At 44.5% G+C, this 72,089-nt stretch overlaps 1 long non-coding RNA gene and 1 pseudogene across 3 annotated transcripts; both read left to right on the plus strand.

Moving 5' to 3' along the window:
- The first annotated feature begins 22,008 nt into the window (after positions 1 to 22,008).
- LOC108587153 lies at positions 22,009 to 31,864 on the plus strand. Of its 3 annotated transcripts, none has more exons than XR_001905352.3 (4): positions 22,009 to 24,451; positions 27,041 to 27,284; positions 29,149 to 29,286; positions 31,471 to 31,864. It is a non-coding gene; the product is annotated as an uncharacterized LOC108587153 (long non-coding RNA). The 3 variants fall into 3 exon arrangements; XR_001905357.3 differs by having other exon boundaries at positions 22,010 to 24,451; positions 29,149 to 29,221; XR_002523689.2 differs by lacking the exon at positions 31,471 to 31,864 and having other exon boundaries at positions 22,011 to 24,451; positions 29,149 to 30,913.
- A 37,654-nt stretch (positions 31,865 to 69,518) lies between these two features.
- The window catches only part of LOC110743903, a 9,386-nt pseudogene continuing 6,815 nt past the window's right edge, over positions 69,519 to 72,089 (plus strand).

Raw genomic sequence — 72,089 nt, forward strand, 5'->3', positions numbered from 1 at the left:
TGCAAATCAAAACCACAGTGAGATACCATCTCACACCAGTTAAATGGCAATCACTAAAAAGTCAGGAAACAACAGGTGCTGGAGAGGATGTGGAGAAATAGGAACACTTTTACACTGTTGGTGGGACTGTAAACTAGTTCAACCATTGTGGAAGACGATGTGGTGATTCCTCAAGTATCTAGACCTAGAAATACCATTTTACTCAGCCATCCCATTACTGGGTATATACCCAAAGGATTATAAAACATGCTGCTATAAAGACACATGCACACATATGTTTATTGCGGCACTATTCACAATAGCAAAGACTTGGAACCAACCCAAATGTCCATCAGCAATAGACTGGATTAAGAAAATGTGGCACATATACACCATAGAATACAATGCAGCCATAAAAAACGATTAGTTCATGTCCTTTGTAGGGACATGGATGAAGCTGGAAACCATCATTCTGAGCAAACTATCACAAGGACAGAAAACCAAACACCGCATGTTCTCACTCATAGGTGGGAACTGAACAATGAGAACACTTGGACACAGGGTGGGGAACATCACACACTGGGGCCTGTCATGGGGTGGGGGGAGGGGGGAGGGGGGAGGGATAGCATTAGGAGATATGCCTAATGTAAATGACGAGTTAATGGGTGCAGCACACATACATGGCACATGTATACATATGTAACAAACCTGCATGTTGTGCACATGTACCCTAGAATTTAAAGTATTAAATTGTCTCCACTCAAAATCTCCTTAAGCTGATAAGCAATTTCAGCAAAGTCTCAGGGTACAAAATCAATGTGCAAAAATCACAAGCATTACTATACACCAATAACAGACAAGCAGAGAGCCAAATCATGAGTGAACTCCCATTCACAATTACTACAAAGAGAATAAAATACCTAGGAATCCAACTTACAACAGATGTAAAGGACCTCTTCAAGGAGAACTAAAAACCATTGCTCAGTGAAATAAAAGAGGACACAAACAAATGGAAGAATGTTCCATGCTCATGGATAGGAAGAATCAATATCGTGAAAATGGCCATACTGCCCAAGGTAATTTATAGATTCAGTGCTATCTCCATCAAGCTACCACTGACTTTCTTCACAGAATTGGAAAAAACTACTTTAAATTTCATATGGAACCAAAAAAGAGCCTGTATTGCCAAGATAATCCTAAGCAAAAAGAACAAAGTTGGAGGCATCATGCTACCTGACTTCAAACTATACTACAAGGCTACAGTAACCAAAACAGCATGGTACTGGTACCAAAACAGATATATAGACCAATGGAACAGAACAGAGGCCCCAAAATAACACCACACATCTACAACCATGTGATCTTTAACAAACCTGACAAAAACAAGCAATGGGGAAAGGATTTCCTATTTAATAAATGGTGCTGGGAAAACTGGCTAGTCACATGTAGAAAGCTGAAACTGGATCCCTTCCTTATACCTTATACAAAAATTAACTCACGATGGATTAAAGACTTAAATGTAAGACCTAAGACTGTTAAAACCCTAGAAGAAAACCTAGGCAATAACATTTAGGATATAGGCATGGGCAAAGACTTCATGACTAAATCACCAAAAGCAATGGCAACAAAAGCCAAAATAGACAAATGGGATCTAATTAAACTAAAGAGCTTCTGCACAGCAAAAGAAACTATCATCAGTGTGAACAGACAACCTACAATGGGAGAAAATTTTTGCAATCTATCTATCTTACAAAGGGCTAAGATCCAGAATCTACAAAGAACTTAAACAAACTTACAATAAAAAAAGAAACAACCCCATCAAAAAGTGGGCAAAGGATATGAACAGTCACTTCTCAAAAGAAGACATTATGCAGTCATAAATATCTTTCATAAATGAAGACATTTATGAAAAAATGCTTGTCATCTCTGGTCATCTGAAAAATGCAAATCAAAACCACAGTGAAATACCATCTCACACCAGTTAGAATGGCAATCATTAAAAAGTCAGGAACCATCAGATGCTGGAGAGGATGTGAAGAAACAGGAATGCTGTTGGTGGGAGTGTAAATTAGTTCAATTATTGTGGAAGATAGTGTGGCGATTCCTCAAGGATCTGGAAATAGAAATACCATTTGACCCAGCAATCCCATTACAGGGTATATACCCAAAGGATTATAAATCATGCTACTATAAAGACACATGTACACGTATGTTTATTGCAGCACTACTCACAATAGCAAAGACTTGGAACCAACCCAAATGTCCATCAATAATATACTGGATAAAGAAAATGTGGCACATATACATCACGGAATACTATGCAGCCATAAAAAAGGATGAGTTCATGTCCTTTGCAGGGACATGGGTGAAGCTGGAAACCATCATTTCCAGCAAAATATCACAAGGACAGAAAACCAAACACCACATGTTCTCACTCGTAAGTGGGAGTTGAACAATGAGAACACATGGACACAGGGAGGGGAACATCACACACCAGGGTCTGTTGGGGAGTGGAGGACTGGGCGAGGGATAGTGTTAGGAGAAATACCTAATGTAAATGACGAGTTGATGGGTGCAAAAAACCAACATGGCGCATGTATACCTATGTAACAAACCTGCATGTTGTACACATGTACCCTAGAACTTAAAGTATAATAATAATTTTAAAAAAAAGACCAGCTAATACAATGAAAATGTCTGACCTTATGTTTTGGGATACAGATATGGTCCTCCTCAGTGGTATCCTAGAGTAGAACCTTCTCATTACCCCTGTCCTGCTCTTACTGGGAAGAAGCCCATGCCTTCTCCTCCAGTAACCTCATTAGGACTCCATGGATACTTACTAGTGTGTGTGGAGAGGCCAAGTCCTATAGACTCCCAAGTCATCACAAGAACGCAGTGGTCAGACCTTACCCTTTAAGACAGGAGGTGCCCTACCTTCCGCAGGAGATGGCTTGCCTTGAGATGCGCTGATGACTGCCAGGGTGTTTGGAGCGGGGAACTGGTGTAGCAATGGCAGTGAAGACAGTCTGAAGGGGCCTTTGCCTTTATTTTTCTTGCTACTCCTGTCCAGGTTTCTTCAAAGAAGGAAGGTTCTCTTTCCCAAGGTTAAACTTGGTAGCTAATCACACAGACAAACTCTTGCCTGGTAAACATGGCCAGGTATGGCCGAAAATGCTAGTGCTCAGCAGTATTCATGTTCTTTTCTTCTTTGTGGGCATGGAGCTCAACTATGTTTCCAGACTCCCTTGAAGTTAGGTGTTGTGTGAGTGGGTTCTTGCCGGGGGAATGTGAGTGGAAGTGACCGCATCACTTCTAGAACTGGCTCACATGTGGTCCTTGCTCTTTCCTGACCTGCCTGCTATATGGAGAAGTCTCCGAGGCAACCTCCGCCTCCTGGGTTCAAGTGCTCCTCCAGCCTCAGGCTCCCCAGTAACTGGGATTACAGGCATGTGCCACTGCATCCAGCTGATTTTTGTATTTTTAGTAGAGACAGGGTTTCACCATGTTGCCCAGGCTGGTCTTGAACTTCCGATCTCAGGTGATCCATCCGCCTCGGCGTTCCGAAGTGCTGGGATTACAGGCGTGAGTCACTGCGCCCGGCCGAGAAGTAAACCTTTAATGATGTGAAGCCATGGATTTAGGCACTTAAGTGATTTTCTCTAAAAGCGACTTGCTGCCTTATTTCTAGATACAACAGAAACTGACCTCATTTTAAGTGTCCCTTGCCAAGGAGCCAATTCTACAAGTGATGAGGAAAATTCAATATGGTGAGATGAATGTGGCGATAGAGACACACAGAGGGCTCTGGGAACTCAGAGAAGGTGCCAAACCCAAGCTGAGAGCCTCAATCAGGAGAGGCACTGCCACTAGAGCAGTTCAGAGGATGAGGCGGGGGATGGCGAGGACAAAGAGAAAGAGGCGAGCAGGTTTCTGTGCAGAGTAAGCAGGGGCGGGTGGAGTGCGTGGCCAGGGTCAGGTCAGGAGCAGAGGCTAAGGAAGAAATGAGGAACCTGAGGGCAAAGAGTTAAGATCCCAAGTCCTGTGAGAGCTGGCTTGGTGGGCTAGGTTTTAGGATTCAAGGCTGAGGAGGGACATTTGCATTTCAACAGGAGGGGAAGAAAATGGGTCACAGCCCTCCAGTCTCTGAATTACTGTGGGTTGGCTGTACTTACCACAGGATCTATAGGGAAGCACCTGCAGTCACCTGATGTATTCTAGGTACGGTGCAGAGAGGGATGCTGGCTTTGAGATCCATTTAAGAGGCAGAACCAGATTTGCTGACTATTTACAGATGGAGGATGTCAGGAAGAGAGGAGGTGAGGCCAATACCCAGGTTTTTGACTCGAGTGCCTGCGTGGATGGTTCTGCCGTTCACTCACAGGGTGGACTTTGAGGTGGAACAGTGTTGTGCAGGAAGTAGGAAAATGAGTCTGATCCTGGGGGATCTTGAGTTCAAAGGGCCCATGAGACACCCAGTAAGAAAAGTCCCATAGGCAGATTGCAGAATGCGTCTGAATCTCACAAGTCAGGTTGGAGCTGGAGGCAGTAACTGAGAGGAGAAGCAGGCCAAGACTGAATCCTGGGGAGCACCAACATTGATGGGAATGATAAAGAAGGGCCTGTGAAGGTCCTTCAGGTCCCCACAGCCCCCAGTAGTAATACTTCCGTCTTGCTTAGCACACAACCGGGCATGGCCTGCATGGTTTCCTCAGCCCCCACTTCATTCTCTTAGATGAGCTGCTGGCCAAGGCCCACACACACACACACACACACCTCCTTTCTGAGCCCGCCTAAGCTAGGAGAGCCCTAGCAAGGCTAGTCACATTCTGCCTGAGGGCCCTGCTCTCCTAAGACTCCACAGCCAAACTTCAGCTTTCTACCTTCCCTGACTCAACCCTAGTCTTGGGATTGGTGTTGGTGACATGACTTTGGTCTGCAGAATTTATTATGGGCCCCGCTCTCCTCCCCAGCCAGCCCCCTGACCATCTGACTTAGGTGTGAGTTCACATTTTGGGAATTTTAATAAATGCTGAGCATCCCAGCCAGTCTAGACTTCTCTGTTTCTGTGCCAGTGGTTTCTTGAAGGTGATCCACTTCCCATTTGTCATTCTCTTTGCCAGACTTCCTCTGGCCCATTAATTAAAGTCCCCCCAAAAGAAGAAAGCATTTGGAAGGTGTGGTGAGTGCTCCTTTTAGCTAATTGACCAACATGTCTGAACGTCCATGTGGTTTTCTTTGCAGAGTCTGACCTGGATCAGAAACATTGGCTTCACTGGGGCTTATTCTCATTATTATTATTTTTTCCCTTCTTGAAACTTTTATGGAACTTTTCTTCCTCTAGATTGACTTAAGCCCAAATACTCGCTTACCTTGTCTAAATTGTCACAGCTGACTCACTGACGACAAAAATGCTGTAGACGGTCTGATTTGGCGTCACGGGCCGCAGAATGATCAGACTCCATAAAAGCCACCCTGAGGACTTCTCCCAGCTCTCATGGAAGGATTACTTGGGCATTAGTCTTTATGTCTTCAGTTTGGGGAGGTCCCAGTTATCCCCGATTGGGTCCTTTATTACAGTGATTTCCTTCCTATTTCTGTCACTTTTTCTGCAGTGACCAGGTGAGCAGCGAGACCATTCACAAGAACAGGGATCCAGTAGCCATCCCAGACTCCTTCTTTCTTAAGCTCCATTTTCTATCAGCTCCAGGTCTGGCTGATTTGGCCTGCTGGTTTATTCAGCATGTATTTATTATGAGTCTATCATATAACAGGCACTACACTTTAGCCCTGGGGGTGCAGTGATGAGCAGGGTAGAAGCAGTCCCCACACTGGTAGAGATTTCACTTCACAAGGAAGCCAATAAAGCAATGACAATAGAGAGGAGTAAGTCTTCTGTAGGGGATATCACCCTGGGAGGATTCCATTCATCTCAGGCTAAATGAAGCAACACATGTGAAGTCAGTTTTAAGTTGCAAAGGGATAATGCAAATGTTGGTCATGTGTTAAGATTATCGACTAGTTCTTAGAACCTGCTCTCCACGGACAGAAAAGGAACCAGAGAAAAGGAAAAAAGCTGCTGGTTAAGGAGAGACACAGGAGGAGATGAGAAGCTAACAGTGAGAAAGAATGGGGCAGGACCACCAGTGTCAGGACTGAAGAAATTTCATTTTCTTGAACTGTGCAAGTTACTAGTCTCTGTGGTGAAAGTGAATTTCCAAACAACTTGCTGGTCACCAGAAGGCCACCAGGACCACTTCATCCAATTGCTTTCTTTCTCCCCATCCAGCTACTTCCCATCAGGATTCTACAGCTGAGGGAAGCACGGGCCGGAGACAGGATGGGACTTGCCAAAGTCCGTTAGTAAGCCAGGTACAGACCTGGACTAGAACTTTGGCCTCCTGACTCCTGCTCCACGGCTTTTTCTCACTATGCATGTTCTTCTTTTTCTTGGTCAGGAGGACTTTTAATTTAATAAAGAAAATGCACCGTTTCCTCTCTAACCAAAGATATCCTGTTCTATCTTTGGACATAGCAGCAAAAATGCAAACTGATTGACAGGCCTGGCAATGTGCTTTCTCAGGCAGAATCTGGGCCGTGCCCTGGCCTGGTTCCTGCCTCTCCTGGGGGCTGCTAGTGGTTATGAAAGGATCATCACAACACTCAGTTGTGGGGAATGGGGCCTCCCAGCAGGTTCAGCAACTGCAGCACATCTGAAGGATGCGCTGGCTAGTCCAGAAACCCCTAGCTTGCCAGTTTGGGGGCCCCCATTGTCCTAATCCCATCATGACTGGTCAGGTCTGAAGTTTCTCCTATAGGCTGTGCCCCAGAGTCCCTGAGGCACTCTGATGAGGGTGCAGAACCAGTTGCTTGACTTCAGTTAACTCAGCTCCTTGGATTTGAAATGAGCCTTGCTGTCTGGAATGAGCTGTCTGTGTGGCTTAAGATAACAGTAAGACCCAAAGTGTATTGAGAGTGTACAATTCGCCAGGCATTGTTGTAAATGATTCACATGCGATATCCTATTTGATCAACAGCCCTAGCAGAATAGTACTGTTTTGAATGCCTGCATCATACAGATGAGAAAACTGAGGCACAAGAGGGCACCTCTCACAGGCAGTAAATAGCCGAGCCAGGCAGACTCAGGCAGCATGATTTCAGAGGCCAGTGTACTTAACAATGAGAAATGTTGGGAACTGCAGCCTCTCCCAGTGGGTCCCGTACACCTGGGCTTTTGCCTCAGTTTTTCTAATCTGTACCCAAATTCCTTGATTAAGTTGGAGACCTTCTACATTAGTCAGGACTCTTAGTTCCATATGTCAGAAACTCAACTCAAATAGGTTTACACAAAACAGGGACTAGATTGGCTTCCTTCCAGTTCCTGAAACTGCAGGGATTGTGCCGAACTAAAGCATTACTGAAACTAGATACTCTGGTGATGGAGACGGGATTTTCCTTCTTCTCTCTGTCTTTCAACTCTGTGCTTCTTTGTATTTGCTGCATCCTCAGGCAGGTGCTTCCCAAGTAAAGGCAAGTTGGCCATGAGCAGCTCTTGGCTTATGTTCTGCTAGTTGGTGCTTCTTGTCCTAGTTTTAGAAGACATTTCCTGCCCCAGTTTTAGGAAAAGCCCTAATGCTGACTCTCAGTTTGTACTAAGTTGGGTCAAGTGTCCATTTGAGACCAATCATGAGGAAAGGATCATTCTCTCCTAAATACTCTAAGGCATAGTCCCCTGCATTAGTGTGGAGCCACAGCAGCCCTATTTGAACCACGTGGAAAGAGAGTGGTAGGAGGTTGAGGTTCCTTAAGGGAAATGAGGCTGTAAAGACAAGGAAGAGAAATGGATGCCTGGCAGATAAAAACTGTCAGATGTTCCCAATACCTGCTCTGGGTCACTACTTAATGTTTGAGCCCTGAAACCCTATTCAACCTCTGCCAGCCCCTTCTACCTAACAGTTGTAGGTCATTTGACTCCAAACTGTCAGGTTCAGTGTCCCCAGTTAAGCTGGTCTCTCCAGACTTTGAGTTTTGCCCCTTTCCCAGAAATCCTTCTGCTGTGGCCCACCCATCCAGCCCAGGTGTTCTACAGAGGAACAGGGTGGAGGGAAAAAGCCTTACCAACCACAGTTCTGAGCTCTATCTCTTTGGGCCCCAGTTCCTCGTCTGTAAAATGGGGCTAATGACAAACCTTGCCGGGTTGCTGTCAGGATTAGAGAACATGTATGCTTTGGAGCCTGATAAGTCACTTGGGACATGTGACTAAGTGACTGAGTCTCAGTAACTAAGGCTAATGGTTCTGGAGACTAGGTTTTAGACTTCAGGACTGTTTCTAATGATGACCCTGAAATTAGCTACTTAGCACAATAATTCTGGTTAGTTTTTTAGGAGGGGCACCACCAGCGAGTGACCAGCTTCTCTGTGCCAGTCCCAGCTCACCTGGATTACAGCACAGTGCACCATGCAGAAGGTCAAGGGATAGCCTGTGCATCAGTCAGGAAACAGACAGCACACTCCAATTAGGACAGATCAAGAATGTCATAGAGGAACTGTTTATGGCAGTATGGCAGGGTACAGGGAAGCCACAAAGAATGTTGCAGAACCCTGGATCTAATAACAGAGAAACTTCTTTACCTTTCCCAGCCCTGAAGGGATGGGGAAGGAGTGGTGACTGGAACAAGAAAAAGACAAGGCTGTATGGAAGGTCCTTCTTACAGCAGCAGAGACCTGCAGGTGAGGGATCCAGTCAGCCTGCAGTAACTGGAAAGAGCAGGAGCTGCAGGAATAAATACCCCAATTTCCCTTTTCTCTTCTCCTCTAGTCTCCTGATCATATTTCCCATTGACTAGAGAGCAAGAAAGACCATGGATGTAGTCTATAGAAGTTAGGCACCAGGGATAGACAGCCAAGTCTGGAAAGGTGGATAGAGGGCCAAGTATAGAGTAGTGAAGGGGCATAGGTCAGCTGGCATATTGGCATGTGACCTTGTTTCTGCCTTTAGTTTGCTGGAGATGGGAGCAATAATTTAGTATAGAGAAAAAGGGTCAGTGTGCTGCACTGATATACTCTCAGTGCAGACCAGGGGCTGCTGCAGACTGAGGAAGAGCTGTGGGTAGGAGAAGGCAGGTGAACCCACCCAGGCCCAAAACAGACCAACTGATAAAAAGCAGAGTCCACATTAATGAATAGATTCTGCCTTTTGGAGGATGTGAGGTTGGAGTTGAGGGGTTGGATGGTCTCTCTGCAGTTCTGAGTAGTTTTAAACATACAAGTTGCTCTGAGTTCAAATTCTAACTCTTCTAGCTGTGCAACTTTTGGAGAGTTACTTAAACTCTCTGTTCCTCACAGTTTCTTCATCTGTAAAATGGAAATCATGCTATTACCAGCCTGATGGGGTAGTGCTGCTGGTTAAATGAGTTAAAACATTCAAAGCACTTAGAACAATGTCTAGTACATATTAAATACTCAGTAAATCTTAGCTGCTTTTATTGTTATTATTATTGGAAAGAGTACTGAATGAAGACTCTTCAAACTTCTATACCAGTATTCACTCTGCCATGACTTGCTTCATGACCTTGGGCAAGTTACTTTCCCTCTTTGTCTCTGTTTCCTCTTCTGTAAGGTTAAGAGGTGGGATCTGACATATTTTGGCTAGAAAATTCTACATTCTGCCTGTCCCAAGTCCATTACAGATTTTGCAAAAGCCCCCAAAGGCAAACTGTGTTTCCAGGGCCTCACTGGCTTCTGCCAAAGAGAGCTCCGGTTTCTTCTGTTAGCATCAGCTGGAGGAGTTCCCAGTAAGGGGACCAGTAAGCCTCCTCCCTGCAGGTGTCTCAGGGGCTGTGCTAATCTCTTTTTGATGGCCTCCATCTGCAGTGGATCCCCTGGAAGCACTGGCTGCCAGGAGGAGGGGTAAGCCCTTTGCTGCTGGTCCTTGGGGCAAATCACTCATCTCTGATGGTCTCTCCCTTGGGGTCTGATGCCTGAGAGTTGGGAGAGGAGGTCCCCTGAGCTGGCTGGGGGAGGTGCAGATAGGCTTGGAGGCCGTTACACCAACCCTGGCTGGGAAGGATGGCCTGATTCCATGTGAGGCTCTGAAATCCCATCCTGGGGTTTTCAACTGCCAATATGATCTCAAATGGCTTAAACTCAGGAAATTTGCCTTCCAATTCTTTTTTCATGCTTCCTCATTGTGTTTCTTCTATTCCCTTCTCTTGATAAAAATGTAAGCCCCTCAGCACAACCCATGCATTTTGGCTCCTAGCTGCCTCTAAGCTCTCCTTGTTGCCATTGAAGTCCTTTGTTTTTGAGCTCCAGTCACTCTGGGGTCTCAGTTCCTTGGTTATACCAAGTGTTTTGTATTTCTGGAACTTAGCATGCCTGGAACACCTCTCCTTTCTATTTCCCTTAGCTAATTCCTGCTCAGCCTTCAGATCTCTGGGAGGTCATTTCCTCCTCAGAGCCTTCCCTGACACCCGAGGTTACAAGTGATGATAGGTATTGAGCATGTTGCCTATGACCGTCTTCTCTACGAGACCCCGAGGGCAGGGGCTGTTTCTGCCCTAATCAAGCTGGATGCCCCAAGCCTAGGATGGTGTCTGATGCTCAGTATCTATCATTAATGGAAACTTCTCCATCCATTACTCTTTCGTTCTTTTTCTTGTCTTTCTTCTTACTTTTCTTTCAAAAATGTAAATTTGCTGATGTTGCTCACCCATTTAAGATTGTCTGACATTTCTCTCCTTCTTGGATAAAGGTTTTATTGACAAGGCTCATGAGGATGTTTTCTTCTTGTTCTTTTCCCAGCCCTGTCCCCATAAGCACTCCACTCCACCCATACCCACTTGCATAGTTTCCAAGGGTATTGTGTTGTTTCTCCTCTCCAGCCTTTTGCACAGGCTGTTCACTCAACCTTGCCTAGCCTTCCTGACCATCTTTACCTAATTAACTCTTGTTCTTTTAGATCACAGCTCATGAGTCCCTTTCCCCAGAAAATCTGTCCTTAACCTTCCAGATGGGTCAGTTGACTCTTCTCTCCCCCATGCTTGCCTGTGCCTGCTTTCCTCATTTTTCTGGTCATGCTGGCTAGGATTTGTTTATTGTTTGTTGTATTTCTCACTAGACTAAGAAGGACCTTAAAGGACTATGCCTTTTATTTCTGAATTCAGGCCACCTAATATACTGCCTTGCACATAGTGGGTACTCAGCAAATGTTTACTGAATAATGAGTTTCAGTAACAATTTAGTTAACCAGATCATGCCCAGCTTTGTACTGTGATAACATCACTTACTACCAGGATAGACCTCACTGGGTAAATGTACGTAATAGTCATTTCTTACTGATGAAGCTTCAATTTTGAAGTATTAGGTGCTTAGGGGAAATGGCTCTATCCTCATGCCTTGGAGGATGAGTCATATTGGTTTAAGTCATCCATGGTGGTGTCAAACTCTTTGTCATTTTTTGGGTTGGGTATAGACATATCAACCAATCATATGGTCCATGGGACTTGAGAAGAAACCCGCTATGGGGTTTCTGGGAAAGAATTTCATTGCTGATAGGAGAGAATCACAGGGGGAAAAAATATCCTCCTTTTTGGATAATATGTCCTCAAGTTACCCCTGCTGCACTGTCTTGTGACAAGGAGGAGAGACCTCAATGACATGCAGAGAATGGCATAGGACAGGGATGGTAAGCACCTGAGCCTTTGATGACATCTCCTGCCTCTGAGTTAACCAAAAGGAGAATTTCCTCTTATTTCTGGACTTCTTACTATGTGAATTAATAAGCCCTCTATTGTTTAAGCTATTTTAAATTAAGTCTTCTGCTACTTTTAGCTAAAATCATTTAAAATGATTTTCTGCCAATGTGTTCTTGGACAAGTCATTTATTCTTGCTGAACTTGAATTTCTTTACCTGTGAAAAAGAGATGCCAGTCCTTCTGCACATCTGTGCATCAGTGATCTTGTAAAATAAGCGAATTTGCTTGGAATGAGGGCAGCACTAGACAAAAGGAAGAAGGGATTAGCATTAGTCCCTGCTAGGGGACTTGGAATACAGTTATTGGAGCTGACTCTTGTTCTCTCTCTCCTTATTCCTTTCACTAGGTAATAGGTTTAAACACCCAAAAGTACAGAAACATATAAGAAAAAAAGATTCTCATCCTTCCCTTTCCCCAGTGTGCTAATTCATACTGCCCACCAGCACTTCAGCAAGTAGCCACTATTGCTCATTCCTTGTTTTTCTGCCCAGGGATGTTTTATATACATATAAATGCACAGTACAAGATGTGGTTTGACTGTGTCCCCACCCAAATCTCATCTTGAATTGTGGCTCCCATAATTCCTACACACCATGGGAAGGACCCAGTGGGAGATAATTGAATCATGTGGGCAGTTTCCCCATACTGTTCTCATGGTAGTGAATAAGTCTCACGAGATCTGATGGTTTTAAAAGGGGTTTACCTTTTTGCTTGGCATTCATTCTCTCTTGTCTGCTGCCGTGTAAGACGTGACTTTCACCTTCTGCCATGATTGTGAGGGCTTCTCCAGCTATGTGGAACTGTGAGTCAATTAAACCTCTTTTTCTTTATAAATTACCCAGTCTCAGGTATGTCTTTATCAGCAGTGTGAAACGGACTAATACAGTACACAAACATAGAGTACTATTCGCTCACCTGATTTTTTTTTAACTTAAAGAGCACAGTATACCACTGTCCTGGTCCACTTTACTTTTTCATTTAGCAGTGTATCTTGAGATTTTTCCATAACAGCACACAATGAACTTCTTGTTTTCTTTCATAGTGTCCTAACATTCCATTATAAGGATGCATTAATTTATTTCCTCAGTTCCTCATTGATTATCCTTTAGCTTGTTCCAAGATATTATCGTTATTAACAGTGTTGTGGTGAATAACATAATAAGTCTAGTTTAACTGTAGAAAAAATTTTTAGGAGTGAAATTGTTGGGGCAAAGGATATATGCATTTATAGCATTTAAAAAGGTGGCTGCTTGCATCTTAATTACTAAACGAGGCCTGAGGGAAAGAGACTGCAGACTCCCTCTTTCACCCAGCCCCATGCCATACCTGCTCCAGATACTATCCTGGGTCAGTCTGACCTTTCTTCGCTCCACAAATATTTATTGTGGACATTAGAAGAATAGTCATGTGGGATGGCTCTTTCCTCAATGAATGAGCTAGATGAGAGCCAGGAGATGACTTGGTAGATGACGACTGGGAGCCCAGAGAGGTCAAGTGCTACAGGGCTGCACAACAGAGCTGGAACGAAGACCTAGGGCTTTGTGATTCCCAGTCCAGGATTCTTGCTTTTGTGCTGGCGCTCATCTCTCCACTGCAGTGCTAGTCTGGAAACAACCTCAGGGAGACTTCACCATAATTAAGTTCACATCTCGAGTACTGTTTTGCATGGACTCCATGGGCTTTTCACACATTCTAGTCCTGTCATATGCAATCTCTCATTCATCCATTCATTCAGGGTTCACAGAAAGGAAACATCAGGGTATATCTCCAGAGGTGTTTGTGGGGGTGCTGTGTGCAGGGCAGTCCTGCTCTGCCTTGCTGTGGCTGGTCCTCACCAGGAGCAGGAGGTCATTCTAATCTGTTCCACTTCAAGAGGATAAAGACAAATTGGATGTCTGGGGGAGGGAACCGGAGTGGGGAGGGGACTTGAAAACAGGTCCCATAAAGATGATTGGGGGAAGTAGAGCGGTTGTCTTGAAGAGGAGGTTTGGGGAGCCTGAGTTAGAGAGGGCAGAAGGTTCTGTGCTGGTCCTGAGAAGAGGTAGAGAGAGACTCCTGGGAGCTGTTGAGAGGGAGTAAGAGTGGCCACTAACATCAGAGAGGTCCAACCCTGGGCTAGGCAGCTCTGAGGGGTAAGTGTGTCATTCCTGCTGAACACCTTTCAGTGGAAGGGTCTTCCACTTCCTTAACTGTTAGAATGAAGGTCAAACTCTTTACCATGGCTTGTGAGAGCCCACATGCTGTGGTCTCCTGCCCCCGATACCTCCCCTTTAGCCTCATCTTATGCTACTGGGCCTTCCTTCTTTAGCTCCCTGATCACGCTTACCTGCTTCAGTGCCCTTGCACATGCTGCTCCCTTTAGAATGAGACCAATGAGATTCCTTCCTTAATGGGATTACACGAAATAATAATACCAATGATAACAGTAACAGCAAATACATTTAGAGCACTTCCCACACTCCAGGGATTTTAAGCACTTCATGTGTTTACTCATGTTGTGTGCACAAAAGCCCTATGAGGTAGGTGATGTGCTTGTTTTCATTTTATAGATGGGAATCCAGCAGATTGTTGCTCAGGAAGCCAACTCTGAGATGGACATGGGCATGCAGGCTGTTTAGGAGGGAGAGCTCTTGGGACCAACACCAGTGGGAAGAGGAAGAGGCAGGAGGGGCCCAGGGAGATTTTGAGCTGTAACATGGTCTCAGCCAAGACCTCAGCTGGCCTCATGGAGTGCTCTGGAACTTGGATGGTCCTTCAGTTGATTCAAGTTGGGGTAAGGGGATTAGGCTTTGCACTCCTATGTTTATCAGACATCGAATGTGAACATGAACTTGGGTGAGTCAGTTTTCTTGACCCAAGCGGGCTTCCCAGAAAGGGCTGACAGTTGTGGGCTGTCTTGCCACAGCACTTTCAGCCACTGAGGGCAATGAGTTCTTCATTCTGGAAGGGGTACCCAGTGACACATCACAGCAGCCACCACAAGAACTCAGGCACGGAAAGGCCAAGTAACTGCCCGAAAGTCCTGCAGCTTTAAGTGGGGAGTGGGTATCAGGATTGGAACTCAGGTTATATTGCCTCCTAGGGAATTTTTGTATGCATTTAGAATAGTGTCTGACAATAGGTGCTCAGTAAATGTTAGCTGCTCTTATTATTGTTGTTATTATTTTATAGCTGGAAAACTAGACAGTGGTGAAGTTAAATCATATTCCCAAGGTCACACAGCTGCTGGGGACTAGAGGTGGGGTTTTAACCCCATTTCATTAGCTAGAAAACGAATGTAAGTCCCATTAGTGCGAGGACTTCTTTATCAATAGGGTCTAGAATGCCTGGCACATTGTAGGTGTGCAGTAAAAATTTGTGGAGTTAACTATTTGCTTATTTAATTAAAATATTTATGAAGCTTTGAGTCTGACTCCCCAGGCCTTCGTTCCCTCCACCAGCAGATTTGAGTGTTTTCTGTCTGACATTGGAGACTATCTGGCCTAAACACTCTCATTTTACGGATGAGCAAACCAAATCTCAGAAGAGACTCACCCAGGTTTCCAGAGCCTCTCAGTGGCTGGTCAGGACTCCTACCGAGCTCTCTGGACTTTGAGGTCTTGTGTTCTTTTGCCTGTGTCAATGTGTACTGCAGCCGCCTGGAGATCAAATGCGAAGGCTGACTCAGAAGGTCCTGGTTGGATCCTGAGTTTCCGGATTTCCAATGAGCTCCCAGCTGGTGCCGATGCGATGATGCTGGTCCATGGACCACCCTTTGAGAAGCAAGGGAGTCAGCGGTGTTTGAGAGCAGGAGATCCCCAAGAGCCAAAGCAGGTCGGTGCTATGATTTGGTGTTGAATGGCCGGGGCCTGTTCCTCTTCCTGCCACACGTAATCCAGGTGCTGTCAACAGGCAGCAGGAACACCTGGTTGTGGGGTCACAAATTCACTCAGGTGCCTGGCTGTTCCCTACTGAGCTTCTCCAGTAAATCAGTCATCTGTCAGAACTGGCTTAGACCGCCCGGTGTGCCGGAGCTGTAGCAGCTGGGCCTGGTGGGTTCCCAGAAGGGGCGCCTGCAACATTGGCTGCACAGGCAAGTTGCGACTCTGACTCTGCTCAGGTGGGCCAGAGGCAGGCCCCAGTTTGAGCCCAGGATCTGCTACTTACTCACCTGGAGGTCTTGAGTGAGCCTCCTATGTCACCTCTCTGAGCCTCAGTCTCCTCACTTGTCAAATGGGATCATAGTACTTGCCTCCTCATAGGTAGTTGCGAGGCTTCAATGACATAATGCATGTAAAGTCCTCAGCAGGCACTTAGTAAATGCTTGATGAATATTTATTTTTCTTATGTTTATTTTTATGGGAGCTAGGTCTTCCAGAGAAATTCTTGGCAATAGGAAGGAAGGAGTGGAGGATTACTCAGCTTCCTATACATGGGGCTAGTAGTCATGAGTCAGGCTGGGGTCTGTGTGGGAGGGATTCCCACATCTTAACATCCACTTGTGTGTTCAGGCAGAAATCTGAGCATCAGCCTGGCCTCTGCCCTCACCCTCACCCCCACATCCAGTCAATCACCAGTTCCTCTCCTTTCTAACTTCTGAGTATCTCTCGGTATCCTCTGAATATCTATTATTTTCTGTGGCCTAAGTAAATGGACCATGCTTGGTGCTGTACCGGTATTTTCTCTAACTTTCCCAGGCCCCTGCAAGACTTGTGAGAGAGAGACCTTACTATACTCACTTTACAGATGGAAATATCTAGGCTCACAGTGGTCAAGTGGCTTCCCCCGTTAGTCAGTGACCACATCCAATGAAACCCAGGTATGCTGGGTAGCGAAGACTGTGCTTTAGATACTACATATTAGTTCTAGGTAAGCAATCTTTGCACTGTGTTTTGCTTAGCATTTTTATGCATTTATCACTTGATCTTGCCTGTAGCCAGATGCCTCTCTTTGCCCAGTCGTTGAACCACTTTCCTAACCGCTCATTTCCACATTCCAAAGCCTCCAGCATCTCTGGTTGGGGGTCTGCCCAGGGTCCCGTGAATCAAGCACATCTTTGGATCAAAAGTGACACAGATTTGTCCTGAAGTCCTGAATTTCCTCAGAGAAATAATAGATGATGAGCCTTTCACCATAAATGACTGCTGAGCTCTTTGAAATCCTTTTCACACTTCCCCACTCCTCTCTTCACTGTCACTGGTCCAAGTCACCGTCATCTCTTGGATTTCTTTCTAAGCTTCTTGAATTGACTTTTTTACTTTTTCAATCTCTGCCTCATACCACAACTAGACCTTGCTTTATAAATGTAAATCAGATTCCTTTTTTTTTTTTTTTTTTTTTTTTTTGAGACGGAGTCTGGCGCTGTCGCCCAGGCTGGAGTGCAGTGGCCGGATCTCAGCTCACTGCAAGCTCCGCCTCCCGGGTTCACGCCATTCTCCGGCCTCAGCCTCCCGAGTAGCTGGGACTACAGGCGCTGCCACCTCGCCCGGCTATTTTTTGTATTTCTTAGTAGAGACGGGGTTTCACCGTGTTAGCCAGGATGGTCTCGATCTCCTGACCTCGTGATCCGCCCATTTCGGCCTCCCAAAGTGCTGGGATTACAGGCTTGAGCCACCGCGCCCGGCCTTTTTTTTTTTTTTTTTGAGATGGAGTCTTGCTCTGTCACCCAGGCTGGTGTGCAGTGGCATGATCTCGGCTCACTGCAACCTCTGCCTCCTGGGTTCAAGTGATTCTCCTGCCTTAGCCCCCTGAGTAGCTGGGATTACAGTCACGTGCCACCACACCTGGCGAATTTTTGTATTTCTAGTGGAGAAGGGGTTTCACCATGTTGGCCAGGCTGGTCTCGAACTCCTAACCTCAGGTTATCTGCCCACCTCGGCCTCCCAAAATGTTGGGATTATAGGCGTGAGCCGCCGCACCCAGCTGCAAATCAGATTCTTACACTCCTGCATAAAACCCTGCAAAGACTCTCTTTTATCCTTGAAATAAAGTCTGGAGTCCTCACCCTGACCTACAAGGGCCTTTACATTCTGGTTCCCACTACCCCTACCTCTCCAGCCTTTTCATGTCCATTTGTCCTGTCATTGTAGGCACGTTAACTGTCTGTTTCCTTCCAGGCCTCTGCCTGGATGACTGTTCATGCTGTAAGTCCCCTCAGCTGGGCTCCGAGCCTATGTTCTGTCCCTCCGAGAAGCCCCTGGCCCTCTCGTTATAATGGGCCTCATGCTTTTACAATTGGCACATTGAATAGGTTGGTCTTGGTGAGATTTAAGCATGAAACGATTTTATTTATCCTTGAATCCTTACCTTCACATGTGTTCGATGGAATACACCTTTATGGCAGATCTGAGCATTTTCTGGCCAGTTAGTCTTTTAAAACTGCAATCTCATTTCCAATTTGGGATTCATCTTTCTCCCTGGTCCAGGCAGGTTTTGGCGTCTGGGTCTTTCAGGGTCGTGAAAGCCATGGGTGGAATAGAGCATAAACATCTATTATGTGCTAAGTACTATATTTTAAACAAATGAGTGGGTGAAGGGCATGGGGCTTTGGAGTTAATCCCAGTTTGGGGATTAAGATTACTTATTTCTCAGAATCTTGGGCAAGTTATTTGCCTTTTCTAAGCCTCAATTTCTTTATCTCTAATGTGGAGTTAATAATCTCTACCTGGCACTTTGGGCTGAAGAGTACATATAAAATGAGATGATAACTACAAACTTCTTAGCATAGCACTGAGTGCGTAATTGGTGCTCCATAGATGCCAATTCCTCTTCTTCATCTGTGACCATGGGGATGGTAATCTACTCCCCGCCAGGGCTGTGTTCACAACAGCATGGGAAAACATGGAAATGAGGGCTTACTAATTGTCATTTATTTTTTCAGGATTCCCGTTATGGTGTCTTCTAATGCCTCTAACTTTGCCTTGTGCAAATCAAACTCTCTAAAAAATATAGGCCAAATGGATTGAGGTGGGAGAAACCCCCCTCCTGCTCTGTTGGGTCACACAGCTAGCCTGTGTGAGGAGGGGTCTTGCTCAAGTTGAACTGGCTATCCCTGCCCTCCTCATACCCCCTCATTATACCCTGCTAGGAATGTGAACTCACTGAGCAAGCTGTCCCTGGCTAGCTACAGAGCCTGCACCTTGCAGGGTGCACGTCTGATGCCCCTGCAGATTTTGAAAGTGCCTCATCTGGGGAGCGAGTACCTCTCCAGCTCTGGGAGCAGGGAGTTAACCGTTCAAGGCTTTTAGGTCCATGAGCAGGTGGTACAGAAGTAGGTGGTTGGGACACATGCCAAAAACGATTGGCAGAATGTGGGGAAAGCATTTCATTGAGGAAGTAGAAATGTGCGCACATGGGCACATATGTGCGTGCATGTGTGCATGTGTGTTTGTGTAGGTGTGGGGTACTGGTGGTAGCTGCCACACCTCAGTTCCAATTTCCCTTCAATCATATTCCACTCAGCACCCTCTCCCTAAGTCCCTGCTTTGTGCTGGGCTCTGTACTGGGCGATGGAGGCGGATACATGAGATAAGACTGCATCCTTGACCTCAGGGAGCTCAGAGTCTCACCAAAGACAAAGATACTCCCAGTTTAAATTTTGAATAACGTAAGGTGTATTTTTCTAGGATGCGAAAGAGAGGTGGGAGCAATTTTTCTCTTGCCTGAATTAGATGTCAAAGATGCCATAGGCTTTTAGACCTTGAAGGAAATTTAACAGGACTCAGGCCACCCATATATTGTGTGAGTGGGAAACTAGAGGCCCAGAGAGGGGAAGGAAGCTGCTTGAAGTCACACTGTCATTTGTTGGTAGGAACAGGGGCACAGCACACTTTGCTGATTCCTGTCTCCTTTTGCTAGCCAGTTTTTACTGCTCCTTCCACTTAAATGACATTGTGTTAGAGAAGTCCTTCTTGTTATCCCCGTGCCCCTTGCTAGGGAAAGGCCTCACTTTTAAACTCACTTGCCCTTTAAGCTTCCTATTGGATAATGGATAATTACTCATTCAACCTTCTCTCTCCAATTAGATTGTGAGTCCCAGGAGAGTAGGAGCCACATCCGTCTTGTTCACTGCTCTATCTACAGCACAGTAGGTGCTCAATAAATATTTGTTGAGGGATTAAATGCTTCATGCCCCCAACGTCTGTCCTCTGAGTGCATTGGGGTTTTCACCTGGCTCTTTTTTTCTGAGCATTACTAAAAAGGGTTGCATGGGAAGTGAGGAACAAGGAAATAGGAAATTGTATGTTCAGAGTCCCCTCTGTGCCTGCTACTGGGCAGGTAACCTTTCCAGGTGTATTAGTCCGTTTTCGTACTTCTATAAAGAACTGCCGGAGACTCGGTAATTTGTGAAGGAAAGAGGTTTAACTGACTCACAGTTCAGCATGGCTGGGAGGCCTCAGGAGACTTACAATCATGGCGGAAGGCAAAGGGGAAGCAAGCCACCTTCTTCACAAGGAGAAGTGCTGAGTGAAGGTGGAAGAGCCCCTTATAAAATGATCAGGTCTTGCGAGAACTCACTCACTATCATGAGAACAGCCTGGGGGAAACTGCCTCCATGGTTCAATTACCTCCACCTGGTCTCTCCCTTGACACATGGGGACTATGGGGGTTACATTTCAGGATGAGATTTGGGTGGGGACACAAAGCCTAACCATATCACCAGGTGATCTCACTGGATCCTCTAGACGCCTGAGTGCCTCACAGGGCTGGAGAAGGGAACAGAGTCAGGAAATGGGCAATGGGGTGACAATGATACTCAGAGACAGCCAGAGCCTTTCCAGGTGAGCTAGTCATTCAAAGTTCAGTGGGCCTTATGTCATCAAAACCAGCATGGGGAGGGCGTGGCTGGGTTTTGTTGGTGATGGTTCAAGCACAGGCACATCTTGGCAGTCCTGTTTGCTGGCTGGTCTGCTGCACGCCAAGTATTCATCAAACCAGTCAAGGGGGCTGTGGCTGTTGCCAGTGGCCTCTTAACAGTTCCCTGCTGGACATTCATTTGCTGTCCAGTATACTCAACCTTCCTGGAAGCTGAGTGGTGTCTTAGATAGCTGTGTGATCTTGGGTAAGTGCATATCCTCTCCGGGCTTCAAATGCCTCATCTGTAAAATGTGAAATAAAAGAGTACTCAGCTAATAGGCATTCCACGAGGGTTTAATTTCTTGAACCAAGCCAAATGCTTAGATGATGATATTCATACCTAATAAGACCCTGTTCTCTCCCTAACATCTAGAACAGTGTCTGGCATTGAATAGGTAATGGTATGAGTTTGCTAGGGCTGCTGTAATCAAGTCCTGTAGACTGGGTGGCTTAAACAACGAAATTTTTTTCTGCACAGTTCTGGAGGCTGGAAGTCCAAGATCAAGATGTTAGCAAGGTTGGTTTCTTCTGAGGCCTTTCTCCTTGGCTTGTATGTGGCTAATCTTCTCCCTGTGTCTTTACATTGTCTGTATGTGTATGTGTCCTCATTCCCCCTTTCTTATAAGGTCATTGGTCATTTTAGATTAGGATCCATGCTGATGACCTGATTTTAACTTAATTACCTCTGTAAAGACTCTATCTCCAAAACTTGAGTCTATTTAGGCATGCATTCTCTGTTGCAACTGCACACCTCTGCTGTTGTAGTCAAAAGCAGCCATCAACAACATGTCAATGAATGAACATGGCGTGTTCCAATAAAGCTTTGTTTATGAAACAGGCCATGGGCCAGTTTGCTCACCCCTGGCCCTCTGGGCCTCAGTTTCCTTATCCACAAATGGAGATAATAATAATTCCCTCCTTGAATTGTTGTCCCGAGTAAACACGATAGTTAGCAGTCCTCAGCTACATCTTATTTAGCTCTTAATTTATGCCAGGCTCTCTGATATTTTTATAACATTATAAAGGAAACACTCTTGTACAAGAGTCCTGGATTAGGAATCAGGAGATTTGAGTCTATGATGGTATGTTTCTCACTATTTATGTAGTCAGGGGTAAGTGATTTCCATTCTGAACCGAGTATCTTCATCTGTAAGGCAGGGACCATAGTGACTAGCTCAAAGGCAATAGGTGGAAACATGCCAGGGCAACACAAACCCACTCTTTTTTTTGAGACGGAAGCTTGCTCTGTTGCCAGGCTAGAGTGCAGTTGTGTGATCTCAGCTTACTGCAACCTCTGCCTACTGGGTTCAAGTGATTCTTGTACCTTAGCCTCCTGAGTAGCTGGGATTACAGGTATGCGCCACCACACCCAGCTAATTTTTGTTTTTTTAGTAGAGACAGGGTTTCATCATGTTGGCCAGGATTGTCTCGATCTCCTGACCTTAGGCTATCTGCCCACCTTGGCCTCCCAAAGTGCTGTGATTACAGGCATGAGCTACTGCGCCTGGCCACAAGCCAACTCTTACCATTCCCCATAACCCACAAGGAAGAGAAAGGAAGCCACCCCATCGCTTGATGTTAGGTAAGTGTGGGCAGGCTTTTATTCAAGCTGCTAGACGGCTCCTGGCCGATTAAGTTGCCTCCAGTTGCCCCTTTTATCTGATACCCTGAACCCTCTTCTTGACCTCCTCATCCTTAGGCTCTCACCAAAGCATGACTGCTGTGGAACTCAGACTCTCCCAGAGATTAGAAAGGAAACTTGCATAAGAAGTGCTTTCACTGGCTAAGGCAGAAGCAGTTTTTTTTTTTTTCAGAGCTCTCCAAATTAGACAGTCCAAGGCCCCGAGGAGAAGTTTTCTTTTGGTGGGGCTGAGGTGGGACTTGGATGGGGGTAGGAGGCCATGTAGAGCTTCTCACAGTGCTGGCTGTGAGACGGGAGACAGACCTGGTCTGGTCTTAAGCAGATAACCTTTTCAGAGCTGTAATTTTTCCAGGGCCTTGCAGAACTTAAACATTTGCTGAGATAGTTTTAAACCCGATTCTTTCTTCTCTTTCTCTGTTCATGCATGTGTGTGCGCGTGTGTGTGTGTGCATGTGTGTGTGTGGGCATGTGCACACAAAGCCGTGGAGGCCGTTGAAAGACTTTCTACTTTCTTAGCTTGCTTAGAGGACATGAAGTTGGGGAGTGAACATAACTGTGATCTCTCCAGCACTTCCTATGTGGCACTCTGCTAGGTGGTTTGTACACATGATTTCTTTTAATAATGAGATAGACATCACCCTTCACAATTTAAAGATGAGGAAACAAAGTCTCAGAGAGGCTAAGCTCCCTCCCAAGGCCACATAGCTAGGAATGGAGGGAAAGAAGGCAAAACCCTGATCCACCTGGGTGTGAGACTACATCGAGAAGGTCTCCATAGTGGGAAACCTCACTCCATCCTTCCTACTGCTCAGTTCTGAGCCCCTGGTTAGGTTGAGGCTCCTAGAGGTGGAAGATAGAGCAGCAGTTACCTTTTGCCTCAGGTGTTTATACACCTCCACTCACTCCTGCATGGGGGATGTCCTTCCCATTGGGACTCCAGTTGCACAGAAATACTTCCGGCTGAGTCTGGCTTTGGGTTCAGAAAGTCTCTCTTATACCCCCTCTCTGCATGTGGCCATTTCAACGGTGATGCAGCAGCTCTCACTTATTGAGCTGCTACTCTATGCAGGCAGTGGGCTAAGTGATTTTCATATTTTAATTCTCACCTAACTTTATGAATTAAGTAGGACTTCATATTTGTATGTTACAGATCAGAAAACTTAGAGAGTCTAAATAATGCACCACACAGCTAGTAGGTTACAGAGCTGTGTAGTGCCTCTAGGTCTGTCCAAGTTTAAAGTCCATGCTCTGAACCTCTCTGCTTCATTGTGCTACTTATCACATGGTATGACACGTTTCCATTTATGGCTCTGAGTCTCCTCTAGTATGAGACTCCCTGAGAGCGGGGCCCTAGGTGGTGGGGAGATGCTGGATTTAGAGCCAGAAAGAACTGGTTGGGACCATGATTTTGACCTTTAATGACTGTGTGCCCTTGGCACTTAATCTTTCCAAAGCTCTGGTTATTTTTATTTTTTTTTATTTTTTAAGATTTTTGAAGTTGGGGTAATCATGTCCTGTATAGTGATATGATTATGGTAATACCACTCATGACAATATCAAAATGCCTTTTATATGTGCCACGAATGTCAGATGATTGAACAAATTCAAGCTCAGCCTTCCTGCAAGGCCAACTCTGCTGATACCCTGGGTGCACCCTCAAACTTGCAGTCCTGGGTTAAGGAGAGGCTATTTCTGCTTTCACTTCCTTACACCGACAAAAGCTACTTGATAGGGATGCCTATGTGGTGCCGCAGGAGATGGCAAGCGTCCAAAATATTCTCCCCACACAAAAAATCCAGCCTTATTAGGTTTCATATGACTCTCTAGCTTCCCGCTTCCCTTTCCTTTCCTTGACTAAAATAAACCTTGCACATCAAAATCTTACTCTGCATACCCTACAGCGACAAGTGCCTTCTCTGGAACCCCTTGGAGTCTTGAAACGCAAAGGCTAACTCAATCTCTAGGGAGAGGGGCTATTTTGAATTTCTCAAGAAATTAATTCAAGAAGTGTGCCTTCCCACTGCCCCCTACTCCCCAATTTCCCACAGTTGCAAGGACAATTCCGTGTGACAATCGGGACTGAAACATCAGACAGAAACTCAGGCCAGGCTGGGAGGATGCTGTAAACCCAGCCTCCCAGTCTGGCCTGAGTTTTGTTGCTCCCTGCCGTCCCAGCCCCACCCTGGCTTCAGGACTCATAATGGGGGCTGAGGAGACACCCTTGGAATGGATAGGAGAGGTAAGCTGGAAGGGGCATGGGTTTTGAATTGGGACAGGAAACAAGAGGCTTGAATCTCAGTGCTTTACTTTCTGACCACGTGACTTTGGGTTTATCCCCAAATTTATCTGTGCCCCAGCTTCTTTGTATGTTAGCAGGGATAGCGTTGACTAATTTGCAGATGGCTGTTACATGGCATGTTATCAGAAAATTATCCTGCTTGGAGTCTGACATTGAAAAATCACTACTATTTATCAAACACCTATTATCATAGATGGGTCTAGCCGAGCCCAACAGAGCCTGAGAACATAATCAGGCCTGCTCAGCCTCTGGCTCCTGGTTCTTGATGTGTTTGTGGGGTAAGGGAGCTGCTGTGGAGGTTTTGTTCATGGGAGACCGAGATGAGGGAGGAAGAGAGCGTGGGAGGGAGAAGTTGATCAAAACCGCTAAAGATGCTAAAGCTGTGTTTTTTACAAAGCCCTTGGTGAAATTTGGGTTCTAATTAGGGCTTTTTTGGAGCTCAGCCAACAAGGTAAAATACAGCTTTGGGGGTGAAGGCCCCTTCCCAGTTATCCATGGAATACGGAATGAGTGGAGGGCTGCAGTGAGGACTGAAGAGAGTTCAGTGAGTTTAGTGTGTGATGCTCAGGGAGCTGTGGGAGGGAAGCACTGTTCTCACTATGGGGATGGCAGCCGGGACGAACCCTCGAGAAGCCTGTAAGCTGAGGATATCACTGAGGGTAGCACAGGACGTAGTGTTTGTGAGTCTGAGATGTCTCAGAAAAGCCAGGCGAGACTTTGAGGAAGGCCAAATTCCTTCATCAGCATGTGAGGGCTCTGAACCAGTAACATCTGAATTATTAATGTGACCTCATTTGTGCCGCCAGTCTCCTGGGACCTGGGGACATTATTTTAGCTGAGGGTCCCAGAGTAGGGTATGGCATCTGGATCAGCTGCGGTGGACTTGGGGCAAACCAGCATCTGGCAGTGGAGTGAGCTTCCAGGAGGAACTTGGGCTACACTTTGCTAATGATCCAGGCTCGGGTACAAAGGAGGGAGCAGGGGCAGGAAGACAGACCCCAGGCCCTCTGGGAGCAGGAGTGAGAGTCAGGGGCTCCAGCTGATGGGCTGGACTATGGAAGGTAACTAATAATTGGTGAGAAGCATGATAGCATGGCTAGAAGCGCTGTGGCCTACTAGTTAATTGCATGGATTGGAAGCACACTACCAAGGTTCAAAGCGTAAGGAACAGCTCTACAGTTCCTGACTCTGTCACCCTAGCCTGGCTGGCCACTTAGAAGCATGCTAAGTAGGCTTAGCGTGTCAACTTTTATGATGTATCTCACCTATTATTTTGTGTGCTGATGGTTGTACATTCAAGGTGGGTGGAGTCTGATCCTACAATTGGGCCTTCAGTGGATCTGATAGACAAAAGAGGGTGAAGCAACCAGGCTGCAGATAACAAAGTCTGGTCTTCCAAAAGCCTCCTGGCAAGCAAACAACAACAACAGACATTACAAATATTTTTGAGAAGGGGATATATTCATATTGGAAACATTCAACTAGTATAGAAAGGTATAGAGTGAAAACGACATTTCCATCTGACACTGGAACCTTATCTAGTCCTTCTTCTCAGGAGAATAGTTTCTTGAAATAGTCCATGCATATACAAGTGTATGTGAATGTGTATGTGTATAATATACATACTGTCGTGCACCTCAAATTAATTCTATGTAACTAATATTTTTTAAGTTCTTATGATTTCCCAAGAACAAGGCTAGTAACTTCACATATGCTGTCTCATTTAGTCCTATAACAACCTTGTGTGGTATCTGTTACTTTGACCATTACGCAAGTCAAAGGAAATGGAAGCTTGGTGACAGGAGCCACATAATTTGCCCATGGCCACAGGACTTAAGACCACAGCAGCTGGGAATCAAATCAGGTCCGACTGGCTTTAAAGGGGGTACACTCCCCACTACTTCATACTGCCTTTTAAATGCTTATTGGGAAAATGCTTTTTGTGAATTTCCTAACTTGACATTAGAAGGTCTACTGTGGGCTCTCAATGCTGAAAGGTATAGTTAGAGACTGGAGAGCCCATCTGGGACAGAGTGAATTTACTGGGGGCTCTTGGCTCCTCCATGTGTCCATGGACCGTGTATCCATAGCTGTGCATTTATTACCGTCTGCTGCAGAAGTTGTGCTGGCTCCCATGAACGTGGCTGGACTTTCTCGTAGGTCCAGCCTACCTCAGCTGAGTGTGTGTGTTTGTGTGTGTGTGTGTGCGTAAGTGTATGTTGGACATTTGGCTTAGGCCTAAGAAGCAGCCTGTTGCAGGTTTGCCATCAGTAAAGACCAAAGGGGACAGTGGAATGAACTTTTGATTGCTTGTTCAGACTTTGCCCAACCTCCTTTCCTTTTTGATTTTACCAGTTTTTATAAAAACTCAAAGAAGGGCCTGTCCCAGTGAAAGGAGTCACCTCTCATTTTGTAAAGCTCTGAAACATGACAATAATACTGACTTTGCTCTGTTAACATGAGGACTGGAGATAATAGTACATGTTTGTGCTTCTCCAACTCAGACTAGTTGTAACTTTGATTCCACAGTTACATTCGTCAACCTCCAGAGAAGGCAAGGATGGCTAATGATGTTCTAAACTACGAATGCACAGTGAATTCGAAGATATAATTCATTTTATTAATTCAAAGAGAGCATGAGCACATTATGGAGGAAATACATCACAGTGGTTAAGGAAACAGCTTCTGGAGGCAGACTGTCTAGGTCCAAATTCTGGCTCTGATACTTCCTGGCTTGGCACTTTATCTTTCAGTTAAGTTACTTGAACTTCAGGTAAGTTACTTAAGCTCTTTGCACCTCAGTTTTCTTACCTGCAGAATGGATGTAATAATAGCACCAGTTTCATAGGCATGCTATGAAGATTGAAGAATTAATGTATGTAAAGAGCTTAGAATAGCATCTGTTTTAGGTACTCAATAAATTTTAGCACGTACTACTATATGGAACAGAATACAAAAATCACATTCACTTAAAAGATAGAACAGAACACTGCAATGAATTTTTATACTTGTTGCAGTCTGCCCTGGGCTGTATTTTTGCGACAGACTGAATTTGGACGTTCATTCTGTGCAGCAAAGGACACTTTTCTGGAAAATTTGGCATATAGTTAGTATAAAATACATTACAGCTGTCATCATTGACATTGTTAGTGTCATCCAAAGGAGTATAATGTCTGTGAAATTTGAGAGGCTGTTTGTTTATTTTAATGAATCGGCATTGTTACCTGAGGGAAACTTTCAGCTTCTCCTGGAACAGGGTCTTTAGAGGTTGTTGTAAAGCCTAGGAAAAAATCAGACCTAGATCTTTTTAAGGTTTGGAAGTTAAAAATGAGGTCTGACTGTTCTCCCTGTTGATTGCCCGCTTATTCGCCAGGTAGCTGTGAATGACTTCTGGTGATTTCTAAAAGTCAAATCCACTCTAAAAGGACAGAGATCAGCCACTATGAAAGAGCTTCTAAAAATTTGCTGGGTAATAAATATATGAAAATAATTTAACCTCATTAAAACCTCCTGAATGTAAATTAAAACAATTGGACCATATATATATATATGTGTGTGTGTGTATATATATATGTATATAAATTAGCCAACATTGGGAAACTGATAGAACTCAGTGCTGACAAAGGGATGGTGAGATGGGTATTGGCATAGGGCTGAATTACATCTGATCTCATAAAGTGAAAATGGCATATAATCAACATCACCCCTGTACTGACCATTAAGCATAGCACATGTGATCTGTGTTTTATAATTCTCCATATTATTTGATTTTAAAAACTTTTTATTTTGAAAATTTCCGTCACATAAAGAAGTATTTTTTTTTTTTTTTGGTGGGGGTGGGGTCTCACCCCAAGCTGGAGTGATCAGTGGTGATCATAGCTCATTGTAGCCTCTAACTCCTGGGCTCAAGCGATCCTCTTGCCTCAGCCTCCTGAGTAGCTGGGACCACAGGCCCCTGCCACTACACTTGGCTAACTTTTATTTTTATTTTTTGTAGAGATAAGATATTGCTATGTGGTCAAGGCTGGTCTGGAATTCCTGGGCTCAAATGATCCTCCCACCTCAACCTCCTAAAGTGTTGGGATTACAGGCAAGAGCCACCATGCCCAGCTGGGAAATAAATTGTGTATGATAAAATTCTTCTGTGGCCTTCATTCAATTTCTACAACCATCAGCATTTTGCTGCACTTGGTTCATCCATCGACCATCGAATAGCCTCCCCAGCTTTTATTTTCTTGTAATATTTTAAAGCAAATTGTAACCATCATGTCATTATGCCCTAAATATTTAAGTCTACTTTTTAAAAAGTGAAGGGTTTTAACCTAAGCATAGTATCATTATCACATTTAACAAATTAATACTTTGTTGATGTCATCTAATACCAAGTTTCCTTTATTATCTAAAAAGTGTCTTTTTACAGTTGGTCTATTGGAATGAGGATTCCAACAAGGCCCACATTGTTCACACTAATTCTTATACATAACATATAGTTGAGAAGCTCTAAGCCCAATTAGGAGAAAAAAGGAAAGGACGATTATAATTGCAACCAATCATAATGGCTTAATGGAGGTCATGTTTTGAAAACTATTAATGTGCTTTTCTATTTTGCTTCCTTCCTTTCTCGACCTTTGCTCTAGGTGTCTTGAGGCATCCATCATCCTGGAAGAAGACTGTGATTTATAACAGAAGGAATGCAAAAAGAAAGAACAAGTTAATATTTCTCTTTTGGCATGTCAAATAGAATTATTCAGCAAGAAAATAACCTTGCAAGCCAGGTGTTGTCTTGAAAAACCATTTCTAAATTGCTTTAATCCTCCCCTTTGGCTTTTCAACAATGCAGCCTGATTGAACCAGTTTATGGAGTTCCCCCCAAGTGCGGAGAAAATACCCACATCCTTTATTAGGGTATCTCTAAGAAACTGCAGTATGGAGGGCATGATGCAGGGGAAATCTGTCATTTTAGGGCTCTTTGTGATAGAGAGAAAGAGATAGAGAAAAAGGAGGAAGAAGAAGGTGAGAGAATCAGTTTAGATCATGTATTCTCCCAGCTTTGGCCCAGAAAATAGAGAGGACTATTGGATAAGTGGGGATATCATCAAGGGCGGGGGAGGCTTTTGTCCTTCTCCCTGCTTGAGACTCTGTGGAATAGACTGTCATCCTGGGGTGTAACCACATCCACATGGCAGTGTGGTATGATGTGGCAGAGGGAGGCCTTGACACTTAGTTTTCCTGAGCCATTCTTATTTTCAGTGAGGCACAGATGGACCCAGAAAATGGTGGGATTTTGGTTGGGGAGTATTACCAATGGGAGTCATCATGGTCGGGCAAGGTTAAGGTACTCTGTAGCAAGGGCTGCCCAGTGGACTACCTGGGCCAGGCCAGTTGGAGTCACAGCAAATGGGAAGGAGTCTAGACTCAATAGATGAGTCCAAAGAGCTGCAGAGAGTGAGAGCTAGCAAGGCAGTCCCCTGGGCTCTGATCAGCTTAGGAAAGCCTAGGCTGTAAGTTACTCTTGTACAGACACAGACTTCAGCTGTGAATGCCAGTAGGGTAAGATGCATGCAGGTGGATCAGGGACCTCCACCTAATCCTGCCTAGAAGAGTAAGAGGAATCTGACCTTTTGCCTGCTGCGAAGGTGTTCAAGCTCCACCTCTCCCTCTTCATATGCAGATGTCATCTTGGAGGGGAGCTAGAAGACTGATGCCTTTGAGAAACTAAGCCTTTATTTCCCCTTAGAGGAGACCATTCTTTGAAGGGACCATTTAAATTATTGTGCAATATGAAGGTTCAAACCTTATTAGATATTAAAACAATCAGGTTGTCCTTTTGAATGGCTTTTGGCTATTTCCAAAAATCAAATGGTTTAGAAGACAAAGATTAGACATCCTGAAATGCTTCTAAAAATATTCTAACTGGTGAATATACGAGAAAAGAATTAACCTCATTAATTATCCACTCAAATGTAAACTAAAACAACTATTCTATACTTCCTTCTTTGAAATTCATAAGCATTGGAAAAAAATAGAGGAAATCTACTAGTTAGTAGGAAAAAGGTTATAGACAGAACAAAGGGGCCACATGCTCTTGGTCAATCTGAGTTTTGATGGAAGTTAAATTTTGCTGCCCTGGCATAACACTAACATTTATTAAGCACTTTGTGCCTGGTGCGTTTTAAGAAATTCAGGTGCATTATTTCACTAAACTTTGTCAACAACCTTACGAAATATATGCTATTATGGCCTCCTTTTATCAATGGGGAAACTGAGCCACAGAAAAAATAAATACCTTGTACAGTTAGAAAATGGCAAACTTGCCAGGTGTGGTGGCTCATGCCTGTAATCCTAGCACTTTGGGAGGCTGAGAGAGGCATTCAAGACCAGCCTGGCTAACATGGTGAAACCCCATCTCTACTAAAATACAAAAATTAGCTGGGCATTATGGCGGGCGCCTGTAATCCCAGCGACTCAGGAGGCTGAGACGGGGGAATCGCTTGAACCCGTGAGACGGTCGGTGGTTGCAGTGAGCCGAGATCACGCCACTGCACTCCAGCCCGGGCAGCTGAGCAACACTCCATCTCAAAAAAAAAAAAAAAAGAAAAAAGAAAATGGCAAACTTAGGATTTGAATCCAGGAAGTCTGATGTGAGGGCCACTGGCCTTAACCTCTGCCCTCTGCTTGCCCACAGGTTGGGACATGCTCAAACCCTTCTTCCTATGTGACAAACATCAGATCCTTACCACTGACTAGGGGGTGGGTGCGTAATTCTAAACCATCTCTTCTTGTCTCTATTTCAGTTTTAAGCCTCTGGAAACTTAATGCTTGTCGACAGATCTGTTTGAGGATTGATATGATATTTCTGAAAACAACTAGCAAAGACATAGCTGCTTAATCAGTGTTGCTTAACCCAAATCTTGCTTAATTAGGCAAATTAACACACTCTATTCTTTGAAAATTTCTAGGGAAGAACTTGCCGCTTGCTTCCTGCCTTTGCACGTGGAATTTGCTGTTGAGGCTTCTCTGAGTAGCACTGTCAGGCCCTGGATCATTTATATCACCTTATCAGGGGCTGTGAGAGTTTAGGAAATCTTCCAGCCAAGCCCAAGAGATTGGCTCTTGGGCTCCAGTGATTGATCCACCACAAGAAGAGCATATGCTTTTGGGTAGCTGCTGCCCCTTCAGCCTGAGCCCTGGAATAAATACATGTGGAGCAGACTTGACCACAGTTTGCCGCTACACTTAGCTGTCCAGCAGGCTGAAGTGGAGCTTCCCAGTCAAGCCTAGCCTGAATTGACTGAACCATCGTTGATCTGCAGATCTGTAATTGTGAGAATAAATTCTCGTTGTTGAAAGCTATTGAGTTTTGGGGTGTTTGTTATGCAGCATTATGGAAACAAAAGCTGACAAATACAATGGGTTGTGTTCTAAAGTCTGTGTGCAGGTTAAAAATGTGAGTGATGGGACCTACACCCTGCTGCATCTGGAAACATAAAAGAGCATACATTTAGGAAAGCAACATGAAGCTATATCTGTATGAAGATCTTTATTTTCCACCTTAGAAAATAACCAGGGGCTGGACACGTTGGCTCATGCCTGTAATCCTAGCACTTTGGGAGGCTGAGGCAGGAGGATCACTTGAGGTTAGGAGTTCAAAACCAGTCTCGTCAACATGGCAGGACCTCGTCTCTATTAAAAATACAAAAAAATTAGCCAGGCGTGGTGGCAGGTACCTGTAATCCAGCTACTTGGGAGGATGAGGCAGGAGAATTGCTTGAATCCAGGAGGTGGAGGTTGCAGTGAGCTGAGATCTCACCACTGCACTCCAGCCTTGGCAACAGAGTGAGACTCTGTCTCAAAAATAAATAAAGAAATAAATAAAGCCCCACAAACCAGGAATATGGATAACAGTTCATCACAGTGTTATTCCTAATAGTAAAAATTGGAAACTGTCTTAAAGAATAACATTAGAATTATGATCCAGTAAACAATAGCCATATAATGGACTATTACATAGTCTGTTAGGATTAGGCTTAGCCAAGAAATACCTAAAATAGTGATTTAAGCCAGATTGAAACTTATTTCTCTGAATAAGTGAAGTCTGGAGGGGGGCAGTCCACACTTGGTGAGATGGCTCAGTAGTCAGCCTCTTTCCAGCTTTCCACTCCCCATCCTTAGAGTGAGGCTCAGTCTTCATGGCTCAGGATGGGTGCTGGAGCACCAGCCATCCATCACATCCGCATTTCAAGCAACAGGATGATGTATGTATGCTGTCACTTTAAGGGAATATCTTAGAATTCCACATGCAACACTTTGTTTATATTTCAGTGGTAAAACATAATCACAACAATGTTCCCAACTAAACATTTGGGTACTGTAACCATGGAAGAAAAGGAGAATACATTGGGAGGCACACATACACCTACTCATTAAAATTATAACCATGGAGACCTCCAGGGTGTTCCGCCTTATAATTTACCTTGGTGTCTGATAGCTAGTGACTCTTTGCCTCCGTTATCAAATAACTACATTCCCAGAGTTTGTTGGAAAAAAGAATGCCCGAGTGTTTCCCATGGACTGACTGTGGGCCATGTGTGAGAGGGAGCTAGTGTGAGTGGTAGAGGGAGAAACAGACTCTGTAGAAAGAGGCGAGAGGTGAGTGTCTGGGTTCCTTGGGGCTGCAGGAGCAGCGTGTCAAGGGAACTGCAGGTGTGGGACATAGAGAAGCCAGGAGACTGGGTTCACAGAATGAGCTTTAAACACAGCTGAACTGAGAGTGTGATAAAGCTGTCTTACGACAGTACCAGTCCATTAAGAACTTCCCTGCCTCTCTCACTTTACCTCTCTTGCCTCTCTCCCCATCCCTGGGAAGCGAAGAGGAAGAGGCATAACTAGTAAGAAGAGTGAAGAAGTGTGGAAATATCAAGCGGAGAAGGAGGGAAGAAGCACCATGCCTTTCCTCAACCTACTCCCCTGCAAAGAAAACTTCTGGCTTGCAGCAGACCCTTAGCTATGGGGAGGGGAAGTAGCTGACCCTTCGAATGAAAAATGGAGCTCTGATTATTCCATGGGACTTTTAATAGTTGAATTGAGACTACATCTTTGATGTAAAAAGAAGGTAAGGCTTTTTTTCTTTTTTAAATCACATGCGTGTGAACAGAAGATTCATGAGAACTGTCATAGTTTTCATCTAGAGGCAGAGGAGGAACAATTCTTCCCAATGTATTTTAAAGGCTATTATGAGACAAAAATAAAAACACCACATCCTATGAGTCCTATTTGTTCACCATCCCAGTAACATATAGGGCTATACTTACGTAATCATGTTAGCCAAAAAGGCAATGTGCAGATTTATATAATATGACCCAACTATGTGAAAACACTGAGAGAGAGAGAGAGACAGAGAAGGAGAGAGAAAGAGAGAGGTGAGGGGAGGTGGGGAGAGAGAGAGAGAGAGGGAGAAAGAGGAGAGAGAAGAAAAAGAAGGCATGATAGGAAATAGCAAAATGTTCAAAGTATCTTTGTCTGCCCTGGGATGGAGGGCCTAGGGGCAATCTTGTCCTCTGAGCTCCCCAGCTATTCATTATTCCATGGCCTGTTGGCTTCCATCTCTGCATCATAACACTTTTTAAATAAAAAATTTTCACCAGGCGTGGTGGCTCATGCCTGTAAGCCCAGCACTTTGGGAGGCCGAGGTGGGTGGATCACTAGGTCAGGAGTTCAAGACCAGCCTGGCCAACATGGGGAAACCCTGTCTCTACTAAAAATAAAAAAACTAGCTGGGCATGGTGGCAGGTGCCTGTAATCCCAGCTACTCAGAGAAGAATTGCTTGAGCCCAGGAGGCTGAGGCTGCAGTGAGCCGAGTGTGTGCCACTGCACTCCAGCCTGGGTGACAGAGCGAGAATTTGTCTCAAGAAAAAAAAAAATTTTTTTTTGAGATTATTGGTTTATATGTCTGTGATTAGACAGTAAACTACTTGAGTAAAGGAAACATGGCTTCATTCAGCTTTCTCTCTACAGGGCCCAGAACAGAGCTTAGAACACAGTTAGTGTAGAATAAAGGTTAAACACTTATTAAAAAAGGAGGAACATTATTAAAGTAAAACCAAACAAAAACAATAAGCAAAGTTGAGGTCAAATGCTTTAGCTGAGTCGCCAAATGTTGCAATCATTCTCCCATCTCTACGCCCAATTTGCTTACCTTCCCATAATGCCCCTCGCCCTGTATTAATGATCTCTGCGCTCGTATTAGTTATCTGTAAACAGCTTGAGGATTGGACCCACATAATAACAATAATAGTATTTATTTGATACCTATTGCCTGCTGGGCAGGGTGCCAGGGCAATGCTGCCCACACTCTAATACATACCTGGGGTCTTGTTAAAAAACAGATTCTGATTCAGTAGGTCTGGGGCGGGCCTGAGTTTCTGCATTTCTAAAGGGTGATGCCTATGCTGCTGGTTCCAGGACATGCTTGGAGTTGCACAGTGCAAAGGACCTTAACGTATTTAATTCTTCAATCAATCCTTCAATAGGCAGGTACTATTTTACTCAATGCATTTTGTGATAAGAAAACTGAGCGTCCAAGCAGGTGAGTGAGGGTCATGCACTTATTAGCAGCCTTGGCGTTTGGACACAGTGCTGTCTGACTTCAAAGTGTGGAATCTTTCCACAGCGCCACATGCTCAGCTTGCACAGGGGGCCTCTTGCGGGGGCCATTTTGTGCTATCAGACCCTGGAAGGAAAAAGAAAAGGGAGAAAAAATTGTGTTTCTAAAAATAAACCTTGGGCTGTGTTTTGGCTCTGGAGGAAGGCAAGGGTCTGTGAGGGATTACTGTCCACTAGAAAAAGCACGAGCATCCTTTTCCGGAGTGTGCTCGCAGGTTCCTCTCACAGCCCCAGGCCTGCCAGGAAAGGGCTCTCAGCTCCAGCTGGGGGAGGGCCTGGACCTATCCCAGTCTGCTCAGTGGGATAGCACCGGAATGGAAGCATTAGCTTTAATGGGAAAGGCCTGTTTGCAGGGGCAGTAAAGTCAGTAACTCACACTTCAAGCACCTGCAGGTTCATTAGAATCCTGACAACCCTCATGTGAGGCAGGAGCTATTATCTCCGTTGATGGGAAAACTGAGGGTCAGGCTGGCTCTCAAACCTGAGTCTTCTGATTCTTTCAAATCCTGTGTGACACTACACTGAGCTCTTTGGGGTTCATAAAAGGAGGACCGGGAATGATGGAAAAGATCCAACATACTCCTCTTTGAAGGAGAGAAATCTGGGAGGAATGCCCCTGGGTTCAAATCCTGCCATTCCGGAGCTACACTGCAGTGAGCAGGTCAGTGGGCTTCTCTGAGCCTCTGTGTCCTTCTCTATAAAGTGGGTATATGATTGTGTGTGTATACGTATCTACAGATCCTCATTATTCATAGATTTCCTATTTGCAAATTTGCCTACTTACTAAAATTTATTTGTAACCCCCAAACAATGCTCCTGGTGTTTCTGCAGCCATCTGTGGACATGTACACAGTGGTGATAAATTTGAGTTACTTGATGCATGTTTCCATCTGAGGTTGAACAAGACAGTTTCCTGCCTTTTCGTGATCTGTTTAGTGCTATGTTGTTTGCATTTTTGTGCTTCTTTTGTTGGCGATGTTGCTGTTTATGATGGCCTCAAGAGTAATACTAAAGTACCGTCTAGTGTTTCTAACAGCAAGAAGTCTGTAATATGCCTTCTGGAGAGAACGTGTGTTACATAAGCTTTGTTTGTGTATAATTTGCAGTGCTGTTGGATGTGAGTTCAATGTTAAATGCATCAACAGTATTTGTTTAATAAGGTGTGTTTAAACAGAAACACATGAAACAAAGTTATGTATTGATTACTTGATGACAATGCAACAAACGGAGGTTGAAGGAACCTAACTTGGCACTTCCTCTAGGAACAATGGTTCAGCATTCACAAATTCTGTGTTCACAGCAACTTTATAGAAGATAACTACTGCAAATAACAAACAAGAGTTAATTGTATATATTTCAGGGACACATTGAATGTCAGTTCTTTTCTTCTGCAGTTTTACTCATCGACCTTTCTTGGAAAGGCCATGCTGGTGAGCCTTAGAGACTGTAGCCATGGTCAGTGGCAGTGTGGCAGGGTAGGTAGAATAGTTTAGTGCATGAGTGTGAAATCTTCTTATAAGACCTTGAGCAATCTACATCACCCCTCTCTTTCCCACGTCTGCAAAGGAGTGTCTATATGTCTATATGTCTATAGGAGGTAATGATATGGTATCTGCTTTATGGTTTGTTATGAGGACTAAATAAGCTAAGATGTATAAAGTGTTTAGAACAGAGCTTGGTAAGCAGGGCTGGGACTAGGGTGAGGTGCCTAGGGTGCAAAAATCTGTGAAGACACTCACCCTGTGCTTGCTTGCCTCACTAAATTTTGTGCTGTGGGTTGGATGCAGTGGCTCACGCCTGTAATCCCAGCACTTTGGGAGGCTGAGGTGGGGGGAATCACCTGAGGTCAGGAGTTCGAGCCTGGCCAACACGGTGAAACCCCATCTCTACTAAAAATATAAAATTAGCTGGGTGTGGTGATGCACGCCTGTACCCCCAGCTGCTTGGGAGGGGCAAGAAAATTGCTTGAACCCAGGAGATGGAGGTTGCAGTGAGCCAAGATCACACCACTGCACTCCAGCCTGGGCAACAAGAGAGAAACTCTGTCTAAAAAAAAAACAAAAAACAAAAACAAAAAAACTTTTGTGTTTTGTGTGTCTTTCTCATTTTGCTGTTGTCCTGGCCCTGCTAGCAAATGAGTATTAGTTACTGCTATTATTAGCAGGAAGTCCCCTCTGTCCTTCTGGAAAGGGTCCTTGGGCCGCTGTCAGCTGGCCTAGTTTTCTTTGAGGCTTGGCCATCACTATGGGTGCGGCATGCTCTCTCTTTGGGCCTCTGTTTCTTCATCTGTCAAATGGAGATGACCTCATTCTTGATATCCTTGACCACATTGCCCACCTCTGAGGGTGGCTGTGAGGATCAAACGAGATAACGGGTGGGCAAACTTTTGCAAACTGTAAAGTGCAGGACAAACAGGAGGTGTTATTACTTATCTGTATTACCCCCTTCTAGCTCTGTGATCCATCAAACAATCACAGCTTGAGTTGAACCTGCTCATGGCTTCAGCCTGCACCGCCAGTCAGGGAAATGAGTTCCATATGGCTAACCCCCGTGGCAGGAAGGAGAACATTATTTTTTATTTATACTAAAAACTACGTTTGAAAAAGCTTCACTCCTGGCCTTTTCCAAATCTGGAATCCTGGACTTGGACTTTTACCTCGTAGGCTTACTTTGGTCTTTGAAGATACTGCCGTAATTTTATAGGAAGACAGAGATGAGACATTTGTTGAGGACCTATTGTGGGCTAGGCAATGTGTTAAGTGCTTCAGGTGAACCCTCGATAGTCCTTAGAATAACTCTGCCAAACAGGTCCTTTTATTCTCCTTTCACAAGTAGGGAAATGGAGGCTAGTGAGATTGAGTAGCTTACCTGGAGTCACAGTCAGTCAATGGGGTGGCCAGGATTTGAATTTGGTTCTGTCTGAGTTTAAAAGTGAGGATAGGGCGGTGTTGGAGGCAGGTGCTTCTATCACTGGCAGGCTTGGGGGCCCACACAGATTGTATATAACCTCCTTCCTCACCTGCTGGGTGACCTTGGGCAAGTTACTTTAAATTCTCTTAACCCTTAGTTTTGTTTTTCACCTGTAAAAACAGTGATCATAATAATGTTTACCTTGTAAGGTTGTTAGGAAATTGAAGCGAAGTTAATGTGTGGCTAGCATTTATCACAGTTCCCTGGCTCAGAATAAGTACTCATCAGTGTTAGTTACTGTTTTAGGATGAGGAAACTGGCGAAATAAATGGCCCCTTGGCATGGAAGGATAGCTGTGTTTTGTGGTGGGGTGCGGAAATGATGTACTTACACATGCTCCCGGCCCCCTTCCTGTGCCTGAGGGGGTGAGTGACATTTTTCAGGCTCAGCTTCTTCTCCACCCACTCCCTCTCCTTTGGAGCCTCTTGTAGTCAGCTCTGCTCAAGTCCAAGAGCTCACAGTCATTCGCATGTCCTTCGTCACCTGAGAGCATTATTCAGTACTTAGAAAACATTTTTTGCTGTCTTCATGATTTTGTCTGTAGCTCACTTTGGGCCTTGCAATGAGAAGGAGAGGCCTTGAAGGCTGGTTGGGTGTGTGGAAGAGCAGAGACAGGGGCTTTGGCAGCCAGGTCCTGAGTGGAGCACCTTTTTACCTGGGAGGTGCTGGGAGAGAAGCTGGGGTCAAAGCCTGAGTTCGGTGCTTCTCCGTGCAGAAAGGAGTGATCCCTCTGTGTGTGTGTGTGTGTTTGTGTGTGTGTATGTGTATATGAGAGAGAGAGAGAGAAGGAATGTGAGCAGGAGGATTGGGAGGGCTTGTGGAAGAGTTTGTACGTATTAGAAACATGTAGAGCGATGATAAACTCAGTGTTTTTAAGACAGGAAGCGATTGGATGTGCTGGGTAGTGAGTGTGAGGATGTGTGTGAGGGAGTCCGTGTGTTTTCCCCGTGTGAGAGTGAACAGTGGGGGTGCAGCAGATGTGTGGCCATCAGTACGTGTTGGGGTCTGTGAAGGATTTATTTTGTCTCCCCTTCTATGGATCTGAGTGGGGAGCCACCGTCCCAGTGGCTGGGATATGGAACAGAGCGGGTTGGGGAGTGGGAAGTTCTCTTTATTCCTGCACAGGAAGTCCCTTCACAAAGAGATTGGGTAGCAATGGATGCCGGGAGACAGCTGTGGCCTGGCCTAGTGGCCCGTTCCACAGAACAAGGAAGGGAAAACAGATACAGTGTTTGCACAAGACATACTGAGAACCAAGTGCTTATGGGATTGTGGGATCAAATTCTTATGGGATTACCAAATTGGGCAGGCTGGAGAGGACCTACTTCCTCAGTGTAAGGTGGGATCTTGAGATCCAAAGGCAAAAGTCATTAGCCTGTGGTCACGGACTTGACCTTGAGCTTCACAGGGGCCTCAGGGGCTTGGACCAGTGAAAAGGAGGAAGCCCTGGCTGGTACGATGGAGTGGCTGTGTGGGTGGACAGGACGGAGGTCTCCGGGGGCAGGGGTTCAGTGCATAGATGTGGTGCCATCCAGAGTCATCTGGTGGGATGGCGGTGGGTGATTATCAGCTGGAAGGGGCACAGCAGCACTTATATGGCTGGTGGCAGAGTTGTGGGGGTCAGTGTCCAGCCCTCTGCAGTATCTAGGAGTAGTCAGAGAGAAACTTGTGGCAAGGAACAAAGGGAAGACAGGAAATGGGGGTAGCGAACGGGGCAAACAAGGCAGAGGAAGGCCCATCTTGGGCTTTGCTGGAGGAACCCTGGGCAGCTGCATGCCCTCCCAGGCTGTTTGACTAGAGTGGCCAAGGCCTGGGTGGGCACAGTGATGGCTGATCCCTTCCATCTGCCCTTGGAGGCAGGCTAGCCTCATCCTGAGACACTCAGCTGACCCCACAGCAGTCCTAGCTGCACCCGAGGTAATCTTTCGGGAACCCATCCTCTCCTGTTTCATCCAAGTGTGCTCGTTCTGAATCCTTTCCTCTGGGTCTGAGCTCCCTAGTCCCTGCTCCAGTTGTGACACATCTCTGCCTCTCCTGGATTTGGTGCATAAGACCTGCAGGTGTCTCCCACCCTGGTCACTGTCATTGTTTTAGGCAGGGATTTCTGTGAAGGTCCCTCAGATAGGGCCTCAACGGGGCCACCCTGGCTCTGCCTTAGGAGACAGAAGCTGTGCCCACCAGGGACCCCACCACCACTGTGGAGGATGTATGGGTGGTGGAGGCTGCCCCTCAAGCAGGCCACTTGTGGGAGAGGCCCTAGGGCTGTGTCGGAGGAGGCATGGCCCAGCCTGATGCAGGAGCCGTGGGAGGAAGATGAGGTCAGTGCCAGGAAGTGGAGTTGTGTTGGAGGCTGGGAGGGAGGTGGCTGGAGGGTCAGATTAGGGGGGCAGAGTGTCCCGGAGTGGCAAGCAGACCAACATCAGCATGAAGGAGGTACAGAGAGCTGAAGAGGTCCGAGAGAATAGAGCAGTGGTTCTGGGGATCCAGTCTCCAGATGCTGGTCCTCCCAGTGTCTCCTGGGCAGGGAGAAATGAAGGACATGGGTCTCATTTGCTGATCACGTGTGAACTCATCTCCAGCAAAGAGGAAATGCTAGTTCAGGTTCTCTGAGAAGCACATGCCAAGAAGGGTTACTTGTTCAAGACATGTATTCGGGGAATGCTTATGAAGGTGAAAGGGGAGAGGGCAGGAGTTGGCAGGGCGAGCCGGCAGTCTTGTTGTGGATCTGTTACCTGGGAAAGCACAGGGGAAGGAAAGAGGGTTGGGCAGGAAGGTCTCAGACTGCAGCACACCTCGGGGTAGTCTCGGCCAGGCTGCTGTCATAGTTCCCAAGCCAAGAAGCCCACGGCTGGGGGCCCACATCTGGTAGGAGTGGGTGGGCACCAGCACCCTCACCGTGCCTGTCATTGGCTGGGTGCTTGTCCGGGAAAGCTTTGCCTCAGTGCATATGGGGAGGAAGGTGCAGAGGGGCAGCAGCCATGGCGGTCACGTCGGCATCCTTGGCTGGGCCTCCTGAAGGGCAGCTGGTGGTGTATTTCCATGGCCTTTAAATGGCCTAAAGAGGCTGGGGGAGGTGGCTCCAAACTACTTCTAAGGGCACATGACTCTTCATATTGCCTCTTCCACTCACTGGCAATTAGTTCCTTCATCCAATTCACCTGGCACTTACTGAGAGTCTATAAGGTGTACTTTCTGTACAAACTTTAAGACAAGCAGTCTCTGCCCTCGAGGGGCCTGCTCCCTAGTGACGGTGATCACATGTGCTAATGCCATCAGAGCCATCAGAGGTGCAAGATGAGCATTCCAAGGGGTTGGAGGAGAGGGAGAAAAGTAGGTTGAAAGAGAGTTCAGGAAAATGGGGTATATGAGTGGGTTCTCCTGAGGGATTGGGATTTGTCAGTGGAGGGAGGGAAAGGGAATTTGACTCCAGATGAGTTTGGTATGTGGCAGAGATGAAGAGTTGGAAAGAGCCATGTTTGAGCAATAATGGGGGCTCCTTTTGGCTTGAGGGGAAACACAAGGGCAAGCAGTAGTGGATAGATCTGGAAGAAGGGGTTGGAGCAGGCAAGGGATTTTATGCTATAACCTGTAGGGAGTTTAAGTATCGATGGGACATGATCTCTGTGGGGCTTGAAGGATGTTTATATGATAGACCTAAGAAGTTTCATTAGTCTCCCACTCCTAAATTGTCCCAAACACTACAGCTAGGTAACTCAAGGTATCTTTCATTCTATAACGACAGAGTCATTCCTTTGGCTAAATAATACCCCCTTCAGCCATGCCCTGTTTAATGCAACTTCTCTTTGATGAGATGACAGAGCAAGCCTACTCAGCAATCAGTCACACCTTACTATAAATGAGTTTGTCAGCTGTTTTCTACTCAGACTACTTACTGTTAGGAAGGCCCTTAGGAATTACATAGTACCATCCCTCTCCTCGTTCACAGATGAGGCTACTAAGAGTCAGGGAGCAGAAGTGATTCTCCAAGATTATGCAGCTGGTGGGTGCAGAGCATACCCTCAAACCCAGATCCCCTCAGAGCACAGAGTCTGGAGGAGGAGGTGGGGGAAGGTTTATAGCAGGCACCAGAGGCGGAGGAAGGGGCAGTAGGGAGGGTGGGGTGGAGCAGGAATCTGTGGGAAGAGGGTGGGGAGGTCAGCAGCAGGGAGAAGAGTCCTGTAGTTGATTTTTTTTTTTTTTTTTTTTTTGAGACGGAGTCTTGCTCTGTTGCCCAGGCTGGAGTGCAATGGTGTGATCGCAGCTTACTGCAACTTCCACCTCCAGGGTTCAACCAATTCTCCTGCTTCAATCTCCTGGGTAGTTGGGATTATAGGCATGCGCCACCACGCCCGGCTAATTTTTGTATTTTTAGTAGAGACAGGGTTTCACCATGTTGACCAGGCTGGTCTCAAACTCCTGACCTCAGGCGATCACCTTTTGGGAGCCCACCTTGGCCTCCCAAAGCACTGGGATTACAGGCGTGAGGCACCATGCCTGGCATGGCAGCAATTCTTGTACTTGAGGTTTTCCATATTGTTCAATTTTATTCCGTGTTTGTCTCTGCAGCTGAGTCCTGTAGTTGAAAAAGCACTGGTGCCCAGGATTGAGACCTGGGTTCTCTGGTTCTGTCACTAATTCTCCTTGCCACTAGCAAGTCACCTCCCTTCTCTGGGCTTGTTTACACAGCTGTAATTGGAGATAATAAAAATGTTCACCTAGACTCATCGTGAAGATAAAAGAAATTAAAGATGGGACAGTTTGCTTTAACCAAAAAAAAAAAACCCAAAAAAACAACAACAAAAAACTATATAGATATATGGTGTTGTATGTATATTATTAATAGGGGTAGGCTAGGGTTATGATGATGAGTAAATAAGTCACTCCATGTGACATGCTTAGCGAGGGATAAAGTGCTCAAAAATTAGTTATTATTTTTCTTTTTTATAATTTGACCAAGAGCCAATTTATCCAGAGACACTTTTGGAATGTGTTTAGGTGTAAATCATTTTCCTCAAGAAATCTGAACCCGAGCTGCTGTCCAGAGGCCAGAGTGTCGGGACTGAGCTCTCACTCCTGCCCCAGCGCCTGCTCAGTTCAGGGGTCTCTGTGGAGGGCGGCTGCAGCTTAATGTTTCTTACTGTCTCTGCTACTCCACCTCTGTGAGATAGCCACTCTTATTATCTCTGTTCTACAAAACATCTCAGAGAGGGGACATGCCTTGTCCGAGGTCACAGAGCCGGCCTTAGTTGTGGCCCAGAGCAACCTGGAGTGGAAACTGCCAGATTTAATGCCACCTCTGGGGAGTGTGAGCGATGGCCCGAGGTCATTGTGTGTGGAGGCCTAGCACTGTGGTGACAGGGGCGGGGGGGTGGAACAAGCAGTCCTCTGCTCTTCCTACCTTCAAAGGACTTGTGTTTTTAAGGAGATGGATATGTTAACATTTAACTGTGGCAAGAAAGTCGTCTTTACATTCCTTTAAATTCCAGTTCAATCCCATCTCCAACATTTACTAGCTATGTGACTTGAATAAATTAATAATAATGATAATAATCATAAAAAGCTTCCACTATTTCATACTTGTCACTAACACCATTCTAAGTGCTATATATTACAGCAGCTCTAATTTTTTTCTGACAATTTGGCAAGAGAGGTATTATTATTTTCATCTTGCAGAAGGAGTTGAAGCTCAGAGAGGTTAAGTGAATTTCTCTAAGCGTATCAGTCAGGGTCCAGTCAGAAGATAGAAAATGCACACTCATTTGAGTAGGGAAAGTTTAATATAAAGAGCTGCTAACTAGCAACAAGGAAGATTAACTACTGAGGGGTAAGGATTACTTGAAATAATGCAGGAATAGAGGATTTAGGGAGCAGTACTACCCCTAGGGCTGAGGCAGGGTACCCAAGGAAGGAACACATCTGGAAGATAACACCCTCTCCTCAACGCTGGCATTCAGACCTCATTGGAGGGGTGTGGCTATAGCCCACTGGAGGATGGAGAGTTTTGTTGAGGTGCCACAGTGGGAAACCAGCCTCTGGGGTGCTGAGAAAACTCTCCAGGGATTTGTCCTCTGGGGGTGTGACAAGACTTTCTGGGGAGCCACTCCTGGAAGCGCTGCTGAAATTTGCTGGGAAGCTGCCCTCTGGGATGTCAGTGAAATGTGCTAAGCTATGAGCATAACTGGATGTCCTTTACAAGTCGGTTGCTACTCACAAAGAGCAAGCAGGTAAGCATGTGGAACCAGGAAGAAAAGTCCCTTGTAGTGGGCCTCTAGTGCCCTCTACTGACAAAGCATAATATAATACCAGCTGGTGAAGGAGAAATGTTCATACGGTCCAGCTCTAGCCTCACAAGACTGGGCAGTTGAAGGATGAATGTGGCACTGAGAGGTGATACACTGATGACTGGCACAGTAAGTATTAGAACCTATGAAAACCCAGGCTTATCTGACACAAAACCCAGATTTTTTCTACTATAACACTGCCTGATATGGTTTGGCTGTGACCCCACCCAAATCTCATCTTGAATCTTAATCCCCATAATCCCCACGTGTAAAGGGCAGGACCAGATGGAGGTAATTGGATCGTGGGAGTGGCTCCCCCATGCTTCTCTCATGATGGTTAGTGAGTCTCATGAGCTCTGATGGTTTTATAAGCATCTGGCATTTCCTCTACCACCCTGTGAAGATGGTTCTACTTCTTATTGGCCTTCCACCATGATTGTGAGTTTCCTGAGGCTTCCCCAGCAATGTGGAACTGTGTGAGTCAATTAAACCTCTTTCCTTTATAAATTACTCAGTCTTGGGTTTTTATTCACAGCAGTGTGAGAACAGACTAGTACACTGCCTTTTTTTTTTTTTTCAGTGCGTATGATTTTTATTGGAACATGGCCATGTTTGTTTACATATAGTCTTTGTCTGCTTTCACACTTCTACTGAAGAGATGTGTACTTGTGACTGAGACCTTAGAGTGCTTACATTCTGCTCAGCACCCTACAAATCTCAGTGATGGAGTTATAATGCCACAACGTTTTGAGGGTTGTGTGTATCTCTTTACTTCAACATTTTATTTAGTTTAACTGCCAGTTCATATCCAGAACACTGACTTTTTTGACCTTTAGTCTTCCCATCTCTACACTGGCAACAACAATACTTATACCTCATAGTAGGCTGCATGTATCAAATGAGATGATATAAGTGTAGGTTTGGGACATGACAGAAGTTCATTGAGAGTGGCTTACTGGCCTGCCTTTTTGATAGAACTCTGTAAGAGATGTGAGGCATATTCAAGTCCGTTTATCTAATTTCATAGGGGACAAAACTGAGGTACAGATAAACATGATTTAGCTCAGGTCTCAACACTAACAATGGTGTTGAGGACAATAATTAGAATCTGGGCCACCTGATGTTTATTTCATTTATATTCTTAGTCAAACTCTGCAGCTTCAAATTTGAAATCTTAGTTAGGGTTGAAGTAGGGAGAGGGTATAGTTCCATGTGAAATTATTTAACAGTGGCTGGCCTTACACTGAGGCCAATATCAAGACTTAAAAAAAATTTACGAGAAGAAAAGGCCATTTTGACCAGTTCAAAATTTTTTCTTAAAGATCAAGTTAGAGTTTTTATTTTATTACCAAATTCACAACATGTGACAAGTCAAATTCATTAACAATAATAACGTTTTGACATGGAGAGGAATAGAAATAAATATTCCATTGCCATAAGAGTGTCCTCTTGGACTTCTCATTTCCATCCCCAATTTCCTCCTGTAATTGCTTGGAGACCTGGTAACAATATTCCAGCCTGAGTCATCTGGGAAGGCTACAGTCTCTTGCTCAGTTTTTCAAGAGTTTCCGCTTGTGGGTTTCTCTTTGCATCTACATATTCTCTTTGGGGGATTGCAAACGTAAATCTGGTTTTAGCTGTGTCCTCCAAACTAATAATTGCCAAACCACTGTCTTTGGGTCAGACCTCTCTGACCACCTTCAGATCTCCCTTTCTAATGCCATCTGGGCATGTCCACATACATTTCTCCAGGCACCTTAACCTAGTAGTCCCTCCCACAATGAGCTCAGCATTTGCTTCCAGACCTGTTGCTCCTGCCTTTTGTCACTTCTTACTGCACTTTGAGTTTTGATTCTAGATTCCTATCATGAACCACAGGCCCTGCCTATGTTGGTCTCTGCTACTCTCTCTCATTCATATTGTGCCACTCTTCCTTTTACTCATTTTCTTACTTTTTCATTTACATCTTCAAAAGCCTTTCCTGCCCCAAGGTCTTCAAACAGGATTTTTTTTATTTGTTTGTTTTTGTCTGATGTACTTGTTCTCTGACTCTCTGTCTGGTTAATTTCTTTTCATTCACTAGGCTTTAGTTTAAATTTAATGTCTCCAGAGAGACTTTCTCTAAGTGCTCCTGCCCAGTTGTAAATTGGAACTTTCTTATTATTCTCTTTCATGCCACTTGTCCTACTTTGTAAGGGTGTGTTTATCTTTTTTTTTTTTTTTTTTTTTGAGACGGAGTCTCGCGCTGTCGCCCAGGCTGGAGTGCAGTGGCCGGATCTCAGCTCACTGCAAGCTCCGCCTCCCAGGTTCACGCCATTCTCCTGCCTCAGCCTCCCGAGTAGCTGGGACTACAGGCGCTGCCACCTCGCCCGGCTATTTTTTGTATTTCTTAGTAGAGACGGGGTTTCACCGTGTTAGCCAGGATGGTCTCGATCTCCTGACCTCGTGATCCGCCCATCTCGGCCTCCCAAAGTGCTGGGATTACAGGCTTGAGCCACCGCGCCCGGCTGTAAGTGTGTGTTTATCTAAGTGTTTATTTGATCAATGATCTTCACCACCACACTTCAGAAGACAGGGTTCCTGGCCAGTTTCACTTACCAATAAATCCCTAATACCTGCACAGTGTGCTTGACATATAGTGGACCTTCAGTAAATGTTCATTAAATAAATGAAGAAGTAATTTGTTGTTATATACAACTCTGCTTTTCTCTTCATTTTTCAAATAAAAATGACTGGCAACTTCTTTTAACATTACCTCCTAAATATTTCTCAAGCTACTCCTTTTCTCTCCATCTTCATTGCCAATTCCATGATTTAGGCCTCCTTATTTTCTCACTGGTGCTATCAGAGCACATTTCTAATTGGTCAGTGCATTGCAATTCTTGCTCCTCTCCACAGCTACCAAAAATATCTTTTTAGAATAAAAATCTACTTATATCACTTTACTGTTTAAAAAACTCTCAGTTGCTACTCATTACGTCTTGAAATGTGACCAAGATCTTCTGTAAGGCCTTTCTGACCTTCAAAAATTGGTCTTGCTTTACCTTTCTCCACCTTCGTTTCCCTTTACTCTTTGCTGGAATGTAAGCTCCATGAATACAAGAGTATTGTCTGTTTTCTTCACTGCTGTATCCACACTGCTTATGTGTCAGTTAGCTATTGCTGTATCACAAACTATCCTCAAATACTTAGTGGCTTAAAACAACAACCATTAATGATTTCTTATGAACCTCTAAATAAGCATGATCTATTAATCTGGGCCAGACTCGACTGATTTTGGCTGGGCTAGCTCATGTCTCTAACATGTATCACATCAGTTGGAAGGTTGGCTAGGTGCTGGCTGGCTTAGGATGACTGTGATGGGAAGACTCAACTTGCTGTATGTGGCTTCTCAGCCCCCAACAAGTTATCCCAGACTGCCTGGTGTGTGTATGTGAGGGGCAGGAGGGTGGCGAGGTGTCCAAGAGGGGAAGTGGAAATATGTAAGTGTTTTCTCAAGCTTCTACTTATGTCAAGTTTGCTACTGTCTCACTGGACAGGGCAAGACATGGCCAAGCCCAGAGCCAGAATGGAAGAGACTGCAAAGTTACCAAGCCACTGGTAAATATAGGAAATCTATTCTTTGGGGCCACTAATGCAATCAGTCAGCTACAGTCTAGAACAATGCCTGGCACAGTGTGGTGTGAAATACATGCTTTTAAAATGAATATGTGATACTTTCTGAACATCTTGAATGAGCACAGTCTTTTCCATAGTCATACCAGAATACAGGCTGACTCCTAACCTGTGGTTCTCAATCTGAAGGTCATGATTAGACCTTGAATGTTCATGAACACCCTGAAGTTGTAGGTAAATTTTTGTGTGCTTGCACCTCTATGTGTTTCTTTGAAAGACAGTATTTATATCTCTCACCAAATTCTCAAAGAGCCTCTGCCTACACCAAGAGTTAAAAATCACTTTTAAAACCAAATAGACTTTTATATATTTTTGCTTTTGTATATGGTGTTTCCTTTGTTAATAGGCTCTTCTTTCCTTTCCCAAAATTGGCATGTTCCTATTCATCCATCAATGATGAATGGAGTTGGTTATCTTTTTGTCTGACCATACAAAAGAGGAAAAGAAGTCCTCATGCCCAAAACGTGTTATTGAAGATGAATAAACTTAAAATGAGGACAATGGCTTCATAGAGAATCATAAAAGGCCGAGATTCGGTGGGAAATTATTTTGAAAATGGAACAAAAAATTGTCATGTTTATTTAATAAAATTGAGTTGCATTGCAATTATATGTGAATGCTTATGATGAACCAAGAATGAATCAATTGTTTCTTCAGTACAGTTATCCCAATACATTGTATGCTAGCAAAAATGTATTCTTTACCTTTGGCCTTTGCAGCATGATCAACAACAGAGTAATTTTGTAAATATAGTAACAGTCTTATTAAGTTTTCCTTGAGCTTTGTTTATATTAGAAATATTTTCCTTTGAAGCACCTATCATGTCATTATCCTTTTTGATTTTCTTCGATGGCTAATGTGTCTAATTCTGCCATCTGTGATCTGCCAAATGTATCTAACTCTGCCAGATTATCACTTATTGGTGATTCTGCTTGTGATTTATGCAGTTCTTCTGTGTTACTTTCCTTGACTTCATGACATCCTGCATCTTTGGTAAATTGCAGTATTCTTTTGTGGGCCATTTGCATTTTATATTCCTTGTATTATAGAAGTGGTACATTTGGCCACGAAGGAGAAGACTTCCACCATTCCAGACACTTCTTTGTGGGTCATAATCATCAGTGTCAAACAGCATGTGTGTGTGTGTGTGGGGGGGGCGGATAGTGCTCTTTGAATGAGGGTTAAATTTTATAAATAGTAGGTGATATGGTTTGGCTCTGTGTCCCCACCCAGATCTCATGTTGAATTGGACTCCCATAATTCCCACATGTTGTGAGAGGGACCCAGTGGGAGATAATTTGAATCATGGGGGCAGTTTCCCCCATACTCTTCTCATGGTAGTGAATAAGTTTCATGAGATTTGATGGTTTTATCAGGGATTTCCACTTTTGCATCTTCCTCATTTTTCTCTTGCCACCACCCATGTAAGAAGTGCCTTTTGCCTACCGCTGTGATTCTGAGGCCTCCCTAGCATATGGAACTGTAAGTCCAATTAAACCTCTTTGTCTTCCCAGTCTTAGCTATGTCTTTATCAGCAGCATGAAAATGGACTAATACAGTAAATTGGTACCAGTAGAGTGAGCGTTGTTGAAAAGATACCTGAAAATGTGGAATCGACTTTGGAACTGGGTAACAGGAAGAGATTGGGATAGTTTGAAGGGCTCAGAAGAAGACAGGCAAATGTGGGAATGTTTGGAACTTCCTAGAGACATGTTAAGTGGCTTTGTCCAAAATGCCGATAGTGATATGGACAATAAAATCCAGGCTGAGGTGTTCTCAGATGGAGATGAGGAACTTGTTGGGAACTGGAGCAAAGGTGACTCTTCTTATATTTTAGCAAAGAGACTGGTGGCATTTTGCCCTGCCCTAGAGATTTGTGGAACTTTGAACTTGAGAGAGATGATTTAAGGTATCTGGAAGAAGAAATTCCTAAGCAGCAAAGCATTTGAGATGTGACTTTGGTGCTGCTACAGGCATTCAGTTTTATAAGGGAAGCAGAGCATAAAAATTTGGAAAATTTGCAGCCTGTCTATGCAATGGGAGACCCATTTTCTGGGGAGAAATTCAAGCTGATTACAGAAATTTGCATAAGTAGCAAGGAGCCTAATGTTAATCCCCAAGACCATGGGGAAAATGTCTACAGGCCATGTCAGAGAACTTCATGGCAGCCCCTCCCATCACAGGCCCAGAGGCCCAGGAGGAAAAAGTGGTTTCATGGGCCAGGACCAGGGTTCCTGTGCCATGTGCAGCCCAGGGACTTGGTGCCCTGTGTCCCAGCTGCTCCAGCTATGGCTGAAAGGGGCCAAGGTAGAGCTTGGGCTGTGGCTTCAGAGGGTGCAAGATCCAAGTCTTGGCAGCTTCCATGTGATGTTGAGCCTGTGGGTGCACAGAAGTCAAGAATTGAGGTTTGGCCTAGATTTCAGAAGATGTATGGAAACGCCTGGATGCTCAAGTAAAAGTTTGCTGCAAGGTTGGGGCCCTCATAGTGAACCTCTGCTAGGGCAGTGCAGAAGGAAAATGTGGGGTCAGAGCTCCACCACAGAGTCTGTACTGGGGCACCACCTAGTGGAGCTGTGAGAAGAGGGCCACTGTCCTCCAGACCCCAGAATGGTAGATCCACTGACAGCTTGCACCGTTCACCTGGAAAAGCCGCAGACACTCAATGCTAGCCCATGAAAGCAGCCAGGAGGGAGACTGTACCCTGCAAAGCCACAGGGGCAGAACTGCCCAAGGCTATGGGAACCTACCTCTTGCATCAGCGTGACCTGGATGTGAGACCTGGTGTCAAAGGAGATCATTTTGGAGCTTTAAAATTTGACTGCCTCACTGGATTTCACACTTGCATGGGCTGTGTGTACCACTTTGTTTTGGCTGATTTCTTCCATTTGGAAGGGCTATATTTACCCAATACCTGTACCCCCATTGTATCTAGGAAGTAACTTGCTTGCTTTTGATTTTACAGGCTCACAAGTGGTAGGGACTTGCCTTGTCTCAGATGAGACTTTGGACTGTGGACTTTTGTTTTGTTTGTTTTTTGAGATGGAATCTTGCTCTGTCACCCAGGCAGGAGTACAGTGGTATGATCTTGGCTCACTGCAACCTCCACCTCTCAGGTTCATGTGATTCTCCTGCTTCAGCCTCCCGAGTAGCTGAGACTACAGGTGCACACCACCAAGCCTGACTAATTTTTGTATTTTTAGTAGAGATGGGGTTTCACCATGTTGGCCAGGCTGGTCTTGAACTCCTGACCGCAAGTGATCTGCCCACCTTGGCCTCCCAAAATGCTAGGATTACAGGCATGAGCCCCACGACTGGCTGGACTGCGGACTTTTGGGTTAATGCTAAAATGAGTTAAGACTCTGAGGGACTGTTGGGAAGGCATGACTGGTTTTGAAATGTGAGGACATGAGATTTGGAGGAGCCAGGGGTGGAACGATATGGTTTGGCTGTGTCCCCCACCAAATCTCATCTTGAATTGTACTACCATAATTTCCATGGGTTGTGGGTGGGACCTGGTGGGAGATAATTTGAATCATAGAGGTGGCTTCCCCTATACTGTTCTTGTGGTAGTAAGTCTCACGAGACTGGATGGTTTTATCAGGGGTTTCCACTTTTGCATCTTCCTCATTTTCTCTTGCTGCCACCAGGTTAGAAGTGCCTTTCACCTCCTGCCATGGTTCTGAGGCCTCCCCAGCCATGTGGAAGTGTAAGTCCAATTAAACCTCTTTTTCTTCCCAGTCTCGGCTATGTCTTTATCAGCAGCATGAAAACAGACTAATACAGTAGTACAATAGTGAATATTTTCATGACTTTGCCTCCAACCTGACCTCCTAATGGTGGGAAGTCTGACGATGAACACTCAGGCCCTGAAGATGTCCTATAGAAGTCTGCTTCTCAGAGCTTGCCTCTCCCCATATTTATTCCCCAACATTCCTTACACTGGAATCCTTATGAACTGTTTTTGTTTTCTGAATCTAATAAATGTCCCCCATGCTAAAGGTTGTCCAAGAATGCTGGCCTCCCAGTGGGGCCCAAGCCATCCTTTCTGGGCATGGTCTTGTGAGACAAAGAACACGTTCTCTCTTTTGGTCCCTTGCATTTTCCAGGTCATGCCTTACACAGACCTGTAGAATATTGGAACCAGATGGACAACATTTATTAAGGGTCTATTCTGTGCCAGGAATTTTTTCATATGTGCTGACATTTGACCTTCAGAGTTTTCCAATGAGGTCACTGTCTTTTTCATCCCCATTTTAGAGATGGGTGTATTAGTCCATTCTCAGGCTACCATAAAAACTGCCCAAGACCGGGTAATTTATAAGGGAAAGAGGTTTAATTGAATCACAGTTCCGCAGGGCTGGGGAGGCCTCAGGAAACTTACAGTCATGGTACAAGGGGAAGCAAACACATCCTTCTTCACATGATGGCAGGAAGGAGAAGTGCTGAGAAAAAAGGTGGGAAAAGCCCCATTATAAAACCGTCAGCTCTCTTGAGAACTCACTATCACGAGAACAGCATGGAGGTAACTGCCCCATGATTCGATTACCACCCACTGGGTCCCTCCCATGACTTGTGGGGATTATGGGAACTATAATTCAAGTTGAGATTTGGGTGAGAACACAGCCAAACCATATCAATGGGGCTCAGAGAGAGTAAGTGACCTTTATCAGGTCACACACCAAGGAGTGGAGCTGGGGTAAAGACTGTTGTCCTTTCCTAACTCCAGGCTCTTTCCCTCAATTCACAAATGAGCAGACCTGGGCTTAGGAAAGGCCTTGCCTGAGGCACATCAGTAGGTTAGTGGTGGGACTAAAACTAGACCACATGCACTCTAGCTCCCTGTTTATCTTATTCCACTCTGCTTTTCTTCTTAGACTTGTTATTGTATGGCTATTGTTTCAGAAGAAGAAAACTAATTTCACATGAAATTATTTAAAAACATCCACACGCTTACATAGTTGCATAACCAAAATGTTCCATTTTATTTACAAGTGGTTTTTTTTAGCCTTTTAAGACTTTCAATGATACATTTATTTCATTACTGAATTGGCAACATATGATAACTCAAAATTCATCTGATTCATCAAACTTTCAACACTCTTTGACACAGGGAATATATTGTACTGAGATTTCATTGTCCTAAAACAGCCACAAAAATTGATATGTGATCAAAGAGAAGTATCTGTCTAGAAGCCAGGTTTTCTGATTCCAAGTCTATTGCCCTGCCCAAACTCATATTATTTATTAAAGAAAGTTATATTTTTTTACTGATTAATATGAAAGCTATAATTAGATAGTACTTGCTATGTGCCTGACACTTTCAACGTTACTTTGCATATATTAAATCATCTAATCCTTAGAATACCTACCATACGGTAGGTATTACCATTTCTATTTTATAAACAGAGGCATTCACAAGGGAATATATTGATAATATTAAACATTCACATATATTTTCCAGTTTTTGTAAAGATTTATTTTCTACTTTTAACTCTGGAATTACTACTCCCCCTGAATTTCCTTCATGTTCCAAGATGTTATGCTAGGGTTTGATAATGTGTGAGGCGTCAGCTAAGATGCTTTTGACTGTAAGGAATAGGATACCTGCCTAACAGTGGCTTTAAGAAGTAGGCAGTTCTAAGCTGGTTCAGTGGCTCAATAAGTAAAAATACCCATCCTCTTTCCACCCTTCTGTTCCTCTTTCCTAGAGCACTGGCTTTTGTCTTCAGGTTTGTTGCCTCGGGATTTAAATAGTCCTACCTTAGTTTTAGTCCTAAAATGTCTAATTTTTAGAGACAGAGTCTTGCTCTGTCAACCAGGCTGAAGTACAGTGGTATGACCATAGCTCACTGCAGCCTTGAACTTCTATTCTCAAGGAATCTTCCGGCTTCAGCCTCCCTAGCAGTTGTGACTATAGGCACACACCACTACACTTGGCTAATCGAAAAAAAAAATTGTAGAGATGAGGTCTTGCTTTGTGGCCCTAGCTGGTCTTGAACTCTAGCCTCAAGTGATCCTCCTGCCTCAGCCTCCCAAAGTGCTGGGATTATAGTTGTAAGCCATAACACCCAGCCTCGAATGGCAATTTTCAAAGGCAGGAAGCCAAGGGATGGCCAGAGATGCCAGAGTATCATCTCTGTCTTTGTCGCTTTTTATCAGGGAAGAACATTTTTCCCACAAGCCTTCCTGTATTTTTTTTTTTCTTAAATATCACTGAGTTGAACAAAGTCACACAGCCACTCCTACTTGTAAGGAAGGCTGGGAAAAAGTGAACTTTGTATTTTTAGCTGTGGTGTGTGTGTGTGTGTGTGTGTGTATGTGTGTGTGTAGCTGTCACCACGAAAAAAGTGGGAAGGAAATGGCTATTGGGCAGTCAACCAACAGTTTCTATGATATACAGTAAATTGTTAGTGGATAATTATCTTTCAATGTGGTCTCCAATGGGTAATCTTGGGAGGTTGTCAAGTTAAATGGTAGAAGTTCACGGTTACTTTGAACATTTAGATGTCATAATTCTATGATTTGAAAATGCTCAGTGGATCAGGAATCTTTTCTCTCTCTCTAGCAACTATCCTTCCTGTGAGGTTTTTGTATGAGAATATGGGTACCACTTCTTGCCTTTTCCCTTGTCCTACAGTTTATTTTAGCTGAAGAGTGTAGGTGGAATAAAGGACCACCGTGAGGCAACCTCAGAACCCTGGGACTGAAACAAATAAAAATACTCATTACATAAAATGAGATCAGTGGTGAGATGAGCCCCCTCAGAGATGGATTTGTCCCAGGCCCAGAAAAGGAAGAGCAGGTGTGTAAAGAGGGCCTCAGCATCATCCTGAGGGAGGGGTGGCTGGGGACATCTCTGGGAACTCGGCCCTTCCTTCATGGGAACATGCCCCAGGCATTGTTGGCTTCTTCTGGGAGCCCTCATAGAGGGAGAGCTCTCTCTGTGGGCCCATCCTCAGAAATTGCAAAGCAGATGTTTGCTATGGGGAGGTAAATGTTTTCCCTTCTGTCTTATTTTCAAAGATCAGCAGAGAGGGCTGTAAGATCAACTGTCTAGCCTGCCTAGTTTGGAGGCCGGTTTGCTGGTAGGCCCAGGGCTAGCATGCCCATTGCTACCTTCTGTCTGCTTCTCTGATGGGCAAAAATGTTTCTTTTGGTGTGATCTGGTGGAGGTCAGCAGGGGAGGGGAGGGGAAGGGTCTCTTCTGTCCTTCTAGAGTTTGGTCCTCACTCTACATTGTGGAGGCAGCAAAATGCAGTACTTTCTCCAGAGAACGGCCACATTCTTACTCCTGGAGTTAGACTGAAGAGAGGCAGAGAGAGCATAGCCAGCACCTTGCCTGGAGCCAGGGCTGTAGCATTCACCTGTCTGGCAGGTATGCAGGGAGCTCCTGCTCTATGCCAGGTGCCCAGTGAGTAGTCAGCCCAACAGAAGAGTCAGGGCCCCACACCTCTAAGTCTAGTGCCCTTTGCTCTATTCATGTGAAAAGAAGAAAGAGACTTAACACTGAGCACATTCTATATGCATGGCATTGTACTGTTCCTATTTTGCTGGTAAAGAAATGGAAGATCAAACGTGGGTACATGATCACAGCTACACAGGAGGTAGTGAAATCAAGGCTCAAACTCAGATTAGTCTCTCTCTAAAATTCACCATCTTCCCACTTCACTCAATAAGCTCAACTCAGAAGACAGAGCCTCACTCGTCCAATCCTTTCGGTGAGAACCTGCTGTGTTTTAATTTTCCCATGATGGTGAGGAGAGAGGAAATGTTAGCTGTTCTTTGCACCATTACCTCCTGATGTAAATGTAGAGCATAGGAGAAGAGAAGAACTTCACATCCATTTAGTTCAGCTCAACTCAATTCAACCTTTCTCAGCACCCACTGCCACCAGGCACAGTGTTGTGCAGTAGAACCTAGAGATGAGCATGGCATGGCCTTTGCTCTTACAGAGGACATTGTGATGTTCCAGCACCACACACAGGACTTCCAAAGTGGGTCTTACAAGGTTCAAGGTATTTGGGAAGGTGATCTGTCCCAGAACCCCTTGAGGAGACTGTAAAAGTCCAGCTAATCCAAGGTTTATCCTAGACTTGAAGAATCTTGGCCTTCGGGAGCAGAGCTGTGAATCTGCATGTTCACAAGCCCCCGGTGATTCTGATGCATGCCAACGTTGTGAACCTTCCTGTTATATGGACATAGTGGAGAGAAAAAATACAAGAAACTGTAGTTGTTATTCCTCAAGGTAGGGGCAGGATGACATCCCAGATAAGGACAGACTTAGAGAAGGGAGGAGGAACTTCACAGTAATTCCTTGTGGGACTCATCTGTCAGGTACAGCAGGCACAGTGCCTTGGGCACACACGACTTTCAGTGGACCAAGGCAATATTTTAATTTCTCTCAAAATCAGAAGGAAAAAAGCCCCCTGAACATGGAATGTTTTAGTTTTTTAGAAAAATGTTTTAATTTTTTTCCGTATCAGAATAAAAAAGGGAATTTCTAGGGGTTATGGAAATCTATTAAATTTTGCCAAAAGAAGAAAAACACCTCAAAGTATTTAAAATTATACCAGTAATAATTTTTAATATTAATCTTCTTATGGAGGTAATGGCCCATAAGACAGAAGTGCATAGGGCTGCGGTGGGGACTGGCCACACACACTGGGTTGGGTGTGGTTTGATCGTAAGCGGGGAGGCTGGGGAAGGAGGCAAGGGCCACCCTCTGGAGGGTCCCAACTACCAGGCTGGGGAATCTGGACCTTATCCTAAGCACACTGGGGACTGCTTAAGGGTTTAAACAGGGAGATATATGGTTAGATTTTCATTTGTTAAGGCAATCCCTTTGGTAATCCTCATCTGTGGGGCTGTGGAGGGATTGGTGTGAGACTGGTGTTAGGGAATCCTGAAGGAGACAGTGTGTCTAGGGCAGAGGTGCTAAGGAGGAGATGGATGCAGAGACCAGAGGATGCAGAATCAATAGCACCTGGTGAGGGTTGATTGGACATGGGGGCAAGAGAGGCAGATGCCACGGACGTCTCAACCAAATGATTAGGAATGTGATCAATAACCTTCATAATCAGCACAGTTCTGGCTTCATGGTATACTTCCTGCAAATTACATTGGTTTCCAAACATGAGAGCCTGGCCATTTCCACCATGATCCCTCTGTTGTATGGGCTTTGTTGAAGTTGGTCATCTTTTGCTCTATATTATTGCCATCTTCAGGGTCCTGGATGGTCCCTCTCACTGTCTGCTCCCAACTTTACTGTAGTAGTTAGGATAATACTTACTCCTGTAACAACAACAAAACCCCACCCCCCCGCCCCACCCTGCCAGCCCACATTTCAGTGGCTTAAGGTAATCAGTTCCTTTCTCCCTCACCTAATAACTCAATGTGGGTGTTCCTGGTTGGTAGGTAGCTTCCCACCAGGTGGTGGATCAAAGAAGGTGTCCCCTTCCATCTTGCGGATCTGCCAACCTCCAGGGCCTTGGAGTCCTCTTTTTTTAGCTGGAAGATGGGCAAACAAGAGGGTGGGGGAGGCCCACCTGATTCTTACCAGCCTTCATCTGGCAGTGACATCTATCATTTGCAATCACACTCCATCGTGGACGCTCATCCCCAGACCCAGCTGGACATAAAGGGACTGGGAAACTTAGCCTCTATTAGGTGGCTGCTTCCCATGGCAGCTCCATGTTGTAGATGGACAATCATGAATTTTACCACCACACCCCAGGACTATTTCCAGCCCTAACCGTGAACACATCGAGGCTACATAACAAGTAACTTTCAAGGCATTCATAGCCCATTTGTCACATCACATTATGAAATGTGATAATGGAGGTACAAAACATGTGAAAAACCTCTATTGTACCTATTAGGTTAAACCATATGGTTTGTAGATCAAAACCAGTCAAAAATTGACAATTTCATATGATTCAACCCAATATACTAGAGAAGTGCTTCCAAAAAAGTTTTTGTTAGAACTCTCCATCATAAATTTGGGAAAATATTGCAGTGGGAGACACTATACTTGATACTCCTCTGGGAGATTTAAATATGCTTTAGTCAAGTAAGAGCTCTGAAACATTCCGTATTCAAGAAAATCCCGCGCTGTTTAGTTTCTTTAATTAGTGATTTCCTAAGAAATTGTTGCTTAATCGGTGATTTCCAGGTTAATTTGTGCATATAACTCATTTTTCCCAAATGCCTCTTCAGCTCTCCTTGAATTACTCTTCTATCTTATGTACTTTGGGAAATTTCATGGAACACTGAGAAAGTCCATTAATGAATCGTTTTATCTAGCAGAGAAAAAAGATAAGGTTTCTCTTTGCAGAAATCCACACCAGGCACATTGGTGAAAATGATAACATTTGTTGAGTGCAAGAATGACTTTAAACTAGTCACACATCTTTCTGAGCCTTAGGTTTTTCAACTACAAAAGTAAGATGACAAATTAAAAGAGAAGACCCATTTAAAAGAGCTTAGGAAGAAGTTGCGTGTGTGCTAACTTCTTCCTTCCAATAGCGTCGCTGAGGTTGAGGAAGGCAGCCCCTTGCCATGTAGAGGACACCTCCTTTCAGCAGCCACATGTAGGATTGCTCAGGGCCTGACGTGCAAACATGTGTAAGCCCAGCTTCTTGAGAGTTCACATGGATATTTGGGTCAGGCAGAGTTATTTTTGTACATTCAAAAGAGAAGAAAATAAAGAGCAACATCCTCATGTTGACACGAAATGGCTGCCCTGTGACTCCGGGCTGGAGGTGGGGGGTAGTGCTGGGGGTTGGAGAAGTGACCAAACCTAAAGGGCCACATGGAACCGCTTTTTCATGGTCTAATCTGGGAACCGGAACACTCTGAGCTTGGAATAAAGTCATGGTTCTGGTTAGAGGATTGATTCTCTGGGGCCAGCATGGCTTCTGGCAGAGCCTTGGCCTCATCTGTCCTTCCCCTGGCCTGGTCTCCTTCTGGCAGCCTCATCCCCATGTCTGGCAGAACCCCCAGAACAGATCATTCTCCTGGCCCCCAGCAAAGCTGTTCACTGACTTCCAAACATGTGTGACTAGTTTGGCCATCTGGGCCTGAGTCCTATCTGTGAGGTGGGCCTTGTTGGGTTGGGTCTTCCTTTCCCCTACACACTTGTCATGGCCTCCAGCTGAGTGTACTTACCTGGTTCCCCTGCAAAACCTCCACCTCCAGGGCTCTTTCTAGCACTAAGAGGACACAGCAAAGAGAGCTGATTTAAGAATGGATACTGTGTCTGTTTTCAGTCTTGCTGTGGATCTGATGCCTTCTATAGGACCTCCTGCTGGCAGACCCATAATGGTCCTCAGAGCCAGAATGACCAGGTTTGAATCTTGGCGTGGCCACTTGTGAGTCATGTAACCTTGGACAGATACTCTAATCTATCTGGACCTCAGTTTCTTCTTCTATATATTGGGGTAATTGCTGTTGTTTCATCCATCAAACCATTACACATTCATTGAGGATGTTTTTCTACATGCCCAGCATTGGCGACACAAAGATAAACTGTAACTTGTCCCTGCCTCAAGCAGATGATATTCTCTAGATAAAAAAGAATGTGAAATTGCCAAGCCCACGGCTAGGGACCCAGAACCCAGCGAGGTGTAAATAACTGAGGCTTTAAAATCAGACCCTCTGCTTGAATTCCAGCTCTGATACTGAACAGCTGTGTGGTGTTGGGCACAATCTTTGTGCTTTCTGGTCCTCAGCTCCCTCATCTACTCGAGGAGGCTGAGACATGAGAATTGCTTGAACCCAGGAAGTGCAGGTTGCAGTGAGCTGAGATTGCACCACTGCACTCCAGCTTGGGTGACAGTGCAAGACTCTGTCTAAAAAAAGAAAGAAAAATAAATCAAAAGGAAAAATAAGTTAGTTGAATTGGCCACTTGAAATCATGTAATGAAGCCAAATGGGTGCCGTGGCACTTACAATTCTATCCTGGATATACTGTATTGAAGATATTTTGAGGAGTCCCGTGTTTTCTTGGGGAAAGGGCCTGAGCTTGACATCTAACAGATTTGTAATCCAATCCCAGTTGTGTCATTTACTGGCTGATTGACTTTGAGCCAGACACTCAGTGTCTCTGAGCTTCCTTGGCCCATCATAAAATTTAGAGAAAAACATGCACTTTGCAGTGTGGTGAGAATGAGAGAGTGCTTAGGTGAAGTCCTGGCTTAGTCATCCCCCACCTCTTGGTTCTGTGACCCAGCCGACTGTGAGTCCATTGGGAGCAGGCTCTGCATCTGGCTTCTTGTTTTCTGTGAGGCCCAGCACAAGATCTGGCAGAGAGCAGATTCTCAGTGAGCATTTATTGAATGAATGAATGAATGAACGAGCAGGTTTCAGCATGATGCTTTGTAACCTGGGCCCCAAAAGGGGCAGTATAATTTCCTTTGTTGCAGGTGGTGTTTAATGGGGAAATGCAAAGAACTTTGGACCCAGATATAGGCTGGACATATGAATTGTATAACATAGACCCTGCTCGTTAATAAGTGTAAGTCCCTGGGCAAGTTGTGGCGCATCTTGAAGCCTTGACACCTCAACTTCCTCATATGCGAATAGTCTTGCCTAATTTGCTGGGTTCCAAGGAAGTCGGAAGAATTTCCAGCTGTGAAACTACTCTGTAAACTCTAAAGTGCCATCCTCACGTGAAGGGTTGTTGTTGCTGACAACATTTGTGAAAGGCCACAAAGCTGTTGACATCTGCTGCTTGGCACTGGCTGGGAAAGAGGTCAGAGGGTCCCATACTCAGGCATGTGAACTTCTGGGATTTTCTCATTCTGGGAACATTATCAAGAGGCACCAGTTGACTCCCTTTGTCCCCAAGGGAGCAAATATGCTTGGCTCACTGTCCCTGTGGACATTAATGAAGCATTTGTGACAGCACAGCAAAGTTTCCAGAATATCCTAAAGCACCTCTATCCAGTGCTTCATAGTTAGCACATCATCAGTAAACCTGTTATTTCATTTATTTGATTTTCCTAGTGACTCTGGAGGTCACTGTGGATAGAGGCATTATTTCTATTTTATAGGTGAGAAGGACAAAACTTGGAGAAGCTAGAAATGTGCAAAACAGCACAGAGGTAGTTAGGGACAAAGCAACCCATGCTTGCCGACTCTAGTTCTGATACCCTCTCCATTCATTTCTGTGAGAAAAAGCATCTTGATATTACCCAGAAAATAAAACCTCCATGTCTGATTTGTCTTGCTATTCCCTGTGGCACTTTGTCCTTGCGGGGAACATAATAGATATTCAATAAACATTAGAATCGTGGACTCAATGACTATAGATTTTGAACACTCAATCAATGAGTGCAGGTTTTGGATACAGGCAGATCTGTATTCAAATCCTGATCAGCTACAGACTAACTGTGTGACCTCGGGCAAGGCACGGTACTTCAATGCTCTGATCTTCAAATTCTTCCTTTGTCTAGGAGTGAAGGGTGTACATCCTGTGTGGGGCTGCAGTGAGCATCAGTGGAGAGAGCATCCCTAAGGCATTAAGTACTCAACCTGGAACATAGTAGGCACCTAATAAACATTGGGATTTCTAGCTCACAAAAGCTCTAAAAACTGGCCTTTAAACCCTTTCATTTGAGTGAAATGAATGGAGGGTGATTGTGAGAATTCAATTCTTTTTTATTGCTTTCTGCCTCTCTCATTAATCTTTAAAATCATATGCACAAAAAAGGTGATGGGACCACATGCTTCTGGTTCACTCATGCTTAGGTTAGCAGGCATTGTGTGGTGGTCAGAGGCCTTAGGCAGGCTTCCTGCTCCATGGCCCTGACTTCCTTGGCCCTGCAAAGGTGGAGGTTCCCTTTGCCCTAATTCAGATGCACTCCTACATTGAATCAAAAACAGGGCACTTGCCCAAACTCACCAGGAAAAAAGGAAGATTAAACCTCTACCTCTTATCTGTGCAAAATACACTATACCTCAGGTTGCTGGCAGCTGGGTCCTGACTGTGTAAATGGTATGGTCCTCTGTCTCATTTGAGTTTCACAAAGAAATGATTAATACACCCATTTTACAGATGAGAAAACCAAGGCCCAGATAACCATTTAACAAGCTTTTATGATGTGTCAAGTACTGTGTTAGGTGTTCTGTTTGCCTTCTCTTCATGGGGAATTTAGAGATGTGGCTATTGAGGCTTAGGGATGTCGAGTAATTTGTTCAAGGTCACACCATTAGTTAGGGTAAAAGTTAAGATGCTCCAACAGAAACCTCAAAATCCTATTTCTTTTTTTTTCTTTTTTTCTTTTTTTTTTTTTTTTGAGACAGAGTCTCGCTCTGTCACCCAAGCTGGAGTACAACGGCGTGATTTTGGCTCACTTCAACCTCTGACTATTGGGTTCAAGAGATTCTCCTGCCTCAGCCTCTTGAGTAGCTGGGATTACAGGTGCGTGCCACCAGGCCTGGCTAATTTTTGTATTTTTTAGTAGAGACGGGGTTTCACTATGCTGATAATGCTGGTCTTGAACTCCTGACCTTGTGATCGGCCTGCCTCGGCCTCCCAAAGTGCTGGGATTACAAGCATTAGCCAACGCACCTGGCCTCTCAAAATCCCATTTCTAAAACAAGATCAATGTGGACAGCACTGTCATGTAATAGTCTAGTCCACAGCCACGTGGATGAAGTACATGGGGTGTGTAACTCTGCCCTATGAGTTACTCGGGTATCCAAGTCCCTTCTAGTTTTGCTCTTTCCTTAGACTGTTACCTCCTCCATCTGGTTGAAGGTGTTTCATTAGCACCACATAAGAATTCCAGTCCATAGGAAGGTGGAAGGAGAGGAAGTGGAGGGGAAGCAATTTCCATGTATAGTTTATTGGTAAGAACATAGCCACACCCAGCTGCAAATGAGTGGGGGATATGTAGTTGCAAGCTGGCAGCCATTTGCCTATCCCAAACTTAGAGAGTGGAAGTGCTCTGTTAAGACATATGTGTGTTAATACACAGTGAGTAGCAGAGCTGGGTTTTGAACACAGGTCTGTCTTATTCTTTCCATCACTCCACAGACCTTGGAGAAGAAGGCAGATTCTTTCTTCTGCTACTCTCTATTTTTCCAACTGTCTTGGTCCACGTAGTAAGATACCTGCCGATATTAGCATAACAACTGAGCATTTATGATGTGCCAGGCACAGAGTGCTTAACCTTAATTGTTTAATTTAGCCTTCAATCAGACTGAAAGTTTTGTGTAAAGATCTCATAAAGGGCCAGTTGATCAGAAGAGCTTAGTGACTCTGGGCTTGAGGACAGGGCATACCCACTTCTTAGTACTTCCCTGTAAATCCCAGTGCTTAAAAGCTTGGGGCCCATATGTACTCTTTTTTTTTTTTGCTTTTTTTATTATTATTATTATTATACTTTAAGTTCTAGGGTACATGTGCACAACGTGCAGGTTGGTTACATATGTATACATGTGCCATGTTGGTGTGCTGCACCCATTAACTGGTCATTTACATTAGGTATATTTCCTAATGCTATCCCTCCCCCCTCCCCCCTCCCCACAATAGGCCACGGTGTGTGATGTTCCCCTTCCTGTGTTCAAGTGATCTCATCATTCAATTCCCACCTGTGAGTGAGAACGTGCGGTGTTTGGTTTTCAGTTCTTGCAATAGTTTGCTGAGAATGATGGTTTCCAGCTGCATCCATGTCCCTACAAAGGACATGAACTTATCCTTTTTTATGGCTGCATAGTATTCCATGGTGTATATGTGCCACATTTTCTTAATTCAGTCTGTCGCTGATGGACATTTGGGTTGATTCCCAGTCTTTGCTATTGTGAATAGTGCTGCAATAAACATACGTGTTCATGTGTCTTTATAGCAGCATGCTTTATAATGCTTTGGGTATGTCCCCAGTAATGGGATGACTGGGTCAAATGGTATTTCCAGTTCTAGATCCTTGAGGAATCACCACACTGTTTTCCACAATGGTTGAACTAGTTTACAGTCCCACCAACAGTGTAAAAGTGTTCCTATTTCTCCACAACCTCTCCAGCACCTGTTGTTTCCTGATTTTTTAATGATTGCCACTCAACTGGTGTGAGATGGTATCTCATTGTGGTTTTGATTTGCATTTCTCTGATGGCGAGTGATGATGAGCATTTTTTCATGTGTCTGTTGACTGTATGAATGTCTTCTTTTGAGAAGTGTGTATTCTTTAAAATAAATCATGACACTTTCAGATGGTGGACTATTATCAGCCCAAGCAAAGAATGAGGCAGATATTTCTGCACTGATATGGAAAGATTGCCTAGTGATATTGGTAACTAGAAAAATAAAGGTGCAGAACTTTGTCTATAGTGTGTGGCCGATGGGTAAACATGACCACTGGTTTCTCTTAGTGGAGAAGACCTCTTGAAAGATAGGCAAATGATTACTAATATTGATCCTTTCCCATAAAGACAGCAGATGCTGGGAGACCAGGCATAGGAGAAACATACTGCACACATCCTTGTACCTTTCAGATTTTGTACCATGTGATATATTTCATATTTTAAAAAAGTAAAAATAAAAACTAGACTTTGAAGTATAGAGATACCTAGATAATCTTAGAAATGTCCCTCAATCTTTGGTTCCCCAGTTTCTTGACTTGTAAAATGGAGAATAAAATATGCATAATAGTAACAATTTATGTTTCTGTATATAAATTACAATTCACATCTGCCTCCCATGAGAATCAACTTTGGTAATGCCCATAAAGTGCTTACGCAATGCAGGACAAATCATTTGTGCACAGTAATTGCTAACTATCATCATTATGGTTTCTTCTTGGAAGAGATAGAGAGTAGAAATTCTGTTGGTTTCAACGAATGGACCCCAGGTTCTGGCATTCTTTTTGGCCCCAGGAAGGCTTGCATACAATGAATCTCCTGCTGAAAGATCTTGGTTCTTTGTTTCAGCTGTCTTTGGGAAGTTCTTGCCTGGAACTTGCAAGAGACCATTTGCAAGGTGCCCACATGCTAAAACTGGAAACTGGGAGAGGATTCTTCAACTTGGACAGCATGATCCCTACTGGCATCTGGATGCCTTGTAGCCCATGACCACTTCTGACCTTTGGAGATACCAAGACCTAGACTGATGGATTCGAATAGCTCTCAAAATCATTAGTTCAAGCCCCTTATTTGATGTACGGGGCAAGAGAGGTCCAAGAGTAGCCTAAGTTTGCGTAACAAATTTGTTAACAGCGCAAGTCTGGAACCTGTTTTTGAGTCCCAGCTCAGGTTTTTTCCTACATTTCCTAAGAATGCTGTCAGGTTAAACCCATCTCTTTAACCAATACTGAACTGTGTTTTATTGGAGTTTTTGCTTATTGATGCTTTGCAAACAGATATTGGGCATCTAGTGTGTGCATCAGGACAGTGAAGGAGGCTGGGGTGAAATGGGATGAAAGATGAGTTAGACCTCATCCCTTCTCTGAGGAATGAGCTATGGGGTGAGGGTAGAGGGTGGGGAGGGGAGTAAGGCCCATCTAAGGGGGAAGGACAAAGTACTGGGAATTCAGAGGAGGAAGAGTTCACATGAGGACAGGAGAATCAGAGGGTGCTGTATGTTCATCCATGGTCATTCATTCATTCATTCCAGGACATTCTCTGCGAGAGGGAAGGCTGTATATGTATTTCGACTACTCTCTGCCAGGTGAAATGGTTCAAGTTTTCACATAACATGATCTAATATAAAATAATAAAGAGGCAACTTAGCAGAGTGGGAAGATTATAAACTTGATTTTCAGACAAACCTAGGTTTAACTGCTCGTACCACCATCTTTTTAGCTTTGGGACTTGGGGAAAATTCAGTTAACTTCTCTGAGCTTGCTTCCTTATCTGTCAAATGGGGGTTAATTATCAAAGAATTATCCCGAGGGCTGCAAGGCATGATGTTTGTAAAACCGTTCCACATATGGCTTGGCACAGAGGAGCCTCTAAATAAAAATGCTGGCTTCCTTCCCTTCCTGTGTCCTTGAGAACTTTTTTTTTTTAAGAGACAAATTATTGCCTATCAAAACTTTTAGAATTGGACTGTATTTTCTGAAAAGGGAACACTAATCTGGTACAATGCTCTTGAAACTTTGCTTACCTAATCTCTCAGGTTCAAAGAGTAGGATGGCCTCTTTCCCCTCCATTTTATCGAAGATATCCCATCGCTAGCTGGACTTAATCTGTAAGATTGCATCAAAGAAAACTCTGCTTTGGGAAATGTGATGGCCCTTCTCTTGGGAGTTGGGCTTCCGTTTTCTGTGCAGCCAGTAGGCCAAAGCTCCAGTGATGCCACAGAAGATCATGCCAGGTTGACCTTGGGCCCTGAAGGCCTGTCCTATGCAGGGTTCCCACCTAGGATGTTGTCTGGGGCTGAGCTGTGTTCCTCAAAAAATATATTGAAGTTCCAATCTCAGGTACCTCAGGAGGTGACCTTATTTAGAAATAGTGTCATTGTGGGCCGGGTGCGGTGGCTCACGCCTGTAATCCCAGCACTTTGGGAGGCCGAGGCGGGCGAGTCACGAGATCAGGAGATCGAGACCATCCTGGCTAACACGGTGAAACTCTGTCTCTACTAAAAATACAGAAAATTAACTGGGCGTGGTGGCGGGCACCTGTAGTCCCAGTTACTCGGGAGGCTGAGGCAGGAGAATGGCGTGAACCAGGGAGGTGGAGCTTGCAGTGAGTGGAGATTGCGCCACTGCACTCCAGCCCAGGCAACAGAGCGAGACTCCATCTCAAAAAACAAAAAAAAAAAAAAAAAAAAGGAAAAAAAAAGAAATAGTGTCATTGTGGATGTATTAGTTAAGATGAGGTCATACTGGAGTAGGTGGGCCCTTAATTCAGTGTGACTGGGGTTTTTATAAAAAGGCCTGTGGAGACATAGCCACACAGGGAGCAGGGCATGAGACACAGAGGCAGAGACTAGAACACTGTAGCTAGAATCCAAGGAAGACCAGGGATAGCTGGCCACCACCAGAAGCTAGGAAGGGACAAAGAAGTATTCTCTCCAACAAGTTTCAGAGGGAACATGGTGCTGTGGACACCCTGATTTCAGACTTCTAGGACTGTGAGATAATACATTTCTCTTGTTTCAAATCCCCCAGTTTGTGGTGCTTTGTGATAGCAGCCCTAGAACTGAGTAGATATTTAATCTCCATTTTAAAAGTGAAGAAATTGAAGCTCCCAAACATCCTCATTTCTACAGCACCAAAGACCATAGAGGCAGAGAGTTTATTGAAGGAATGTGCAAATCAATGTCTGTGGCTCAGGGAAGGGGTGTGAATTGCACAAGGTCACATGGGTAGTTGGAGGCAGAGTCAGCTATAGGAACTGTGCCTGGATGCCCAGCTAGCTGTTTGCTCCATTAGGACAATAATAATAGCGACCATTTATTTTCCTGGTTAAGAGCCTGGGCTTTGGAGTCTAAGCCTTGGCTTCTGCACTTGTGGCTTTTTGTCTAGTCCAATAAAGCAGGCTTCAATAAATGTCAGCTGTTATTGTTGGTATTTTATTATTACTAAATTCTCATATATGAAGTGGCTTAAATACATTACTTCATTTAATTCCCATGATAGCCCTTGGGGCAACTATTATTATTATAGTTTTACAAATGAGGAGTCTGAGGCTCAGAGAGTCTCAAAAATTGCCCGAATCATCCAGACGGCAATAATGGTAGGGGCAGCCTACGACACGCCATGCAGCTTTGAGTGGCCTTCAGGCCTTCTTTCCAGCTCTTTTTTTTTTTTTTTTTTTTTTTTTTGACGGGGGTCTTGCTACGTTGCTCAGGCTGGAGTGCAGAGGCACGATATTGACTCACTGCAACCTCCACCTCCTGGATTCAAGCGATTCTCGTGCCTCAGCTTCCGGAGTAGCTGGGATTACAGGCACGTGCCACCATGCCCAGCTAATTTTTTTGTATTTTTAGTGGAGACGGGGTTTTGCCATGTTGGCCAGGCTGGTCTCAAACTCCTGGCCTCAAGTAACCCACCTGGCTTGGCCTCCCACAGTGCTGGGATTGCGGGTGTGAACCACTGCACCTGGCCTTTCCAGTTCTTTTTAATACGTGCAATGCAAAAGGATTTTTAGCCATGAGATATATAGAACTCCTATAAATCACTAAGAAAGACACAACCAGCCCCATGGAAAACTCGGCCAAGGGTGTTAAACATACAATTCACAGATATCCAATGAAAATGAAAAGATGGCCAAGCTCGGTGGCTCATGCCTGTAATCCCAGCACTTTGGGAGGCCGGGGCAGGAGGACAGCTTGAGCCTAGGAATCTGAGACCAGCCTGGACAATATACTGAGAACTTTTCTCTACAAAAAATTAAACAAAATCAAAAATTAGCTGAGCATGGTGGTGTCATGTGCCGGTAGTCCCAGCCACTCAGGAGGCTTAGGTAGGAGGGTTGTTTGAGCCTGGGAAGCAGAGGCTCCAGTGAGCTGAGATTATGCCACTGCACTGCAGCCTGGGTAACAGAGAGAGATCCTGTCTGAAAAGAGAAAAGAAAAGAAAAAAAAAAAAAAAAGAAAAGATGCTCAGCCTTATTAGTAATTGAAGAAATGCAAATTAAAACTATGATGAGATGCCATTTCATATCCTCAAGATAAAATTGGTAAACGTTTAAAAATCTGGTAACAAGTATTAACAAGAATATGGAGTCATAGGATACCTCATACACTACTACAGGAGTTTAAATTGGTAAAATCACTTTGGAGAGAACTTTGGCAATAGCTAGTGCAATGGACTGAATGTCTGTGTCCCCATCCAAATTCATATGTTGAAATTGCATCCCCAATATGGTGGTATTTGGAGCCTTTGGGGGGTGATTAGGTCATGAGGGTAGAGCCTTCATGATTGGGATTAGCGTCCCTATAAAAGAAGCCAGAGACCTAGCTGACTCTCTTTCCATCATGTGAGGACACAGTGAGAAGCTGGCAATCTGTAACCTAGAAGACAGCCCTCACTAGAACCTGATCTTGCTGGCACCCTGACCTTGAACTTCCAGCCTCCGGAATGTGAGAAATAAATATTTGTTGTTTAAGCTACCCAATCTATGGTAAGTTGTTATAGCAGCCTTAACAAAGACAGCTAGTAAAGTTGAAGATGTATAGATCTTATAACCAGGGACTCCACTCTTAGGTACATTTCTCAGAGAAACCTTGTATACATGCATAGAGAAATATAGAAAAATGGCAGCCTTGTTTATAATAGAAAAATATTGGAAATAAACTTTTTTAAAAAAAAATTTTTAGAGATGGGGGTCTCACTATGTTGTCCAGGCTGGACTTGAACTCCTGGGGTAAAGTGATCTTCTTGCCTTGGCCTCCTAAATAACTGGGACTCCATGTGCACACCACCATGTCTGATTTGAAAATAACCTATGAGAATGGCTAAAATAAATTGTAGTGTATTTCTATATTCATATAATACTATTCATCATTAGAATGAATGAAATTCAATTACATGTATCAATTGGGTAAGTCTCGAAAACTATGTTGAGTGAAGGAAGCAAGTCATTAGGAGAATCAATGCAATTTGCAAAAGTTTAAAAACCCACAAAAGCAGTATTACTGTTTTATAAATACATATGTTATAGAAATATAAAAATATGAAAGAGAATGATATAAACGTCAGGACAGTGGTTTCCTCTGGGATGCACAGAAGGGAATGAGATTAGGGAGGACGACATCAAGTATATCTGTAATATTTTAATCCTTAATACAAGTGAGAGATATGCAGATGCTTATACTGTTGTTGATACTTTTTATATGCCTGAAATCATAATAATAATGTGCTTGCATATCATTTCCATATACTTTAAAAATAGAGGAGATAAAGCTTCTCTACAGTCAGAAAAATTTGTACTTCTCTAAAGAACTTCTGAGAGACATGATAAAAGAAAGAAATGCAGGCAGCAGTCCAGTGTTTTCAGTATTAATTGGAATTTGGATGTTAATTTGGGTGCAGAGGAAGCCACTAAAAGGTTGTGGTTGAGGAGTGATCTCATTTTTGGCTTGCAAGGCATTTGAAACGTGCCTCTGTTTCTCTTAGTCATCCTCATCTGACTGTCCAGGCTCCCAAGTTTTTCTTCTAGTAACTTCACACTTTTGGTAAGTTCCTAGTTATACCGCTCACACCTCCGTGCAGTTGCTCATGGCTCCCTGTGCTTAGCACTTATTTTTTTCTAGCTGATCCACAGTCTCCTTTCCAGAGCCAGCTAAGGCAATGCTATCTCTTACCAAGTTTATCTTGTTTCCCTCAGGATGGGTTAAGTTCCCCTCTGAACTCCCAGAGCTCCCTTTAGTATTGATGGCACAATCTTATTTCATCTTTGTCTTTCTGGCTCCCAGTGAAGTGCTGGAGTCAGCATAAGTGCTCAGGAAATGAAAGTGTTGTTAGAGCAAGAAAGTGTAAATGGAGCATTTGTTCAAGTCCCTTCTAGAACTACTGACTTCTAATAATGGCTCACATGGTCATAAAATAACATCACAGTGGGAATTAGATCCTATAATCCTTTATAAAGCTTGGGTAAAAACCTTGGCAAAGAAAACTCTGAAAAAGGGGTAGGATTGGGCGATGGGGTGGGTGTGAGGTTTGGAGGGAGAACACAGAGATGGGTCCAGACTTAAGAAGCTTCTTGATAGCCACTTAGCAAGGTGGAGTCTGCATAGAAAAGAACCCAAGTCTCTTCATTCCTGGCCAGGGCTCTTTCTTTGTTCTACTTTCTGTGGCTTGAGAAAACAGCTGCTCTGTATCATCTTATTAAAATCTCTTCCAGTACTTAAAACAGGAAATGACTCTCCAGTTCTTGTGTAGTGAAACTGGGTCAACTATAACAGGTGGCTTGGAAGAACCTATGATAAGAGGCACTAGAGAACGGACAAGCCTCAGGAAAGCAATATTAAACTTGAGCGGGGTCTCAGAAAGGTCTTTGTAGTTGAATCAAGTTAAAACAAGTTTGGTTCCAAGGGTCTGGTGACTCTTCTAAACATACTCACACATCTGGATATTGAACTGAATTGCAATAGAAATCCATCATTGAGGATCATCTAGGGACAAACTTTTGTGCAAAAAAAATAAAATAAAATAAATGATTGAATGATGAATTATCATATAGATGATGTTGACCAGCTGTTCATCATTAAAATACAGAATAAGACAGAGGCCATAAGCAAGATAAGGCTTCCATGGCATTAGAAGAAATGTAGATGGATGTGCTAATTATCTTTGAATCTCAGGGCCAACCTAGGGCCTGGAACATGGTAGGTTTGCACCAGTATTTTCTGACTGAATGGGTGAGCGCTGGAGAAAACGCATGACTGGAAACAGCTTCACCAGTCACCTCTTGTATTAATACATCTGGTTTGGAAGAGAGTTGGTGGCAAAATAAAAAACAAGACTTCCTACAAGAGCTTTTACCATGAGGCTAACCAGAAACACCAAATCCATGTCATCAGTGGGATTAAAACCAAGGGAAGGCTGGGCAGGGTTCTTAATGGTTGAGAAAGAGGAGTTTCTGGGTTATGATAGTGGCTTTCCAGTAGTGCTTGATTTAACCACCCCCTCTCTCATCAAAATACTCCCAAATGCAGAATAAGACATAAAGTTGCGACAGCCTGGAAGGAATGACTTTTCATGAATAATTTGGAGGTCTCTGGAAGGGATTTTTTCTTGCCACACCGTTGATGGAATGGGATTGAGAAATAACCAACACTGACCTCAAAAGTAGAACCACAGCATCGGACTGGAACATCTACGCACATACCAGAATGCCTTGCCACCCATTGCCTGGGAACAGCACTCTAGAGCAGGCGGGTTCACTTTCAACTGTTCCTACTGTCCATCTGTGCCTCTCTTTCTGCATCCATTTGCTATTACTCCCAATCACGCGCCATCCTGGGATGCAAAATTGGCAGTGAGAGAGGCACGGGGGAAAAGCTGAAGAAACATAGTATTCTGGGGAAGAATGCTTAATTGGG

Source organism: Papio anubis, chromosome 1, assembly GCF_008728515.1.
Source record: "Papio anubis isolate 15944 chromosome 1, Panubis1.0, whole genome shotgun sequence".
Lineage (NCBI taxonomy): Eukaryota > Metazoa > Chordata > Mammalia > Primates > Cercopithecidae > Papio > Papio anubis.